General features: G+C 30.7%; 6 protein-coding genes and 1 long non-coding RNA gene across 9 annotated transcripts in view; 6 read left to right on the top strand and 1 right to left on the bottom strand.

Annotated features, from left to right (window-relative positions):
• The first annotated feature begins 9701 nt into the window (after positions 1-9701).
• LOC124932814 (transcription factor HHO5-like) lies at positions 9702-11283 on the top strand. Its single transcript, XM_047473497.1, has 4 exons — positions 9702-10202; positions 10278-10629; positions 10714-10790; positions 10866-11283. The coding sequence occupies exons 1-4, from the start codon at positions 10005-10007 to the stop codon at positions 11142-11144; spliced, it is 906 nt and encodes a 301-aa protein (XP_047329453.1). The 5' UTR covers positions 9702-10004; the 3' UTR covers positions 11145-11283.
• Positions 11284-19311: 8028 nt separating this feature from the next.
• Positions 19312-23628, top strand: LOC124931392 (la-related protein 6C). The gene is made up of 10 exons (XM_047471842.1): positions 19312-19856; positions 19927-20008; positions 20120-20214; positions 20289-20360; positions 20439-20518; positions 22205-22283; positions 22405-22452; positions 22535-22603; positions 22686-22820; positions 23066-23628. The coding sequence occupies exons 1-10, from the start codon at positions 19548-19550 to the stop codon at positions 23372-23374; spliced, it is 1278 nt and encodes a 425-aa protein (XP_047327798.1). The 5' UTR covers positions 19312-19547; the 3' UTR covers positions 23375-23628.
• Positions 23629-38670: 15042 nt separating this feature from the next.
• Positions 38671-40921, top strand: LOC124932093 (peroxidase 10-like). The gene is made up of 4 exons (XM_047472699.1): positions 38671-39582; positions 39724-39915; positions 40251-40416; positions 40497-40921. Exons 1-4 carry the CDS (start codon positions 38719-38721, stop codon positions 40904-40906), a joined length of 1632 nt encoding a protein of 543 aa, XP_047328655.1. The 5' UTR covers positions 38671-38718; the 3' UTR covers positions 40907-40921.
• Positions 40922-49557: 8636 nt separating this feature from the next.
• On the top strand, positions 49558-53472 carry LOC124930857 (peptidyl-prolyl cis-trans isomerase CYP40-like). Of its 2 annotated transcripts, none has more exons than XR_007098682.1 (10): positions 49558-49847; positions 49978-50478; positions 50948-51035; positions 51124-51176; positions 51407-51511; positions 51966-52041; positions 52477-52514; positions 52599-52671; positions 53141-53171; positions 53254-53472. XR_007098682.1 is itself a non-coding variant. In XM_047471224.1 (10 exons), the coding sequence occupies exons 1-8, from the start codon at positions 49677-49679 to the stop codon at positions 52650-52652; spliced, it is 1086 nt and encodes a 361-aa protein (XP_047327180.1). In that variant the 5' UTR covers positions 49558-49676; the 3' UTR covers positions 52653-52671; positions 53141-53164; positions 53254-53472. The 2 variants fall into 2 exon arrangements, 1 of the variants encoding a protein (XP_047327180.1); XM_047471224.1 differs by having other exon boundaries at positions 53141-53164.
• Positions 53473-56212: 2740 nt separating this feature from the next.
• LOC124928652 (blue copper protein 1b-like) lies at positions 56213-56806 on the top strand. Its single transcript, XM_047468894.1, has 2 exons — positions 56213-56447; positions 56536-56806. Exons 1-2 carry the CDS (start codon positions 56222-56224, stop codon positions 56802-56804), a joined length of 495 nt encoding a protein of 164 aa, XP_047324850.1. The 5' UTR covers positions 56213-56221; the 3' UTR covers positions 56805-56806.
• Positions 56807-65877: 9071 nt separating this feature from the next.
• LOC124928569 lies at positions 65878-66571 on the top strand. Its single transcript, XM_047468808.1, has 2 exons — positions 65878-66208; positions 66301-66571. The coding sequence occupies exons 1-2, from the start codon at positions 65947-65949 to the stop codon at positions 66564-66566; spliced, it is 528 nt and encodes a 175-aa protein (XP_047324764.1). The 5' UTR covers positions 65878-65946; the 3' UTR covers positions 66567-66571.
• A 4101-nt stretch (positions 66572-70672) lies between these two features.
• The window catches only part of LOC124928616, a 3723-nt gene continuing 2306 nt past the window's right edge, over positions 70673-72089 (bottom strand). For both annotated transcript variants that reach the window (XR_007098568.1, XR_007098567.1), the window contains 2 exons: positions 71317-71402; positions 70673-70883 (listed from right to left, as the gene is read on the bottom strand). This is a non-coding gene — a long non-coding RNA (uncharacterized LOC124928616). The remainder of the gene's footprint in view (positions 70884-71316; positions 71403-72089) is intronic.

Genomic DNA, 72089 nt, shown 5'->3' with positions numbered 1-72089 from the left:
CTACAAAAAACAGAAAAGCCTTCAATTAGTCCAAATGCAAGAAATATGCAAAGTGCGAGAAATGCACCAAATGCAAGAAATGCACCAAATGCAAGAAATGCATACATCGATATTCAATTTACCATCTTCATCTGTCTTCTCCTCCACAGGCCCAAGATTGTCCATCTCCAACAACGGCCCATCCTACAAAAAACGGAAAAGCCTTCAATTAGTCCAAATGCAAGAAATGAACCAAATGCAAGAAATGCACCAAATGCAAGAAATGCATACCTCGATATTGTTTCGTTCAACAAATCATGATCTTCATTTTCATTGTCCTCCCCAAGCCCAACATTGTCTTTCTCCAAGAGCCCAACAATTTCTTCCTCCTGTCCATCCTACAAAAAACAGAAAAGTATTCAATTAGTTCAAATGCAAGAAATGCACCAAATGCAAGAAATGCACCAAATGCAAGAAATGCACCAAATGCAAGAAATGCAAGAAATGCACCAAATGCAAGAAATGCACAAAATGCAAGAAATATGCAAAGTGCGAGAAATACATACCTCAACTTCATTCTCCTCCCCAAGCCCAACATTGTCTTTCTCCAAGAGTCCAACAATTTCTTCCTCCTGTCCATCCTACAAAAAACAGAAAAGTCTTCAATTAGTCCAAATGCAAGAAATGCACCAAATGCAAGAAATGCACCAAATGCAAGAAATGCATACCTCAATTTCATTCTCCTCCACAAGCCCAACATTGTCTTTCTCCAAAATCAGCACAACATTGTCTCCCTTCCCATCCTACAAAAAAGAATAAATCCTTTAATTAGACCAAATGCAAGAAATGCCAAATGCACGAAATTTATCATCATTCAAACTCATACCTCAGTGTTCACCTCAAAATCTTCCTCGTCCTTTTCTTCATTATTCTCCTTCTTTTTCTCCCCTTGTGTGGTTGATAATATGCCAAAGTCTTGTTGTAGTTGGTTAAACATCCGTTTAATGATAATTATTTCATTTCTCATTTCAGTTTTGATGAGAGTTATTTCGTTTCTCATTTCAGTTTTGAATTCATTTAGCTCCTTCGAAAGTTCATCCAATCTACATCTATCCTGGGGAGTTGTTGCTGTTGGAGTTGGGGGAGAGGATTCTTCGTCTTCGTCTTCGTCTTTTCTACTCGTGGCGCTCTCGACAGAATAAGAGTTGCTGGTGCTGGTGCTGGTGTTGGGGGTAGGGTTGCGGGTTGTTCTTCTCGTGGAAGGTTTGGCTTTGGCTGGAGTAATTTGTCTTTTCTTCCTCATGACAGTTTTTTTATGAGGAACTCCATCGTCAATATCTCCAAATTTCCTCTTTCTGCAGTCAAGATCAAAAAAGACATCATAAACATTACCTCCCATATCTTCAAAGTCATCCCTAGCATATAGGATCTTCTCTTCTTCAGACAATTCCATTTTCTTAACAATCTTGCCTTGCAGGGCAGTGTGAAGATCAGAGGCAGTGCTCTTCCTCTTTGATTTGTACTGTATTATCCTTGGGCAGACAGGCTCTTCCGTTTGAAGCGTCGTTTTAATTGCAAGATTGGGGACAAACGTTTGGATCACCTCATAAGTCCGCACTTGTAAGGCTAGTGCGAACCCATATACGGTATAAGAAACATCGACATATTTGTCTTTGTCTTTGTTCTTCTTCCCTGAGGCGGCATTCTTCTTCTGCAGATATAGCTTCCTGTAGCGATCAAGGTCGTTGGTCAAACCCTTCATGGTTGCTCTAAAGGCCACCTTTCCCCATGGAAAATTGAGGAAGGTGTCGATGTCATCGACCATGCTGAAGAGTTTCATATTTATTATCTTCTTCGGGTCAAGGGCAAAGAGATAATGGGAAACAAGGTATACCAGCCCCAATTTCCATGCATCTTCCCTATCAGAGCAGGACAGGAATTTTGAATGAAGGTCTGCTATTCTAATAAGTGGAATACGTTTAAAATATTTAAGAACCAAAGTTGGAGATTCTTCAACCTGGTTGAAAATTGTTTGCTCCGCAGGGAATCTCCCAAAATTGAGACCTGTAACCAATGCAAACTCCCTCATCCCGAAGCACAGCTCTTCTCCATTCACAAGGAACTTCATCTCCATAGAATTTGAGCTGGACTTCCTGAGGAGCATGTGGTGTATAATCGTTCCTGAGAAACGCAGTAACGGGTGCCCTTTGAATAAGAATCTGAATTGGGTTTCCTCTACCCTTTCAGTTAGATTCATCTTCGCAAACTTGGCCGCAATATTTCCCATATTGGTTTTCCAGGATACCCTCCCAGCAAACTCGGGTATTATAGTGGACTCCATCTACAAAACAAGGAAGAAGATGGGAATAAGCAAATCGAATTAACCATTGAGAAATGCTTGCAAATTTCTTAATACATTAAGGTGTAGTAAAGGTGCAGTAATACATTAAGGTGTAGTAATGGACAGTTCTAAATACATTAAGCATATGATGTGTCATTTCTTAAATCAACAACTCATCCTGTCTCATTGGCATTCTATTAAACGTAAAGCAGTAAAGCAGAATAAGAACAGACGAAAATTAAGCAATAAAGCAGCAAAAGTTAAACCCTAAGCCTACACAGTCAAAGAAAACACAAAAATATCATTTCTTCACAAGAACATAACAAACATGGAAATGCCATTTTTTAAACGAGAAATGAATGAATAAACGTGAAATGCATGCATGCAGAATAAGAACATTGATACAATACTCGTCATATACCCTAAAAGCATTTACACACATAAACGAAACCATAACCAAACCCTAAACCCTAAATACATCAATATAAATCAATATAAACGACATAATACACTTCTCAAACCTAACCCTAACCCTTAAAGCCCTAAACTCACCGGAATATGTCGAAGAGACGGCGGAAAAAGACGATGATGTCGAATAGACGGTGGAAAGTCGATGATGTTGGACGAGGAACGATGTTGAGGAACGATGATCTTGATCTATGTTGAAGGAAGTCTGCAGTTGAGAAGACGTGGTTTTGGAAGTCGGAGTGGGAGGGAGAATCGGGGAGGTTTTGTTTTAAATTAGGGCCGAAAAGTAATATATAGGATTAAAGACGCGAATTCTCATCCACGCGTTTCATCTAAAAACGCGTGAGTTTATCAACGCGTTTTAGATGAAACGCGTGGATGGGAATTCACGTAAATTGAAAAACGCGAATTGTCATTCACGCGTTTCATCTAAATCGCGTGAATGAAATCACGCGATTTAATCTGAATCGCGTGAATTGTAATTCGCGTCAATGAGCGTAAAATCTGGCGCCCGAGAGATATTTCTGACATTTCGCAGGGCAAAAGGGCCATTTTTGCCAATATTAGCCGGTGCGGGCCCTTTTTGGAATTTCCCCTGTTATGGGGGTCATTTCATCAAATTTCCCCTTTAAAATACATTATGTCTTATTCTTCTCTTAATATTAAATAAGTATAAAATACATCCCTCACTAATTTAAAATTTAATATTTTAAGAAACAATTCATTTAAATTCTTCTACTTATATTAGTAACTCGTTTAAATGTATTTATCTTATAAAAATGGACTCATTTAATATATATATATATATATATATATATATATATATATATATATATATATTAATACTTATATTTTAAATCTAAATACATCTTTAGTCTTTCTTGTTAAAAGAATTACAGTTTGAGCGAGCTTACAATATTTGGATTGGACTTGAATAAAATAAATAAAAATTATGGATAGAAATAGTATATGAACAGTGAGTTTTATATTTTTTTTAGAATTATATAAACAAATGATAAATTAAATTTAAAAAATTAATAATTCATAACTATTCTATTTATATATTTTATTAAAATTAGGTTTAAAATATTTTTTAACAATGACACTCAAAACTGTTTAATTTAAATTTTTTTAAATATTATTATATTCAATATTAATCCAAACAAATACTAAAAAAAATTGGCACACTAATTATTAAATTTAAATTTATTTTTATTCATTTTCAATTAGTTTACTATTAATTAGCTTTATAGTTATTTTATTATTAGTTAGCTAGACAAATAAAAGAATTAATCCTATTATATTTTGACCTATTTTAAATAGTTGATAAATAATAATTATTTTTATTTATAATATTATTATAATAGTACATTTTTTTATATAAAATATTATATTATTATTGTTAAATAAAAATAAAAAATGTTTATTGTTTAATAAAAAATATTTATTTATTTTTTAAAAACTAAATTATCAATAAAAAGTTAATATAAAAAATAAATTTTAAGTTGAAAAACAAAATTATAACAATTTAAAAAGTAAAAAAAATATATATGTAAGTAAACATGTTCATTTTTAAATAATATTAGATAATATATTTTAAAAAATAATTTAAGAATGTTTACAAAGTTCATTAAAATATAACAATTACCTATGTTTTGAGTAGTCTAAAATTAAAATTAGACAAAATAAAAAAGAAGAGTGAGCTCAAAATGTGATCAAATAAATAGAGAGAGAACTAATTACATAGGAGAGCAATGAGAAGTACAATTTTCACTTAATAAGCAATAAAAAACAACTTTTATTTAATTAGGAGATTTTCAAGAAAACCAGTAGACTTTCCGATTAGCTACACCAATTTACTTAAAAAAAAACCTTCTCAATGTAATAATGTTGGAAGTATACGCATTGATCGAAAGTGATTGTACATCTTGTTATTATATTCAAATCAAATATTCACACAAAAATTGATCAAATTAAGGGCTCATCAACTCAAACCAATTGAACACGATTATCTATCATGTTTTCAAGTAAAAGCTTATTTGGTATGTTACTTTTATTTTACAAAAATTCACAACAAAACATATTTTATAAAATCAATTTATCAGAATATTTTATAGCATGATTTAAATTTTATCAAAATCTCATTTATATCATTTTTTACCTATAAATTCTTTAATTATTAACTGATTAGAAAAATATAAAATAATTTATTTTTTATATAGTTTCATTTTATAAAATAATTTTAAATATTAAATATTTAGATATTTTATTAGTTTATTAACAGTTTATTTTAAGACACTTAACTTATTAATATTTAACATTGGACATTTTATTCTCATTTTATCAAACAAATCCTAAGCCAACTTTTTAGCATATCTTGAAGATATATATATTTTTCTTTAATTTGTTTTAGAGAATCTAACTAGGGATTCTGAGGATCTTTTAGAATTCTAATTAAATTAGAACTAACAACAAATTTTAAATATCACTTAAACTAAAATATTTAGAATTTATTTTTTAATTGTAACATGTCCGTATGATAGACATTTTTTTCCTCTACTAGTCTTCTTTTTATTAAAAGAGATTTTAATTTTGTAAATGAGATTAATACGGTTTTAATATCATTTTCTTAATTTTTATAGATTTTTATTATGGATCGTTAATTATGAATGGTAAAATTAGAATCTATTGAATTTCAACTAAGAAACTTGATTTGACAAAAGAAACTTGATATAATTTGATTCTAAACAAAGCCTTAAGAACAAAATATTATTAATATTAGTTTTATGGAACCAAGTGATTATGACAATTTTGTTGAAATTTTGTAGAATGAAGACCAATTGGAAATATACTCTTCCTTATATTAAAATTGAATGCCCATAAGTTGGACTTTGTTTAATATCCAGTTTTGATTAAAAATAATAATAATGGAATCTACCAAAATCTCCTTCTTTGAGGTGAATTTATAATTTGAAAAGTAATGTACTTCTGATAAAAGATTATTATATCCAAACCTTATTTTATATTTTATTTATTACTAGCAAATAATTCATTTGAAGAGATTTCTATATATATGAAATGACAATTAAAATAATAAAATTATGGGTGACAATTTAGGGTGGAGTCAAATTTTATAATAATTAAATTTCAATTTGGTCTTATTAAGTTGGTTATATTCAATTAAAACCATATATCCGACGAATTAGATATATCAACTAATAGATCGGTTTGATAAATACGTAGATATCCAATAATTATATTGATTATTTTTAAATTAACTAACTAAACAAAATTAAGTAAAAAATGTCACTATAGTAACAATTTCAAACAAAAATTTTATTAAATAAAAATGTAAAATCAATAGTAAAAAAATCATTAATACATAAAATTAATTAATGTATAAGAAGAGTGTTACAAAATGAATAAACTATTTTAATAGACACTATATCCGGTCTACTACATCATTCAAAGCGGATCTATTAAGCGTTAAAGTGGGCTACAAGTCTACAACCTACGTAACCCTTCGTTTATTAATTTTTTTAATTTAATTCATTATTTATTTATTTAATTTGTATTTATCTATTCGTTTTATCTATAATTTTCTCTTTACTTTTTTAAATTCGTCGTAATTATTTTAAGTCCCAAATATAATTTGTAGATATGTTTCTGACATTGATTATAAATCAAGACTCTAGATCAGACCATAAGATTCGACCATAAGATTCGACCATCTAATTTGCAAATTATGAATATGAGTTTTCAATATTCACCATTTATTTATTATATATATAACACATTATCCTCAACAAACTAGAACACACTATCTTAAAAAAAAAAACCATATTGTTACATTATTGTTGACTTCTTTCCCTTATTTTTAATCTACTAAGGGATGTTTTGACATTTGACTAGATTGTCGCGAATTTAGTGTGTTTCATATTGGTAAAGGCTTCGAAAAGTTTAATTGAATCACATTTTGGTCAGTGACACTCGTTTTAAATGGAGATTTTGTGATGTATATTGTATATCACAACTATTTTCTTTATGTTTTGCCAAGTGGGTAATGGCTTCTAGGTTTGGTAGATTTATTTTGATCTTTATGAATATGGTTGGGGTAGTTAAAATGTTTGACTATTGAATAAAGAAGAAATGGTTGGTTTATTGATGAATACATCACCATCTTTATCCCTTTTTTTTTTATAATTATTTTTTCTAGATTCTATTCTAAAAATCCTCTCAATATATATTAAAGAAGAAGGGTGTGGTTGGTTAAACATGATCTGACATTTGAAATTTTGAAATTGAAAATAGCTTGAAAATTTAAAATAAAGAATTAAAATTATAATGTTTCATTTTAAAATTTGTTTAGGGATTTGGATAAGTTTCAACTAAAAAAATGTTTGATAATTTATTTTTAGATATATATATATATATATATATATATATATATATATATAATATATATATATATATATATATAATATATATATATATATATTATTCCTCTGATTTTTTATTTTTTTTTACTCTCATCCATCCGAATTTTAATAATAGTGTTGTTATAACTTTAGCTAACATTCAAATCCATTTTTCTATTGAGAACTTGATTGTCTTTTTGGAGTAACTTTAATTTTATAGATTTGTTCATGTTTGTTTATTTTGTTTAGGTTAAGTTTTGTTGTTATAGGGTTTAAACAATTCAATTTTATTTTATATACAAATTTCTCGATATTTTTTTTTAATTCGGATATTAAATTAGATAAGATAATATTCTAAACATAATTTAATTATATATATATAATTATAAATGTATGAACATTCATTTTATATTCAAATCAATCTCTTATATCTAACCTTCTAAAAATATTTTTAAATGGACACATTGAATGTGATTTTCTAATATCTAATTCCAACATTACTTTATAATTATATTTTTAGTTTTTTTTTTTATTTGTGTTAATCATTCTTTATTTATTTATTTAGACATCATTTTTATTAGTTATACAAGTCATGCATCGAATCTACATAGTTTCAATATTCTTAATTATGTTTAAGAAATTTCAATTTTTTTCTTTCAAATTCTGAATTAAGATTAGTACCAACTTCTATTTTATAAGTGTTATAATTATATATATATTAAGTACTATTTTTAAATAGATCCATATTAAATAAATGTTGATCTCAAACTCCAATTAGTAAAATCTTTAATAAGGTTCTCAAAAGAATATTTTTTATTTTATTTTTCTGAAATCAGAATCCGTGTTGATTCTCTAATAGATATGCACTTAATTAATAAACCAAAAAAGGGATGACAAGGATTGTTATGGATTCTCATCAAGGCTTTGTTTGGTTTTTATAAATGATTCTAACTACTATATATAAAATATAACATTTGAACTTCAATTATTTAAAGAAAAAACTACAATAAATATTTGTATATATAATTTTCTAAATATAAATGTATCAAAATTCAAATTTGTCTAAATAAGAATCTGATTACATTAAATCCTGTCCAAAGTGAATTTCAAACTAGATCTAAGTTTAAGATTCATTCATGATTTTACTGTTTTATCCTCCTTTAGATTTCTATAAAAAAAATTATGTATTTTTAATTAATATGAATAAAAAAGTATACTCCATGAAATTACTACAATACCCACTTAGAGCTAGTCATTTTTTGAGTTTTTCTTTTACTATATTCTCACCATTCACATTTTATTTTTAAAATCATTAATTATTTAATTTATTAATTAAAATATTATAATAATTTTATTTGTATAAATTTTAAATCCAAACAGTTTTAATAATTTAACTAATTCAAATTTTAAATAAAATAGAATTCTTAAAAAAAAATCCAATAAAAACTCAAAATGACTCAACATCAAACAAATAGGTAGGTTAACATCTCAATTTCATTTACATTTAAACTTAAAACATAGTTGAAATTTCAACTCAAAATAAATTTCTTTATTATTTTTAATTAAAAAAAATGGATATATATAATTTAAATCATACATTAAACAAAAAGTTCAATTATACTCAAATCACCTTAACAAGATATAGAAATACAGTTCCAATTAAAAGTAACCAAACATTTCCAAACATGATAGAAACACATTATATTACACTAAACTTTCCCCAAAATTTGAATTCTCTTAACAAAATATAGAAATTCAAACATATACAAACAAACAAATTACATAAATTTTCAAAACAACCCGCTCCCCCTAGGACACGACTCTGGTCAAAAGCAACAATCACCCACACTAAACACGACGTTCATCCATTACTAATTCACTATAAAGTTAATATATCGGTGGTGATGGTGAATATAACAACGATTTAGCGTGAATGCGTTCAAATTTCAAAAAACAAACTAGACTAAGTCTTTTTAAATTATGTAAATTTTGAAATGAATATCAACTAAAAATCATCAAATTTTTAATTTCTTTTACATGTTTGATATATAATTCATTTTGAATCATGAATCAGGTTGTTTTTTTAGATTATTGTATTTTTCACCAACCTATTAAATATGGGTGGTTCGAGATCAAGATTCTAGTAATAAAAACCCTTAAGATTTTTATGAGTGCAAAGTATGCCCAAGAGGGTAGTTTGGGAATTTCAATGAAAAAGCTTATACGCGACGAATCGAAATATCACCAAAATCCATTTCTAAATTCGCCGTTATTAAGAATAGAATCTTCTTCTTCTCTCATTTTGATAAACTTTCCTTCTTTCTTCTCTCTTTCTAAAAGTAGCTTTTCTTTATATCTATCTTCTTTTCAGATTCCAGGTTTCTTCAATCCTCACTTATCTCTCTATCTCTATCTCCATTGATCTCCAGTCCCCACTATATAAATAGATGTAAATATATGCAAGTTCTTTCACAGTTCTTGCTCTCCTTAATTTGATCTGCAAGTTTGAGTTTTTAGATCGAGATGGGTTCAATTCCTCATTACTCGAATACCGATCCTTCAAGATTGAGTTTATACATACCCAAAACCATAAGAGATTTCCTTGGAGAGATAACAGCGATCGGTGATCGGCCAGAGAGATTATCTAAATTAGATGATTTCATAATGATGTTAGAGCAAGAGAAGAGAAAGATCGATGCTTTCAAACGGGAACTTCCTTTCTGCATGCGTCTTATACAAGATGGTAATTTGTTAATTAAAGATTCTGTTTTTTTTTTTTGTTTTTGATTCCTTGAAATATGTGTTCTTGTAATCTTGTTGTTGCAGTGATTCAGATAATGAAAGAGGAAGCTACGAATTACAGGAGATTGAATCTACAAGCGGTTGGATATTTACAATTGATGAATAAATCTGATGAGAATAGAGATAAGAAAACTTGGTTAAGCTCTGCTCAGCTATGGAAAACTGATGATTCAAAAAACTGTGACGTTAAGAAGGTAATTAACCCATTACCCATGTTAAGTTTATAAAGGAAATCATTTTTTTATACTTTGATTTTGTATATAAAGCAGAATTGGATTGCGGTGGGAGATCCGATGAATAATAATGGAAAAGGAAAGAAACCGTTACTGAATTTGACGGCGGGTTGTTCGATGTTTCCGGTGATTCGAGCAAGAAATGAAGAGAGAGTTGAATTACCAATTTCTGGATTGTCACTTGTAATTCCTGGAATGAAGATTGATTCTGTTTCTAAGATTTACTATAGTGAGAAAGGAAATTCCTCGTCTACCCCTGTTTCTCAATCTAATTTGCGGATTGTACCACATCCGGCGCCGGTGCCTTATAGGAAAGAAAGACGGTCCTGGTCTAAGGATTTGCACCGGCGATTCGTCGCTGTTTTGCAGCTTCTTGGTGGCTCTAATGGTAGTTTATTCAGATTTTTAGGTTTTGGGTTATGGGTTATGGTGAATAATCGTTTTTGTTTTGTGGGTTTTGTGGGTTTTGCAGTGGCGACTCCAAAACAGATAAGGGAACATATGAAAGTCGATGGATTAACTAATGACGAAGTGAAGAGTCATTTGCAAGTATGTTTGATCAATTTCCCATTTCTTTTGTTACTTTTAATGTTTGTGATTCGATTTGCATTGGTGAAAATGTAGAAATACCGGCTTCATAAAAGAAAGACGGAGGCTGCAGCTGCGGCGGCGGAGGAGAATTATCGACCTAGAATAGGGCTTGGTGGGGGGTCGATGATGATGACTCTTGAAGAGTATACAAAATCGAATCATAGAAGTTCTCTTTCTGGGTCTCCTCAAGGTCCATTGGATTTGACTGTTGGAAAAGGGGATTTGAATGTTGGAAATGGTGGTGGAGGGACGAGTGTGGAGGAAGAAGATGAGAGTTATGACAGGAAAAATCAAGTTAAGGGATCTGGTTAGTTGGTAAAGATAGACAAAGTTTCTTGAGATTTAGTAATAATGTTTTGAAATTTTATAATAAAGTTAAGGAGGAATAGAGAAGGGAGAGAAATGAATTTTGAATATTGAGTTATTATGGTTGTTTATTGAAGAAGTTTGAATTGGTTTAAATTGATATTAACTATTTCTGATTTCATAACATGACGTGGTTTATTCTAATGTTCAATTATGGAGTTTTAGAATTGATTCATACTTGATTTGATTGTTTCGAGTTATCTGTTTTGTATTTGAAATAAAATGAGACACAATGTGTTTGATTCTAATGTTTGGTTTTAAAGAGTTTGACTTATAATACTTGTTTATGGTTAATTCTAATGTTCCATTATTGACTTTTGAAATCGATTTATTGTTAATTTGATTGTTTCGAGTTATCTGTTTTATCTTTGAAATCAAATAAGACATATCTTTGAAATCAAATAAGACACAGTGTGTTTGATTCTAATGTTTATTTTTTTTTTAAGTTTTTGACTTAAAATACTTGTTTTATGATTAATTCTAATGTTCAATTATGGACTTTTGGAATCGATTTATTGTTGATTTGATTGTTTCGAGTTATCTATTTTGTCTTTGAAATAAAATGATACACAATGTGCTTGATTCTAATGTTTGGTTTCAAAGTGTTTGACTTATAATACTTGTTTATGGTTAATTCTAATGTGTTTGATTATAATAGTTGGTTTCTAAGGTGCTTAACTTGTAATACTTGTTTATTGTGAAATGTTAAAATAGATCTTGACAAAGTTATTTGATTTGAAATAAAATAATCCGAGATTTAGTTGGGAAGAATTTTACAATTAGGTTTCTTCTATATACATGTGTATTTATTTGGAGATGGTAATAGGAAATGAGTGACCTTTTGTCGATCCTTTTATATATAGGTTCGGGATGACTACGATGAGAGTAGAAGGTCTTAGATGAAGCGGCACAGAACTAACACTTAGGGCACATGGAAGTTTGGCCCGAAGCTGAATTGGGCCAAAAGATTTAATGGGTGACAGTTTGGGGTATTCGAAGGAACCGAACCTAATCATGTGAATAAAAGTTACAAATAGTAGTTAGATTAAGTTAATAATTTTTGGGATTACAATGAGTATTAAAAGATTGAGTAAAATACAAGTGATGCAAAATTATATCAAAATACAAACGTGTAGTAAGAAAATGAAGTAAAAGAGGAAAATTAACTTGATCTATATGAAAATCATAGGAAGATAAAGTAAAAAAATAAATTTTCAATTGAAAATGAGTAATTTTAATTATATACTTCCATTTTATAGAATATATATATATATATATATAATTATTGAAACCACTAAAATAATTTAAGTAAGAGGTGGCTTACCTAAAATTAAAAGTTCGAAATCAAAATAAACTAGGGTCATGAGTGGAATTATACTAGTTATTCTCAAAATAAACTTGGACCATAAACAAAAATAGAATTATGTATTTTCAATTAAAATGTTGAGATTTGCTAGCCTACAATATGAAGTTATATTAATAATTATAAACAACTAAATTTTGGTTTATATTCCCAATTTTGTTCCTTTCTAATTGAAACCTAGCAAATGTTTGCTTTATTATCTTGCTGATGGCTTTGATCATACAAAACAACACAATAATTGTGATAAGAAAATTATTTGTATTGTATTCAATGAAATGTACATATTCTTGTTTAATTTACATTACTAGATATTTTAAATTTGATTCATTCATCATGAAAATATTTACCCATGTAACTATGTAAGATTCTCCTTCTATATTATGACAACTGATATGGAAAGGGACAAATAAGTATATTATGTTTTTGCTATCTCTAATTAGATAATAAAATAATAAAGTACCAATAATACATTATCAACCATCAATTTTATATTAAGGTACCAATCAATATATTTCTAAAAATATATTGTCTGAATGAATTTAGTTCACTATTAAAATTCTACTAAAAATTAAAAATTTGTTTGTTTCAATAAATGAGTCAATTATAGGGCGTTTAACCCGGTTAAACGGTTTCGGTTAAGACCGATTTTGTCTTTTATTTTACAAACTGATTAACCGACCATTAATGCTATCGGTTTTACCGATTTGGTTCTACCGGTTTTGGTCGGTTCCGGTCGGTTAACTGGGTTTAACCAGAAATTGATAATTTAACTTTTTAAATTAAGTAATAAATTTATGGAACGAATTTAAAAAAAAAAAATATTATTTGCACTTTCCTATTATATTATTCTCTATTATAATATAATATTAAAATATTATATTATTATAATATATTTTATTGATATATTTAAGAATATTTTATAATATATAATTTTATTGTAACAATATAATATATTTTATAGTTATTTTGTTAGTTTTTTTATATATTTTTTTGAAAAAATTTAAATTTATTATGTGGATTAGTCTTTTACCAACGAAGTGTTGACAGAGAGTTAAAACATGAAATGAATATAAATACATCAAGTTTTTAATTTGTTTAACTATTTTGATTTTGTTAATTTATAATTCCACATTATTGTATCCTTATTAAAATAATTTTATATATTTTAAAGAAATTATCTCAGTTTAATTTTAATTTATTTTTATAAAATTTTATATAAATTATAATATTTTTTAAAAATAATTCTATAAAAATAAAAATTTAAAATTTAAAAATAAAAAGATTTATAGATTACTAAATATTATTTATAACATATTTATTATATATAAAATAACTAATACAAATTATAAAATATACAAATATAATTAAATTATTACCGATTTATCGGTTAAACCGTTAGAAAAATAGGTAAACCGAAAACTGAACTGTTTAACTGGTAAAAAATCGGTTAATCAGAATCGTTAGAATCGGTTAACCAATAAACCGTTAAAATTAAACTGGTTAACTATTTTGGTTACTAATTTTTCTGTTTTTTTTTTTCAAAACTCTAGTCAATCATTAATATTCCCGCATGATTTGATTTAAAATTATAAAAATAATGAATTATTTAATAAAAAAATGTAAAGTATATTAATATATTATAAGAAATATATTTTATAAAAAGATGAAATATATTTTGTAAAAAGATAAAATATATTTTAATATTTTTTTTAAGAAAATCTGTTGAATTGATTAATAAAAGATATGTTAAAAAAATTAAATTATTTAAATAATCCAAATAGATGTAATGAATATGAATTATTTAAGCTATAATATTATTTAAATTAATAATTAAAATACATTTAATTTACTTTATATAATATTTTAAAAATATACCAAGTGTGCATATTGAACCAATAAATATTTATCAAAACATTGGAAACAAGATCAAAGACTCCCAAGGACAATACAAACACAACAAGGTTACAACTATCATAGTTATTGACTTTTAATGACGATAATTTAAACAATGACCTCATTCATTTATTTCGTTGCTATTTTCTTATTTTTCATAATAATATTTCATTTATTTTGGCCTAATAACAAATCATTGCTAAATATTAAGGGCGAACAACTAATTAAATTCAATCCATTTTATATATTCTATATTAAATTTAAATTATATTAATATTGATTAATGTAAATTGGATTGAATAATTTATTTAAATATTTTTTTTATCTAATTGTTTAAATTGCCTAAATATTAAGTAAAATTAAAATAATAATAATATATTTTAGTGAAATAAATAAAAAATTTGAAAAAATATCTTATTTGGATAATCTTAATTCAATCCGTATTTAATTAAATTCAAATCCAATCTAATTCAATCATAACTCGATCAATCCAATTCAAAATATTAAATCTCAATTAATCAGATTGGATTTCGAACTAATCTGTTTAATATTCAGATATTAATCAATTAAAGTGGGATATATTTTTTTTGGAAAACAGTTTAGTGTCATTTCATTAAAAAAACCCAAAAGAGGAAAAAAAATACAAAAGTTTAAGATCGGATCTAGACAATTTCTAAATTTGACAATGAAACAATAATTGAATTACAGACAATAACAATAATCAATTAGCGCTTACAACGTTTTTACTTTTATTATACTTGTGACTTTCTCAAACGAAATATTCCATATCTGGGAGAGCTTTCTACTCTCTTCATTTCTTTCGATTTCTCTCCAAGATTGAATGAGTGCATTTCCATCTGAAATTATAGTGGGATTTGTATGCTAGGTAAAGAGAAATTGTCACAACAAGCACTATGAAGACGTCTCTTTAAATTCACTAAGGTAGCTCAGGAATAAAGATTGATTCTTATGAAATCAAATATCACGAGTGTAAGCACTAAAAATCTACGTACCCAATTTATAAAATTAAAATAATTATTTTGATTTACTTTTGAATAAATAAAATCAAAATAATTAACCCCAAAAGAGTCAAAACTTAATTAAAATAATTAATTAGATTAATTATTATGATAATTAAAATCTAATTAATTAAGAAAAATAACAAAAATTTTTTTATTAGGATAGATGTTATACACTTGTACTCATTTTATCTTAAAATAATTTTGGAAAAATCAAGGGATTAAAATAAATAATTTAAAGATAAAATGAGGTACATATTTCATCCCAAAAATTATTTATTTAACCCAAAAATATATAATAATGAAATGGTAAAATAATTGTCATATTTATTTTTTTATTTTTTTGTGTATTTGAAAATATCAAAATTAAAGCCAAAATAATGAAAGAAAATCAATTTTAAACAAACCCTTAAGGTTTTAAAATAAAAATAAAACCGTAATCGGGTGTAACCGAACCCTGGAAGAAAGTTACAACCGAAATCATAATAGTTGGATGGGCACTAGAATCTCATCAAACGCCCTAGACGCGCCCGCGTAACCGGTTGTAACCAAAGGAACGCGCGCTCGCTCCTAATTAGATCAGCTAACACCCGTTAGCGTTTCAGCTGAAACGCTAACGAAGCTCCCGATTGCCAACGTAACACGACAGAGCACTGACGGAACGCTCTGTGTTCATCACGAACGCCTCAAAACGACGTTGTTTTATCCGTCACCATCGTCTTCATCGTGACGCTGGATGGATAACCATCCATAACCATCTTTAATTTTTCAAAGATGGAATTTCGTCGTTTCTAGATGGATTGACTCCGTTCAAAAAGTGAAATGATCACCCTATCTCAGTGATCATTTCCCCTACATCAATAGGTTGTGATCATGCCTATTCTGGCAAGTTGATCCAAGAACAGTCAAAATGTCATTAATGACTTTTGGTTAATACAATACACTTGGATGGATCAGCCGACTTCGGGAGGCTATAAATAGCCTTCCTCAACAATTTTTCGAAATCTTTGCAGAGAATCTCATCAAACGCCCTAGACGCGCCTGCGTAACCGGTTGTAACCGAAGGAACGCGCGCTCGCTCCTCACCAGATCAGCTAACACCCGTTAGCTGAAACGCTAACGAAGCTCCCGATTGCCAACGTAACACGACAGAGCACTGACAGAACGCTCTGTGTTCATCACGAACGCCTCAAAACGACGTTGTTTTATCCGTCACCATCGTCTTCATCGTGACGCTGGATGGATAACCATCCATAACCATCTTTAATTTTTCAAAGATGGAATTTCGTCGTTTCTAGATGGATTGACTCCGTTCAAAAAGTGAAATGATCACCCTATCTCAGTGATCATTTCCCCTACATCAATAGGTTGTGATCATGCCTATTCTGGCAAGTTGATCCAAGAACAGTCAAAATGTCATTAATGACTTTTGGTTAATACAATACACTTGGATGGATCAGCCGACTTCGGGAGGCTATAAATAGCCTTCCTCAACAATTTTTCGAAATCTTTGCAGAGAATCTCATCAAACGCCCTAGACGCGCCCGCGTAACCGGTTGTAACCAAAGGAACGCGCGCTCGCTCCTCACCAGATCAGCTAACACCCGTTAGCTGAAACGCTAACGAAGCTCCCGATTGCCAACGTAACACGACAGAGCACTGACGGAACGCTCCGTGTTCATCACGAACGCCTCAAAACGACGTTGTTTTATCCGTCACCATCGTCTTCATCGTGATGCTGGATGGATAACCATCCGTAACCATCTTTAATTTTTCAAAGATGGAATTTCGTCGTTTCTAGATGGATTGACTCCTTTCAAAAAGTGAAATGATCACCCTATCACAATGATCATTTCCCCTACATCAATAGGTTGTGATCATGCATATTCTGGCAAGTTGATCCAAGAACAATCAAAATGCCATTAATGGCTTTTGGCTAATTCAATACACTTGGATGGATCAACCGACTTCGGGAGGCTATAAATAACCTTCCTTAATAATTTTTCGAAATCTTTGCAGAAGACTCTAAAACTTGGATTTAAGCATCCCAAAAGCTTCCCTAAGGTCTAAAGAATGTTCTCCAATCATTGGTATGCTTCCAATCATCCTTTAATTCATACTTTTAGTTTGAATTTGAAAATTTTTATATTTTAATGTTGTCTGTTTTGTTGAATTTTAGGATTGAAAATCGATCCTAGGATCATTTCCAAGCTTTCTGTTTATGTTAATATTAATCAATCAACCTTAAATAGAAAAACCCAAATTTAAATTTTAAAAATTCAAAAATCGGGTTTGCTATTCTTAGGTTAATTCTCAAGAACAACTGCTTAGAAAATATTCCAACATGTTTCTAATGATGTTGGCAACTATTTAGATCATGTTTGATTCATCCTGATCATGTTTGATCCATCCCGATCATGTTTGATCAAAATCAAAATTTTCAAAATAATTGAAAATTTTGAGTTCTTGATTTGGTCCAAACGAACAACAAGTGTTCTTGTTTTGGTACCAATCAAGTATATGAAGTATAAGGAAGCTATTGGCAAGCTCATTTTACTTCAAAACAACTTTAAAACCAAAAACCCGATTTTGCCTACAAACTGTTTTGAACGAATTGATCATCACTTATATCGATTGATACCTTGGGATGATGTTCTAAATGATTTTGAGAGCTTTGTGAATCTACTTAGGCCCTGAATAGAAGAATGTAAGCCTCCATCAAAATTATAAAACCTACAATTTTGATGTTCTTTAGGATCGAAAGGTCTGACCGAGAAATCTATCCTAGGACTGAGAGGTCCGACTGAGGATTTTTAAATCTGACTGAGAAGTCAGACCTAGGACCGAGGAATCTTGCACCCGACCGAGAACTCTCAAACCTAGGAACGATAACTTCCACCTAAGACCGAGAATTATGGTACCCGATTGAGAATTCTAACCCATGATCGAGTGTCCTTAACACCCAGACTAGTGTTTTTCATCTAGGATCGAGGATCCTAAGCCCCGACCGAGAGGCTCCTAACCTAGGACTAAAGACTCTTAACCGATAAAACGAACCCAAGACATAGGACACTAGTGTCCTAGGACTAAAGACTCCTAACCGATAAAATGAACCCAAGACATAGGACACTAGTCCTAAGGCTTGTTTGGATCCCATTTTCAAAATCCAAAATTATTTTGTAATTTTGAAACATCAAACCATCTTCTAAAAATCCCGAAAAAATAGAAAATGATTTCAAAATATTTTTGGGATATTTCTACAAAAAAATATTTTGATAAAGGTTTGTTTGAGATTTATGTTTAAACCCTAATGCCTTTAAATGACTGATAATTTTCAGGTATTCTCCTCCCTAGTTGTCATTAGCAACATGTACCAACATTTCAATAGTGTTGTTACAATATTTTAAATAACGCTAAAATCTATGCATGCTTAGGACCGAAAGAATAATCGGTTAAAATAAAACGTTATATAACCAATTTTCAAAAACCAAATTTATAAAGTAGGGACCGTTTTCAAAACGGGTACGGATGATGAAACGCGAAAATTCTTTCCCGAGTATCACCAAACTACGAACTAAAAGAAACTTTAGTCAATACGTTTGTACACATATGCCATTTTTATTGATTTTCGAAAATTAATTGGTGACTCTGTTTCAAATAAATAATCGGTTAAATTATTTATTTTTAATTAATTTAAATAACGAATTTATAAAAAAATCAAATTGTAACCGTTACAATCTTATATTAAACTTTTAAAAAGTAAATTCAAATAATCTTATATCAAACAAACAAGCCTCATAAATGAAGTAGTTTGTGTGTGTGAGAGAGAATGAGTTGAACCACATAATATTGACACATGTATCACAAAGAAATGACATTTCCCAATGAAATTGGCGCCGAATGTGGAGTCAATAAGAAAAGAAACCAACGGTTTCAGAAAACTCCCTAGATGAAGAAGAAGAAGATGAAGAAATGAAGAAAAGAGATAGAGAAAAAAAAATGCACCTATTCTAGAGAATAAGGTTTCCTGAAAAAATGCACTAGTAGTTTACATTTACTAGTAGGATCCGTAAAATGGCGCAGGCTCATCCAGAGCAGAAGCTCCAAGAAACCCAACATCAGGCGGAGAATAAAGAAAGCAGTAGTACGAGCACCGCCACCTTCAAATTCAATGCCCATGCCCCAGAATTCGTTCCCAGATCTCATTCTCAGGTACCCTTATCGGGATACTACTACCCCTGCTTCCCATTTATCGGGACTAGTGAACCCTCTGATTGGATTTACGTTGGTGATCAAGAACCCATTTTCTCCATTCCCGATTCGCCCACCAACTATTCGAAGAATGTCCTAACTGACGAGCTTCGTCACAAAATCGTTAAACAGGTCTTCTTTTCTTTTCCTTTTTTGTTTTTCTTGATTCCCATTTCACAATTGATTCAGAGATTCTTTGTAGGTTGAGTATCAGCTAAGCGATATGAGCTTGTTAGCCAATGAATCCATGTTGAAGCATATAAGTAAGGATCCTGAAGGATATGGTAAGGATCTTAGATCATTAATGAATTTTGGGATCAAAATCTGTTTCATTTTCAAATAAATTTGTAGATTAGAAGATGTGATTAAGTTATCAATATTCTAATTTTTAACAGTCTCAATAGCTGTGATTGCATCTACAAAGAAGATCAAGTCTCTTACCGGCAGTCAGCATCTCCTCGGGCAAGCTCTTCAATCTTCTCCCAATCTCGTGAGTGAGTTTGTTGATTCTTTTACTTTAAAAAGAACAGCGAATTAATCTTCTTCTTTCATTTATGTTTGTAGATTGTGACTGCTGACAACAAGAAGATAAGACGGAAAAACCAATTCACTGAAAAAGATAGAGAGGAACTGCAGGTATAGCAGAATACAAAGGATTCTTTGATCAATTCATAATGTTTTAGTGTGTCTATATGATTGATTTTTTTTTTGTAGGCAAGGACTGTTGTTGTAGAGAATTTACCTGAAGATCATTCTCATCCAAATCTTGAGAAGATATTTAGTGTGGTTGGAAGGTTTGATGATAAATGTTACTTTTGCACATTAAACTTGCACCAAATTGAATAGGTGAACTTTCAAAATGACTTGAATCACCTCTTGTGGTTATATTTTTTCTATACTCCATTAAATTAGCATTATGACCAAGTAATTACAAGTCATGACATGTTTAGTCATGAATTAAATACGTCAATTCATACCTGAAAACATAAAAACTGAAATCTCCAAGAGTCAAGTGTGATCTCTCAAACAAACACATCTTATGAAATTGATCTCAATATGATACTCATTTCCTTCTCATGACATCATATTTGATCCCAAAAGACATTAATTTTTGATTTCTCCATTTTTCTAAGAAACTAGCATGACCATCCACAATCATAACCCCTCACTTCAACTTAGGAAGTTCTTAGTGAGAATCGAACCTTAGTCTCATGGGCAAGACTCTTTTCACTTGAAGTACCCTAGTGGGTTAATTCCTCATTTTTGTTCTAATCCTTGATGGCGTATTCATTATGCTTGACGGCTTTCACTCGTTCTCCAAGAATATCACAAGTCTTTTAGGTGGAAAAACCTTCTCAAGTTGGAGAAGGAAATGTCACTAGAATTTTTTCTTCAGTCAAAGACCCCACTATGTAAGTAAGATTACAATATCTCTCTTTTCTCAAGATGGAACTCTCACAATTCTCACCAAAATGTGGTGGAAAAACAACTCCCTTTTCTTGAAGGGGAGTCCAACATCTTTCCCTTTATTTTTTCCCTTTATTTTTTGAAAAGGTAAAACTATTTCATTAATCACGTGAACGTGAAGATTCTCAATGTTCTCATAAATCCTTCCTTTCTTGCAAACCACAGCATGATCATCGGACGTGATCAATGTTGCATCATCACAAGTCGTCATTTGTTGTGCATGAGTTTAACCCACTCATCACAAGACTTATCCTTTTCTCTTTCAAAGATGATTTTTCACTAGATGTGTTGTGATGAAATGAGATGCTTCATTTCTTCACAAGCCTCCCTATTTATAGTGGATGTAGTGTGTTAAAAAATAATGGTCATCAACTATTGCATTATTTTTAAGAAGTGATTTGTCAAGTGAACATTTGCAAGAACATTGACTCTTCTTTCCAATGATTGTTGGAAGAATATTCATTCCTTAGAAGCATGGCTAAATCATTTTAGTGCTTTCCTAATTAGATTTAAGAAAATAATTTCATTGAAACCATAAAGCGCAAAAGTCGCATTAACTATGGTAAAAGTTGGAGTGAAAAATACAGGACACGTGTAGCTATGAAACGACATGGCTAAATGAAGTAAAACAAAATTTTTTTAACAATTCAAATCTTAAAACTTCTAACAGTTACTCCCTTCAAATTTCCTTTATCGAGTCAAAAGACATGTCAATGTTGCTTGTGACAACTTAGGGTCGGTTCGGCAGCAAAAATTTTCATTGGTGAGGATGAAAACTATGCCTTCTTTCCAAGAAGAAAGGGATGAAAATTTATAGGTGTGAATGGCCCATTTGAATGTTGAACGTTTTAAGAGTTAAAGGAGTTCATAAAAAGCTAACAAAGGGAGGTAATTTGAATCATTTTAAAAGTTTAGTAAAATGAGTCTTTGGTGCAAGTTAAACGAGAATAATGTGTATCATTTCATATTTCTATAGTAAAATCGCAGTCTTAATATTGTTATTTTATGAACAGTGTGAAAAACATCCGTATATGCCACCCACAGGGATCGAATTCTTCTCGTTGCAAAGGTGACTTTGTGATCAGTAACAAAGTATGCCTACTTACAACCCAAATTAATTATGGCTTTCTTTTCCTTCTTTTTATCTTGGGAGTGTTATTTTATATATGTATGTTTGTTCACATGGGTGGATCGTTTTCTTAATCTGTAAAAGATTCATGCACTCGTGGAGTTCGAGTCTACAGAGATAGCCGAGAAAGCAGTACGTAATAAAAATGACCTCTTTATTACCTTTTATTATCTTCTTTATGAAAATGCCTTTGAAAAATTGGTAAGTTGGTCAGGTTGAGAAGTTGAACGACGAAAGGAACTGGAGAAAAGGTCTCCGAGTGAGGTTATTGCTACGACGATCGGTACTATAGAAGAACAACGAATGTATATTTTATATATCCTCTTTGATGATGATAACTGATCATATTTATGAAAATTTTACAGCCAAAATCTGTTCTAAAGAACAGGAAATCAGAATTCGATGGGATCTTTGACGATGATGAGACTTCCCCACACTCACCCGAAGAATCCTCTCACGCTCAGCCATCCAACTCTGATTCCATACACGAGAACATTATTGTAAGTATGTCTGTGATTACAGCAAAACCACCGAAAAGAGAAGACTGAAATTTAAGTGTTTAGTTTTAAATATAAGTGTCAAATTAGATAAGTGTAAAAAATAAATGCTGAATAAGCCAATAACTGAATTTTAAGAAGTTACATACTTTTGTTTTGAACTGAATCTAAAAAATTAAGTGGTTTAAACTGATCAAATAAGTTGTGTTATCAAACACTGACTGAAATACTTTTGTTTTGGGGGGCAGGCTGAAGAAAGCCCGACGGGATCAAAGAAAGGAATTAGTAGAGGGCGTGGGAAATCTCGTACTTGCCCTTCGAGTCCAATCCATAATGGGCGGGGATTGCTGACACCGCCTCCTCCCCAGTTGAGCAACTTGAGTATTAATACTGCTACTACGACTACTAGTCATTATGAAATAACTAGTGCGAAACTCACTCCAACAAAGGGGCCGAGGATGCCTGATGGAACGAGGGGATTCACAATGGGAAGAGGAAAACCACCTATTCCTACTGCATCTTCTTCTCCTATCTTGGCAGCTTCTACTATGGATTGATGGGGATTTTTGTTTTTATTTCTTTTATGGCTTCTGTCTGTTGTTGGTTAACAGGTGAAGAAGGATTTGTTGTTTTGTCCAATAAAAAGTCTAAAGTCTATGGGGATTGAACTGGACTGGACTGGTCTCTTCCTTTCCCCATTTTAAGCAATAACAGCATTTATGCACACATTTTTTTGCTTGGGTGAACAAATTTCTTTCCCTCTTCTTGAGGATTTTGGTGAAATGGGAATTTGATTCTTTTCTTTAGTTGATGTTAACACTAATGTTCTACTATGCATGGATTTCTAAGTAATGCTTGATTGAGTTGGATCTAAGTCTGAGTTTAAATATAAAAAAATGTCTATAAAAAGTCCTAGAAAACATTTTATTTTTGTCTAAGCATTTGGATATTTTTTTCCACAACAAACATCAACTTTCATTTAAAACAAAATGATAAAACATTGTAACACAATAAATTTCTGAAAAGGCTAAGGTAACATACAATGTAAGGTAAAACAATTGTAGTTTTATATTGTCCCAACCTGTTTGACAGTCCGACCGGTCAAACTAGATTTCAAAACTATGGTATACAGTAATCTAACCCATAAATCAAACACCTCAATTTATTTATTTTTTTATTCCTAAGTAAAAGAATAACGTACAAAGCATCTCCTTAATATATTATTAAAAATATTATTTTATTTTATATGTTAGTAAAATAAATTAAACAAATAAATATGATAAATAAAATAGTATAAATTAATGTTTGTTTATTTGTGCAAATAAAAATAAATAAATAAATATTTAGAAAAGTGCTAGTTAATTGCTAAATTTAATGCCAAGAATTCCCATTTTCATTATTAACAAAAAAAAAAAAAAAAAAAAAAAAAAACAAATTCATGTTGGAGAAAGCAAAGACATTACTTGAGACCACTATAAATAATTACCGACTATAAAAGTCGAAAAAATAATTATCCGACTGAAAAATCGATGCCGACCATGAACACTTCATTTGTCATACACCATCACTCTCGATTTATCTAGAATTTCTCGTCATCAAATACATATCTATTGATGATCAACTGACTAACACATCACAAAAACTTGACTCAAAACATTTTGTATTTTTACGTAACATGTACCACTCTATTGCGTTTGAGAGAAGATATTAAAGACTACAATATCATCAATCTTAAAAGATTAAGAACCAAGATCAATCACTCATCTCTCAAAAAAACTCTTGAGTTTATATTTAGAGACTCTTTGTTTCATCTAACCGTAATCGAAGAGTCAACATTTAATATTAATTTCTTGTAACCTTTTGGTTTAATATTTTCTTTACTATAAATACCCAAATATGTAAATACTAATCATAAATTATTATCAATACAACTCTTTAGAATTTATCATATTTTTTACCTTCTCCACCTTTTATATATATATATATATATATATATATATATATATATATATATATATATATATATATATATATATATATATGCTTAATTTCAAAGTGTTCGGATTGCCGAGTCGAGAGTTATGATTAATTTAGATATATATGTGAGAGTAAATGGATACTTGGGTCGGATTGTGGGTTAACTCATAAACTTAAAACGGTTAAAAATAAAATTAAAAATGCTATATGTATGTTTCGAACTTGTAACATAACATAACAAGTACAACCCTTTAATCAACTAGGCTAATAAAAATTTAAATTTTAAATTTAACACCAAATTTGATGAACGCGGGATATTTTAACAGTATAAGTTAAACTTTTTGAATATATATATATAAATATATAATGATGCTTAATTTCAAAGTATTAGGATTACCGGGTCAAGAGTTGTGGTTAATTTGGATATATATGTGAGAGTAAATGAATACTTGGATCGGATTGTGGGTTGACCCGCCCATAAACTTAAAACAGTTAAAAATAATTAATAATGTTATATCTATGTTTCGAACTTGCAACCTAACAAAATAAGTACAACTCTTTAACCAAGTGTGATTGAGATGTGGTTTGCCGATAAATAATAAACCGGTATCAATTGAAAGTGATTAAAAAATATGAATCAAATATTTGACCAAAGTGTGAAGGTCACAATGCTAAATGTTAAAAAATATAAACCAAATATTTGATTAACCAAAATTAAAGCGTAAGATTATAAGATGAGAGGTTCATTCGAAAAAAATATGTGAGAAGATATGTGAGAAGATAAGTTGTGTTACCGAAGTAAATAAAATGTGGAATGAGAGTGTTCTATTTTTTATTTTAATATATTATTCGTGATTTATTAAAAATTTTAAACATTAATTACATATTTTTTTTATTTATATTTTTATCCTTGTATTCGTACGAGAATCTTTACATAATAAGTGGTTAAATAAATCCATTTTTAATAATACATCTCTATAATCTTTTCGTTAATATGTTTAAAGAATTCACTATTTATATGCCTACATTTTTAATGAAGAAATAAATGGTGAAGTAATAAAAATGATTATGAGTGATTTTCTAAGTTTAGCATAACTTATGTATTGTCGGAATCCATACAATGGGCTGTCATGAAACCAATCATAAGCCAACTATAGTTTCACCCTCAATAACTTAGGGGTTATAGTTAGCCATAATAGTGATTGGTCTTTATACCCATCACTATTATATCTTATATAATGTCGATTGGTTACAAAATCAATCGATATACCCCATTAAAAAATCGCGAAAAAAAGCGTTAGGTTTTATCACGTTTTGGAAGTAGTAGTACTAATTAGTTTTCAAACCAATAGGTGAAAGACCCCTTAATGCCAATTGGTTGGCCTACCAATTGGTGTTTCTTTTAGTTATATTACCAATTGGTCTATCTACCACCAATCGGTACTACATATATTTAATTAACAAACCCTAACTTCACTATTGCCGTCTCTCTTCTCTTTTCTCCTCCCCGAATCGTCGTCTCTATTCTCTTCCCTGAATTGTGCTTGCTGCCTGTATCCAGAATTGTCGCCCTACTTCTTTATTTGACATATACTATTTAGGGTATAAAATTTTGAACGATGTCGCATCTAGAATTTTTGCCCACCGATCCTTTTTTGATCTTCATCGAATCACCGCCGCACCCGTCTTTTTCGAATGAATCGCCTCCCGCCGATCTTCTTGTCAATCTTCTTTGGATCTTCTTGTCGGTCTTTTTGAGAGCACTTAATAAACCGGTTAGTCATTTTGTCACTATTTTCATTCATTTTAGCGTGCATTTAGTGGAATCCTAAATTGATATAATCACGGTGATTGTAAAAAAATCGACACAAAAAATAAGAGAAGTGTCTTATTTTTCCTCTACTGTGAATCCTTTCAAGGAGGATGATTATGATGTCCAAATCATTAAATCTCAAGTTAAAGCATCAATCAAGTTGATGCATACATGGATTGAAGTGTTTGGATGGAGGTTATTTTAAGGGGTTGTGATTGTGCTATTTATGTACTACACCTTTGTCATATGGGTATAATGTTGGAAACAATAACCAGTTTGAATAAAGAGAATATTTTTCTTAAAATTACGCTTTGTGAATCGAGCACTATCGTATCTGAACTAAGGAATCACAATTCAAAATCGAAAGAAACTTGATATATGTGCTTTGAAGGGGAATATATTGATTGGTATCAAGAATGATTTTAATCGAATAACTAAGAAGGGTGGTGAAGCTAGTAGTGAAGTGAAATTGAAGATAGAGAAGTTTGAGAAGAAAATATTTGATTTACAGCTTCAAGAGGAGTGATGCTGAATAGATTTAAACAAATGGATCTGATATGGAATTGAGAATCAAAATAATTTCCAATAAAAGAATCGATAGATGATTTTAAGTGGGACAAAGTTTTTCGTGTTTGAGAGAAATTGTACAAAATCTTTCAGGATTTGTATAGTTGGTTTAAATATTGATAAGTTTAACTGTAGTAAAAAAAACTATCACCCTAAGAATGAAATTGAAATAATAATAACCGTAGTAGAATGCAGAAAAATAGCGTAAAAGTAAGAAAGAATGAAAATAGACAAAAAAAAAATCTTACCCATGTTCAGACCAAGAATGTCATACATCCTGTTTACGGAAAATCAATTTAATAGAATTATAATAGGGATTACAAACTTTAACTCTCTTTGTTTGTTCTAGGTTTTTAGTCTCGCACTCGCTCTTCTCGTTTACAATATATATATATAGGTTTTAGAATTCATAATTGAAGTAAAAGATCATGTGATATCTTTGACATCTCCACCATGATATGATTTCGTGGCAATTTAGTTGACATTTATATAATAATACGATTTGATTGACATCTTTATCATTATGTGATTTCATGCCTTTTTTTAATCCAACAAATAATCACACATATATTCCTTCCCCTTTTTGTACCTAACATTAAGGCACACTAAATTGGCCTCAAAACCCTAGGCCTAATTCTACAAATTCTCTACCTTGTCTCTATGTCTTTTGTCAAATGAATGATCCTCATCACCAAGAACACCTAGAATAGATCCTCCTACTTCTCCGATTACGTTCCAACATTTGTGATGTGAATCAAGTCGTAATATTTTCAAAACTTGATTCTCGTCACCACCTTCGTGGCTATATCCACAGGATCCTCGTTTGTGTGAACCTTCTCCACAACTACCGCTCCACTCGCTATGACATCTCGAATTAGTGAAGTCGAATGTAAATGTTCTTTGTGCGCTCATGAAATATCGAGTTCTTGGACAAGTGTATGGCGTTTTAGTTATTGTAAAACCGTTCCACTTTATCGTGCTCACCCCAAGTTCACCCACGGGACCCTTCAAACAAAGTGCCTCAATGACACCCTCCGTCACAACGATATACTTGACCTCCGTTGTTGAAAGGGGAACTAGGATTGTAATTGTTCTTTCCATCTTACTGAGCATCCAAATAGGGTAAATATATATCCCGTTAGGGACCTTCTCTTGCCCAAGTCACCTACAAAATCAGCATCAACATATCCTCTCAATTTATCATCACCTATACCTACACGTTTAAAACGAAGACTAACATCTAAGAATCCCCCAACGTAACAGAGAACCCACTTCATTGCCTCCCAATGTTCTTTCCCTGGGTTCTCCATAAAGTGACTAACAAAACTAACTGCATGAGCAAGATTGGGTTTTGTATATATCATGACATGCATGAGGCTCTCGACAACACTCGCATATGAGGTGTTTTCCATTCTCACCTTTTCCTCCTCGGTATTCGGTGATATCTTTGAGGAGAGCTTGAAATAAGTATTTAATGGCGTTTAAACCGCCTTAGCGTCAAACATCCCAAACTTGGCGACCACTTTTCGGAGGTAGTCACTTTGAGACACAAACATGGAGCCTTCTCCTGATCCCGCTCAATCGCCATCCCTAAAATTTTCTTTATCGATTTCATATCCTTTATCTCGAACTCACTCCCTAGCAAACTCTTGACATATCATCCACGTATAATAATAGGAAAACCCCACAACCATCAACCCACTTGACATAGACACTACTATCGAAATTGTTTCTCGTGAAATCATTACGAACTATGAACTCATGAAACCACAAATACCATTGTCTTGGGGATTGTTTCAAACTATAAAGCGAGCATTTAATGAGACATACATTGCCTTTATCAATGGGTTTGACGAACCCCTCAGGTTACGTCATGAATATCTTCTCCTCCAAGTTCCCATGAATAAATTTCATATTCATGTCCATTTGTTTGAGCTCCAAGTCAAACTTATTCACTAGAGCGAGCAACACACTAATGGACGTGTGCTTCACTACCGGGGAGTAGACTTCGTTAAAGTCAACCCCTTCACATTGTGTGAAGCCCTTAACGACCAATCTCTCCTTAAACATTGACTTGTTACTACCATCTACACCTTCTTTGCACTTGAACACCCACTTTAAATCAACCACTCGCTGATTCTTGAGTTTGTCCACCAATTTCCATGTCTCATTTTATCAAGCGATGCCATCTCCTCCGCCATAGCACGCTTCCATTCGGTTATTTCCTTGCTCTCCATTATTTCTCTAAACAATCTTAGCTTTGAATCTTATACCTCATCTACCACAAGGAATGTAAAAGCCACCAAATCGGAGTAGCCAAATCTCTTTAGAGCTCGGGTTGTCCTATGGTCTCTAACTCGCACTAACTGGTAGGAATTAAGGTTCTCTTCCATATTTTTACCTTCCTCCTCTACCGAACCGTCTGTTTCATCATCTTCACTAGGCTCTCCCGTGTCTACCAATTCTTTAGTACCCTCTTAGGAGCTCTACCTCAAATCTGGTCCTCTCTCTAGCGACTTCTCTAACTTCGATTGACTATGTTGCCCCATAATAGGACTTAATTTCCCTAAAGACCATGTCATGCCTAATGATGCACTTGGTCGTCTCCCCATCATTGTAAAATAGTTTCCAACTCTTTACCCCCTCATGGTATCCAACGAACATACACTTCTTCGCTCTCGGATCAAGCTTTCCATCTCGTTGGTGCATGTAAGCCACACACCTAAATACCTTCAAGTTGTCGAGTTTTGGAGAAGCTCCATTCCAAACTTCTTCTAGTGGTTGGCATTCCAATGCCGTCAATAAACAATGATTGATAAGATAAGCCGCAATGTTAATTGCCTCACCCTAAAACCGCTTCGGTAGACCGACCTCAAACAACATACACTAGACACACATAAGTAGTGTTCTGTTTATTCGCTTTGTTAAACCATTCTGTTGTGGTGTCTGTCAGACGGTTTTGTGATGAACCATCCATTCTTCCTTGATAAACTGATTGAACTCCTCGCTTAAGTACTCCAAACCGTTATTTGTTCAAAGCTTTTTAACATTCTTCCCAATTTGAGTCTCTACCATCTTCTTCAACTTCTTGAACTTAGCAAATGCCTCATCCTTGTACTTCAAGATGTATACATAAACCTTGCGCAAACAATCATCAATGAAGGTGATAAAGTACCAACCTCTACCTAGAGTTGCAATCCTCACTAACCCTCACAATTCTTAGTGAACATAACTAAGTGTGTCCCGAGTTACCTCAATCGATCGCCCAAACTTCACCTCATAGCTTTATCATATATGCAGTTCTCTCAAAACTCCAAATCATCAAGTTTCTCCTTACCAAAATAGCCTATCTTACTCAACTTCTTCAAACCTCTCTCACTCACGTGCCCTAATCTCTTATGTGATAGACTCGTATGCGATACATCTCAAGGCTCTGTCACTACCTCCATATCACCAACCAAACTGCTTCCTTGAAAGATGTAAAGACTCTTCTCTCGTACACCTATCATTACCACTAAATACCCTTTTGTGACCCTCAATACGTTCTTCTCACCCTTTAATGCAAAACCAAGTTAATCTAGTAAGTCGAGAGAGATTAAATTCCTACGAAGGTTCAGAATGTGTCATGCATCCAACAATACCCTCTCGATTCCATCATGCATCTTCAAACGCACTGTTTCGATACCCATCACCCTACAAGACTTATTGTTACCTAATAAAACATCGCCCACCAAAGTCTTCTCATAGGTCTTGCATCAACTCTCATTAGGTGTCATATGGAACGAACACCCAAAATCTATAATCCAACGCTTGTCGGACTGATTAGTGGAGACAACAAGACTATCCACACTTTCGTACCCATTCTCGACCTCTTGAATAATCGCCTCTTCTCTACTCTTCATCCTCTCGTTACTCAAATCTGGACAATCTCGCTTAAAGTGCTTCTCCTTGTCACAATTGTAGCACTTAATAGATTTATTTCCGAGAGACTTTGAACGCCCATTCTTCTTAATTTTATAGTCTCTCCTCTTAGTTCTCTCTCAAACCAATAGTCCATCTCCCCTTACATTGCTCTATGCATTCTTCTTCTTTTGGTCCTTCTATCTCAATGCACTCATCACATCATCGAGGGTAAGCTCCTCCATTCCATGCTCGAGAATGTCTCATACGATTTTAGTAAAGAATTCAAAATCATCAGCGCCTTATCCTCATCCTTATATTTCTCCCCGATGTTTTCCAAATCAAGGAGAATCTTGACATAATCGTCGAGATGCGTCTACAAGTCTTTCACCTCAGTCATTCTAAACTTGAAGAATCTCTATTTGATGTAGATCTGAGACGATAGTGTCTTAGTCATATACAAATACTCCAACTGAAGCCACACCTCTATTGCTGTCGTGATACTAACAACCTTTCACATCACCTTATCACTAAGATTAAGAATCAAGGTGTTATAGGTCCTTTCCAACATCTCCACCTTTTTCTCCGCATCCATAATAGAAGAGAAAAAACGTCCATTCATAAAGAAAGTTTATCTCAATATTATAAAAAGTTTCTACGTGAGCAAGTCAAGAAGGTCAAATTCTATAACGTCCATTTGCTTGATCGTTCCAGTTTTATGTGCATGACGGTGAATCTGCTTTTAAAGTTGACTTCAAATGCATGACTTATATTTGTAGGGTATTTATGTATCTGGTCTTTCTTGTACGCATGCTTTGGCTGCTGCCCGTACCCAGAAATTAGATGCCTATGACTTCTGCCTAAGGTAATGATTTGCTCACATGTTAAAAAGATAACGATTTAAATTATTTTTTCAGGAATTACTCAACCGAATCGTGGTTGAATGAATATGCGGAGATATGTTATCTATTTTTTAATGAAGACGATTGGGATATTCTAAAAACTATCAAGCAACGAGTGTGCCTAAAACTACTTGTTAAGGTTAAGAAATGACGACCAATAAAATTATTTGATTATTTTTAGTCTCTTTTCTAATTAAACCAAGAAAACATGCAATCCATATGATCCCTACTAACTTCATGATGTTTAAAACTTCTATGTGTATTAGGTCAGTCCTTGTATCCGTCATTACCCAAATTTCACATTCTACTCATCATTTGTTTAGTTTTGAACAACTTGCACCAGAAGCAAAATATTCTATCTAATGAAATAGAATATACAAGCCATAGTCTATCAAATGTTTGTCCATTTACTATTATCCGTGTATAATGCGATGAATCAAAATGCCTATTGTTACTATCCTTAGGAAACAAAAACTCATCCACTCTTTTTGGACCTATATGTACCAAGTAAATTCTTAGTTTTTGACTAATGTTATTCCAATGTTAGGATCCTCCAAATTCTTAGTGGAATTTAATTTTTCATGTTGAGAGTCATTCTCCAAGTTCTCATTCGATTCACCCAAATTGACAGCCTCAACCAATTATTCATTTTTATAGTGACTTTATTTTTTAATCATCAAACTATCTTTTCCTCTCTTTCTGTTATATTATTTATACTAAAATATTTGTTAATATCACCGGCTTGACTTTAAATTATTGCCCCCTCCATTTGTTTCAATTTTCTCTTTTCAGCTATAAACAAATGTTTAGGAGGCATTTTACACGAGATCAATTCCAGTAGCTATAACCAATTTCTTGTAGTTGACAGATTCTGAAATTGTCGCAATTACAATTTCATCAAATAAATATTGAATTCATTTAGCTATATTCAAACAAAATTAATTTAATCAACATAACCTAACTCAACAACGCATTCCTTCATACCATGGAGCAATATAACTATAGAAGTATAGAACTATGATTTCATCGTTTCAATATATTAGAACATGTGTTATAATTAATTTCTATGATTTTGATTTTTTAAGTCTTGCCTACAAATTCCAACAATTCATTAATAATATAACAAAGAAAAAATCAATTAATGCAAGTAAAGCACTAAAGCTCCACTTATTTTAGACATTTCATCAAAATCACATAAGTCTATAAGAGAAAATATTTTTTTATTCAGCCTGTAAGATCAACAAATTGAAGAATCAAACAAGATTTGAAGCATATCATCAGATTGAGAAGAATTGGAATTGTTTGATACCTATGGGGCCATGAGATGGGCTAGATGGCCAGATGGGGATTGGGGGAGGCAGCCGACAGGCTACGCATGTAGAAATCGTGGCGAGCCTTTTGCATCATATTAAATAATATATATATATATACATATTAATATTAAAAATTTTGAGGCAATGACCTCTCTCGTCACCAAATAGGTCAGGCCCTGCAATACGCGTGACGCACTATACAGTACATATGATACACTATACAATTCGTGTCATGCACTATATAATTCACATATGGTTCTATTATTTGTTGGAATAACCTGACTGTTCACTTCTTTCTCTAAAAAGGCATGTGATTTGAGGTCACATGTGATACATCAAGGGAAGCAATCAAGTACTCTAGATACATAAGTAAAAAACACCATAGTTCCCATTATTCTTTGTTTTTGGGACTTTTAGGTGTGGGAGTCTATTATATGTCAAATTCTTCAAGCTCAACTTAGGATACATGGATTTTTCGACATAAGACATTGACTTGTCAAGTAGATAGGGAAGCATTTCACAGAGGGTTTTATTGACTTGTCAAAATTTCCCCTCGTGAAAATTATTTATTCGTAGTTGTAGACGTGATACATCATTTTTGTAGATGCAAGACACATAGTACCTAGTGAGTATTATCAAGGTTTAAGGGGACATAAATATCATCAACTGTATTCCATGAGAGCATATGTCTCTCCTTCGAACCCGAGTAATACTCTAGAAAGATTTCATCAAAATCATAGCCTTAAGATCTTTAGAAAATACTAGATACTAATCTAACAATCCGCAGTTGTGAAATGCTTCCCACATGTCTTTGGAAATTGGGAAACTCTTCTTCTGAGCAAGAAACAACTGGCATCTGTCTCTTACACAATGGAAAAAATCATGTGAGAATAAAATTCGCGCGACGCACTATATAATGCGCGTCAAGCACTATACAATACGCAACACACATAATACAATACGCGTCACGCACAATATAATTAATGAGACAATTCAAATGTATATATACCTAATAATTGATCTAGCAAGTTCTTTGCATCAATCTATTGAAGAATAAAGAGTTAGCCTTGCCAGTATTCACGTCCAACAATTTTTCTTCTTTCGAAGAAGTTTTTTTCAACCATTTCAGCAAATGATTCAGCTGTTCAACTTCATAATTAACAAGAGGATCGACCTTTACTGAATCATTGGTCTTAATCTATTTTTCCAAAGGGTTGGTGAAACTCTTAAACCTCTTTGGCTTCTTGGTCAACCTCCTTCGTCGATATCTAGTTGAACTTCCCTTCACTTCTTCCACTTCCTCCTCCTCCTCCTCCTCCTCCTCCTCCTCCTCCTCCTCCTCCTCCTTCTTCTTCAATTTTTACCTGATCCTTCTCCTTCTTATGTTGCAATTCATCGATCTTTTTTTCTCCTTATTCTCTTCCTCCTCCTCTTTCTCATGCTCTTCTTCTCTTTCTCTTTCTCCTTCTCCTTCTCCTTCTCCTTCTCCTTCTCCTTCTCCTTCTCCTTCTCCTTCTCCTTCTCCTTCTCCTTATCCTTATCCTTATCCTCCTCCTCCTCCTTTCCTTTCCTTTCCTTTCCTTTCATTTCCTTTCCTGTAATTTGTCTAATAATATGGCCATTTGGTTGTACAAAAGAAGTTGATTCTCTTTTATGATATTTATTTCACTTTTTATTTTCTTTACATAAGTTTTTATTTTTTTTACATCCTCCATCAGCTCATCCAATGTTGGAATCACTAGATGATAGAAAAGGTGTTGTTGATGAATCATTTAATGGAGTCACGGTGGGAGAGAATGAGTGGTGTTAGGGCTAGGGGAGTAAGTAGTTTCCTCTTGGCAAGTTTGGAAGGAACTACATCTTCATGCTTTATCTTCCTCCCATCTATTTCAAAGTATTCATAAAAAATATTGTCTCTCATTTCTTCAAAGTCCACCACACCGCACAAGATCTTCTCATCTTTAGACTCTTTCATCTTAGTGACAACCTTGACCTTTAGGGCAGTGATTAGATCCTGGATGGAGTTCTTCTTATTGGATTTATAGATAATATCATTGTGGTATAAAGGCTCATGCAACTCCGTCCTATTGGCAAATATATGGACAAATGTTTTGATAACCTCATAGATCCACACTTAGAAGGCTAGTGCGAACTCATATATGTTATAAACATCATCCAAAATCTCCATTGTCTCCTTCTTCCCCTCCAAGGTTTGCTTCTTGGCTAGATATACAGATTGGTGGTGTTTAATGTCCTTGATAACACTCTTCAACGTTGCTCTAAAGGATACCTTTCCCCATAGAAATTAGAAGAAAGTGTTAATGTCCTCCACCATGCGGAGGATTTGGATATTTACAGTCCTCCTTGGATTAAGGCTAAAGAGATATTGGCAAACCAGACATACCAGTCCTATTTTCCATGCATCTTTCTTATTGGAGCATGAAAGAAAACTTGACTCAAGTTGTGCGATTCTAACAGTTGAGGTCTGTCACCATGGCATACTCCTTCATGCCAAAGCACACCTGCTCTCCGTTCACTAGGAACTTCATCTCCTTCGAGTTTGAGCTGCTTTTCTTGAGCAGCATTTGATGGACTATTGTTCTTGAGAACAACACGTCCGAGGCTCTGAATAAATATTGGAATTGGGTTTCCAGAGCCCTGTCCATAAGATCCATTGCAACAATTTTTGGGCATTTTTTGTAATACTGGTTTTCCATGAAACCCTACTAATAAACTACTCAGCCATGGGAATATTAGTTTTGGCTGACGCCAACTTCAAAAAGGAACAACAATATGTTAGAATAAGTCGTGAAGAAATAAAAAAATCGTGACGAGATTATATACGATTGTGATGAACGTGACAGTTACAAGGTTTGACGAACATGACAGTAACAAGGTTTGACAAAAAAAACTCATACTCACTTGAATAATCAAGACGAGGTTTGAATGAACGACGAGACGAGATTTGATGGATGAGTCGAGGAAGCAGTGATGATGAGCAACTAAAGACGGAGACATCGAGAGATGAAATCTTCAAAGTGTGGGTAGGGAGAGAAATCGTCACGCACTTATAAATTTTAAATAGAGTTTGGTGTGCAGACACGCGTTGTGCGCTGTCTAGCACCCTACCTCTTCGCGTGACGCACTATACAATTCGCGTCATGCACAGGACAATATGGACATTTCACATGCTCAAAATATCATTTTTGCAAACATTATTAAGCTTGAATTATTTTTCAAATTTCACCTCTTATTGATATTATTTCGTTAAATTTTTCTATTGAGATACATATGGTATGTTTATAATTATATAGACATTATAATCAACTTATATGGAAACTAATATAATATAATTTTATAATAATGATAATATTGTGATAATATTTATAAATATATTATTTTTTATTTGAAAAATACTCCTGTTGACCAAAGGTCAGATGAACCTTTAGAATTTTTTTATCAAGATAACTTATAAAAGATAATCATGTCTAAGATATACTTTGATTTCGTGTTGATTTGGGTTTTGACTATAAGGATCTAATTGCTCAATATTGCTTAATTATCATGTTTTTATCTCGATGTTGTTTTGGCTTAAATGACTACTATTAAAAGAAACTGTGTTCTAGAAAAGTAAGTCTTGAATTTGAATATCGATCTTGCTTGATTGAAAAATGAAACACATGCACAATAAATTCCAAAGGAAGTTTATATCCTACCATACATTCTTGCTTAAGACTTAAGAGACCTAAAATTGAAAATACTTTTGAGAGCAGGTTGAATAAATTAAAATTCTAATACAATAAAAATATAAAAAAACATTTCTAAATTTATATATATATATATATATATATATATATATATATATATATAAGAACCCGTAAATCGGGGTCTCCACTTAATCTACTATTTATGATAAAGACTAGCTAGATTTCTATAAATGGTGACATTTTCATTGTCATCGTCATCAACATTATATCGATCATGCTTGCTAAACATTATTATCATATTTTCATGGCTTCTTTCAAAATGAAGAAGACACCCGTATTTCCACTTGCTAACAACAATGGTTTTCTTTTCTTTACTTTTTTTTCTCCACGTGCTTGTTTAAATCTTTAGTTTTCAAATTCTACTCTTTATCTCTTTATTTTATTATTATTATTATTATTATTATTTCCCACCCAAAACTATTCCTTAAGAAAGTTGCTTTAATTGTTAAAGATCTCTATATACACAAAATTTGGTCCATATCTCAATAAGATGAGTTTGGAAGTGAAAACATACATACAAATATTTTGAAAATATTTTTCTAATTATCTGAATTGTACGATGATTTAGATTAGATAATGTTATAAATATAACTAAATAAACACATTCAATACTATTTAACGTTTTCTTGTTTATCTTTAACTTCAAACCTTATAAATTATTTTTAATTGGTAAATAAAAAAAAATGGTTCGTTACCAAATTAGATTGAGGGGAACCTAAGATGTTTTGATGATAAGCTAACCCGACAAGATTGGTTTTGAAAGTTGATGTTAAGATCGAAACTAGCTAATTTTATATTCAATTCTCACTTAAAAACGTTCTAATTTAATAAAGTTAGAATAATCATCCATACCGAACATAATTATAAGCCGACGATACCTACTCAAATCATAGATATATTATATACCTATTATTATTTAATAATGGTAATATAGTATCTCACATTGGTGTTCATTATCTTTTTTCTAACAAGTGGAAGATCTGTCACTTATCATATATGTTTAATCAAATGGTAAATCATAATCTTTATTAGGACATTCACTAATTTGGCGGCTTAATTTGTCTACAATTTAGGTTAAAGGAGTATTTAAATGATAAATATATTAAATTACAAACACCAAAAAGACAAAAATGGTAATGTCATAATGCAATACTACTCATCTCCTCTTGAACCACAACTTAATTAACAGTTCAAGGACGAACCTAAACTTTCTTGTAGTTTTCAATTTATTCTTTAAACTTAAACTTTTATTTTAATCATCCCTATTAGATCAAATGAAACAATCAAGTTTAAAAAAATGAAGGTAAAAGAATTAGTAGTACAATGCTACTACTTGTTTTTATTAGTTAACGGATAGAATCAAAGTATTTCAAGTGATCGTCGAGCAAAAATCTAACAAATTTGATTTGAAAGATTGAATTTAAATCGAAAAAATAGATGGAGGACAGTATATCAATTATATATTTAAAGTGACAGTAAGATAAAGACATGGCCATTAGGATTATTTCATGATCAACAATAGTGGCACACTTACTCACCCATTTCATCAAATTATGATCATCCAATCAAGATCCCTCATTAAAACTTTGTTCTTTGCTTATAAATAGGCATATAAGGTCCATGATATCTCAAACTCAGTGTTAGAACTAGAATTCAGTTTCAATGGATCTTAAACACTTGCTCATTCTCATCCTTTCTCTCATATCTCTCATGATCTTTGTCTCTTCATCCAGTTATAGAGGCTTTGGATCTGGATCGAGTCAAGAACAAGGTTATGGAGATGTAAAGGGAAATCAAGGGAATGGGTACGGGCAACAGAGGAACCAAGGAAATGGGTATGGGATGGGAAACAAAGTAAATGGAAATGATCGGAGCAACCCAGGCAATGGATATGGGCAGGGAAACCAGGGTTATGGATCTGAGTCGGGTCAGGGACAAGGCTATGGATATGGGCAGGGTAACCAAGGGAATGGAAATGGGTATGGACAGGGGAATGGAAATGAGTATGGGTCGGGTAACCAGGGGAATAGAGATGGGTATGGGTCGGGTAACCAAGGGAGTGGTAATGGGTATGGGTCGGGTAACCAGGGGAGTGGAAATGGGTATGGATCCGGTAACCAAGGTAATGGAAATGGGTATGGTTCGGGTAACCAGGGAAATGGAAATGGGTATGGTTCGGGTAACCAGGGTAATGGAAATGGATATGGATCCGGTAACCAAGGGAATGGAAATGGGTATGGGTCGGGTAACCAGGGGGATGGAAATGGATATGGATCCGGTAACCAGGGTAATGGAAATGGGTATGGGTCGGGTAACCAGGGTAATGGAAATGATTATGGATCGGGTAACCAAGGGAATGGAAATGATTATGGGTCGGGTAAAGGGCAAGTGGGTTATTATTTCTATGATAATACATGTCCAAAATTGATCCAAATTGTTAGATATTGGGTAATGGCAGCTTTAAAGAATGAAACAAGGATAGCTGCTTCTCTTCTTAGATTACACTTTCATGATTGCTTTGTTAATGTAAGTTTTCTCTATCTTACATTAATATCATATTATTGTGTTACAATAGCAATAAGAGTAGATGTGCCGTGACTAAATTATTTGTTATGATCTAGCTTCTTATTGATATGAATTTCCATTCTTTGATTAATTCACAAATAGGGCTGCGACGCTTCTATTCTATTAGACGACACTAAAAGTTTCAAGGGAGAAAAGAATGCACTTCCTAACAAAAATTCAGTTCGAGGGTTCGAATTGATCGAGAACATAAAGGCCGATATAGAAAAAACTTGCCCTTCAACAGTGTCTTGCGTAGATATTCTTGCTCTAGCCGCAAGAGAAGCCGTCTATGCGGTAAATGTCAACAATTGCTTTACTATTTTTACAAGTAGTAATAATCTATATATTTCACTTATGAACACTAAATATTATTATTGAATATTTCAAAATCTCAAAACAATCTTCAATATGATTAATATTACAGTTGATAATGGTAACATTTGATTTTACTATAACTAATAGATTTTGCAAAGCTGGTTTACCAAATATTTTAAAGATACACATTTGGAAACATTTTTTTGGAAATGAATCCGAATTTGAACAAGAAAAAAGTGACTGTTTTTACCCGACCCAAATCCAAAAAATTTGCGATAATTGATGTTATAGAATGATTATATTCGGATTGACAGGTGGGTGGACCATATTGGTCGGTGGTGTTAGGGCGGCGAGATGGGTTAACGGCTAGCGAGAAAGCAGCAAATACCATGTTGCCGTCTCCATTTGAGCCTGTCGATAACATCACTGCCAAGTTTGTTGCTAATGGTCTCGACATGAAGGATGTTGTTGTCCTCTCCGGTAATTTCTAACGATAACATTGAATTATTTTTAAGCAATTGTTCATATTTATTTAAATATGAACCATTCATTTATAATAGGCGCACACACCATTGGTTTTGCTCAATGTTTCACGTTCAAGAAAAGACTATACAATTTCAAGGGAACGGGTAAACCAGATCCGAACATGGACGCGACCATGATGTCAACTCTACAAGGCTCGTGCACGAACGATGAAAAGTCGAACAGTCAGCTCATCACTTTGGACGCCTCGTCAACCGACAAGTTTGATAACTCTTACTACAAGAACTTGGTAGGGAATTCGGGCTTGCTGGATTCGGATCAGGCATTGATGTTGGATTCGAGAACTTCTAAACTTGTGAATTCTTTCAGTTCCGACTCGAATGTTTTTAACAAGGAATTCGCAGCGTCAATGGTGAAATTGGGTAACATTGGTGTACTTATAGGTAATGCTGGTCAAGTTAGGAAGAAGTGTGGAGCTGTTAATTAACTAGTAAGAATTATGAAAAGACAAACACTGATAAGATTATGAATGAATGAGAAAGATGATCTACTTAGAATATGTAATTGTGATAGTGATTTTCTCTCTTTCTCCTTGTAAAGTATGATAATAATGTTAGAAATCCCAATAAACTTTGATGGTTTGTCTTTTGATTGTTAACTAGCCTGATTTCTGTACGACGCAAACGGATAAATATATAAACGAAATAATTAAGACATAAAATGAAAAAAAAAATTATAAAAAAACAAAATGAATCACACTTTGTAATATATTAATGATTGCTATATTTAATAGTTTAAAAATATTTTATCAAATACAATAAATATAAATTTATCTTAATTAAATTTGGTTATATAAAAAATTAATACATTTAAGTTCTATTTTTTTTATTTAAATTTTACCATAATAGTGTTTGACATCAATTTTATAGGATCATAATTATTAGATACACTATATATATTAAATATATAAGTTTGAAATTTTTTTAATATTGTTCTTTCATTTATTCCATTTTTTTTAATATTGTGTGGAGTCATTTAATTTCATATTTATTATAATTTTTTTTATAATTTTTTTTATATAAAAATGAAATAAATTATTACAAATATGGTCATTTTATTCAAAATTTTAGTTTTTTTTCTATTAATTCAATTTAATTTTCAAATTTTTTTTAACGTAAATTATCACTTTATCTTAAATAGGTAAAAATAATATTTTAGCAATAATGAGTATTATGATCAATTTTAGATACAAAATGTTTAAACAGTTATTTGTTGACCTCAAAGATATTATAATTTAGCATATTAAAAACAAATAAGTGCATAATGTCAAAAAAAATAAAAAAAAAATTTAATACATAAGTTAAAATGACAATATTTTATTAGATGACTCAAGGTTTAGTTTGGATAATTCATCTTCACAATTACACTTTAGGGTAATTCGTTTAAAAATCGTAAAATGTGTAAATATTTACATAAATTCTTCAGGTGTATGAAGATTTAAAAAATAATATGATCATTATTAGGAGATAATGAGTATTATAATCAATTTTAGATACAAAATGTCAAAAACATTATTTGTTGACCAAAAGATATTATAATTTAGCATATTAAAAATAAATATGTGCATAATGTTAAACAAATTTTAAAACGAATAAAGAATAATTTATATATAAGTTAAAATGACAAAATTTTATTAGATGAATTAACTTTTAGTTTGGATAAATCATCTTCACAATTACTTCTTAGGATAATTCGTCGTGAAACCATAAAATGAGTATAAATTATTTAAAAAATAATAATGAAAAAAGTGTATTTTGTTATTCTTAATTCTATTTTAGGAGTTTCGATATGAAAGTAGTTAGACTTTTGTGATAATAGTAATGAAAAGATTTGATTATTAAGAATAAAAAATAATATAAATTTATTAACTATCAACATTTTTGAGATGCATAATGTTATAATAGGCACAACGGTTGTATATATTTTCACGCATTGACTACATATGTCTTCACGAAAGTCTATCATTTATGAGAAGTTGGTCATCCTTATAAATTATTATAATTTTTTTTATTATTATATTAATAAAAAAATGTAAATATTATTTCTATAAAGTCAATAAAAATTATCAAGCACCCACTCAAATTGTTTAGTAAATTTGTTGTATGTTCTTCTTCGCTTGGAAATAGATGTTGCAAACTTGCAATATGCTGTTTTTTTATATAATGATATCTAAAAAAACTGTAATTAAGAAAATTTATTTAAAAAATAATAATGAAAAAAAGTGTATTTTATTATCCTTAATTCTATTTTAGGAGTTTCGACATAAAAATAGTTAGACTTTTGTGTTAACTTTTGTGATAATAGTAATGAAAATATTTGATTATTAAGAATAACAAATAATATAAGTTTATTTACTATCAACATTTTTGAGAATGCATAATGTTATAATAGGCACAACGGTTGTATATATTTTTTCGCATTGACTACATATGTCTTCACGAAAGTCTATCATTTATGAGAAATTGGTTATTGTCATAAATCATTATAAAAATAATTACTATATAAATAAAAAATGTTAATATTATTTCTATAAAGTCAATAAAAATTATCAAGCACCCACTCAAATTTTTTAGTAAATTTGTTTTATGTTATTCCTCGCTTGGACATAGATGTTGCAAACTTGCATTATGCTGTTTTTTTATATAATGATATCTAAAAAAATTGTAATTAAGAAAAATTATTTAAAAAATAATAATGGAAAAAAGTGTATTTTGTTATCCTTAATTCTATTTTAGGAGTTTCGACACTTTTGTGTTAACTTTTGTGATAATAGTAAGGAAAAGATTTGATTATTAAGAATAAATAATAATATAAATTTATTTACTATCAACATTTGTGAGAATGCATAATGTTATAATAGGCACAACGGTTGTATATATTTTCTCGCATTGACTACATATGTCTTCACGAAAGTCTATCATTTATGAGAAGTTGGTTATCGTCATAAATCATTATAAAAATAATTATTATATTAATAAAAAAATGTTAATATTATTTCTATAAAGTCAATGAAAGTTATCAAGCACCCACTCAAATTCTTTAGTAAATTTATTGTATGTTCTTCCTCGCTTGGACATAGATGTTGCAAACTTGCATTATGCTGTTTTTTTTATATAATGATATCTAAAAAAACTGTAATTAAGAAAATTTATTTAAAAAATAATAATGGAAAAAAGTGTATTTTGTTATCCTTAATTCTATTTTAGGAGTTTCGACATAAAAATAGTTAGACTTTTGTGTTAACTTTTGTGATAATAGTAATGAAAAGATTTGATTATTAAGAATAAAAAATAATATAAATTTATTTACTATCAACATTTTTGAGAATGCATAATTTTATAATAGGCACAACGGTTGTATATATTTTCTCGCATTGACAACATATGTCTTCACGAAAGTCTATCATTTATGAGAAGTTGTGTATCGTCACAAATCATTATAAAAAGCAATATTATATTAATAAAAAAATATTAATATTATTTCTATAAAGTCAATGAAAATTATCAAGCACTCACTCAAATTGTTTAGTAAATTTGTTGTATGTTCTTCCTCGCTTGGACATAGATGTTGCAAACTTGCATTATGCTGTTTTTTTATATAATGATATCTAAAAAAACTGTAATTAAGAAAATTTATTGACGTAAAACTCTTTTACCATTTGATCTGCAAAATTGTCACAAATATTTAAGTTTTTCAATATCGCCAAATTTACTCAGCTCCTCTAAAAAAGTCTTTATAGAAATTTTAAAATCAAAAGACTAAAAAAATATGAGAACCTTGAGTCGTATTAGAGCAATATATAAGGTGTAAATATTTGCACGATTCTTCACTAACTAAGGTAACGAAGATTGAAAACGTGGACCTATATTATAGAAGAAAAAAGTAATTGTAATCTCATTAAATATGTTAAATCAAGTGACATATTAAAATGTAATCAAACATATGAAACTGACAATCTTTTAATGTTTTGTAATCTTCATACAATCATACCTGATAATAATGATAAATCAATAGAAAAAAATGAATGATCTTAAATTTTACCATTTTAGTAATGTAGTCAAGATTTACGGATGTAAATCGAAAGAGTTCATTGCAAAAATTACTTCATCGTCATCATATATTTCTCACTCCCTTATAAATTACGATTTAGTGCAACACCTTATATTGTAGGAAAAACAATATCTTTATATCAATATCTCAACTTCTGGATGAAAGATGAAGAATTTAATAAAATCCTTAATGAAACTTGGAACATCAGAATTAATGGAACAAAGATGTTCAGAGTTTGTGAGAAACTAAGATTACTGAAAGGGAAGCTGAATAAGCTAGACCGGAAAAAATATAGTGGGATTTCTAAAAGAGTAGAGGAAGCCAGAACGAAACTGGAGGAAATACAAAGCAAGGCACTACGAGCCCCAAATCTACCTTATAACAGGGAAGAGGAAAAAGAGGCTCTTACGCGATTCAGAGACCTCTGTTCTAAAGAGGAAAGTTTTGCTAAACAAAAATCTAGAGAAAATTGGCTTTCATTAGGAGACAAGAATACTTCTTTCTTCTATAAAAAATGTTCATCAAGGAATTTCAGAAATCAGGTCCTAAGGCTCACAAACTCAAATGGAGATGTTTTACAGGAACAAAAGGCAGTTCATGAGGAAGCAATAAGTTTCTACAAAGAGCTGATTGGAACAGAAACGAGCACAATAATAGAGGACAGCCGAAGATTACTTCAACAGATTGTGCAAAGGAAAATCAGTGAAGAAAGTGGTAACCAATTGATTACAAGAGTGAGTATGGAAGAAGTCAGAAAAGTTGTGTTTTCAATGAACTTATTTCAAAAACTATTTTGCAACGTTTGAAAACAGTTATTGATAAACTTGTAGGATTAGGGAAATCAACATTTATTCCTAAACGCTCTATTTCCCATAACATCATACTCATGCAGAGCTTATTGAATGGATATGGCAAGAAAAACATATCGCCACGTGTGGCTTTCAAAATTGACATTAAAAAAGCTTTTGACTCGATCAGATGGGGATCAATCCACGAATTCCTCCTTGCTGCAGGTTTTCCAATTATTTTTATTGATTGAATTATGCAATGTGTTTCCACTCCTCACTTTGTTATGAGCGTGAATGGTATTCATGGAGGCTTTTTCAAGGGTGAAAGGGGAGTAAGGCAAGGAGACCCTATATCTCCTTACCTATTCGTCTTAATAATGGAAATTCTTTACTGCATTTTAAAAATGCTTCTGAGAATTCATCATTTCAAATTTCACCTGTACTGCAAAGAAGAAGCAATAACTCATATATGTTTTGCAGATAATCTATTTTTTGTGGCTTATGCGGATGTTGAATTTGTTAGTATAATAAAAGAAGCTCTAACAATTTTTTCGAGTATTACAGGTCTATACATCAATGAGGACAAAAGTCAGACTTTCTATGGAGGGGTTAATGAAGAAATGAAAGAAAACATTTTCAATATTATGGGAATCAAGGAAGGTGAACTACTAGTGAAATACCTTGAAGTATCCCTGTCATCAAAACAACTTCGATACAATCACTTTAGACAACTGGTAGAAAAGGTTAGAAATTCTGTCTTGGGTTAGGCTACGAAAAAACTGTCTTATGCAGGTAGAATCGAGCTCGTTAAAAGAGTCATCTTTGGAATTATTAGCTACTGGGCACAATAGATAGTCATCCCAAAGAAAGTAATGGCTAAACTCGATAGAATCATAAGAGACTACATATGGGGAACACAAGGCAGAGAAGGAAAAAAAAGTCAAATGGGAGGATGTTTGCACTCCAATAGAAGAAGAAGGACTAGGAATAAAAAGTTGTGTTGAATGGAACAAAGCCTTCACTATCAAGAGCTTATGGGAGTTAGAGCAAAAAGCGGACTCCCTATGGGTCAAATGGGTGCATACAAGATTTATGAAAGAAGAGAAGAGTATCTGAACGCTAAGAATCAATGAAAGAATGACATGGTCATTGAAGAAAATCCTAAAAACAAGAAAAGATGCATTTTAAATGGTGAAAACCACAATTGGAAATGGAAGAGGGGTATTATTCTGGCATGATCCTTGGCTGGATAATATTCTCATTATATTCAAAGAAAAAATGCAAGGAAACAGAGTTAGAAGAGAATACATCAAGTACTTATTTAGAGACGTCTATGAAGGTAAATGTGATTCACTTTTGAGGCATATTCCAGAAGGTGATAGAATCCTAAACCTAATGAGGCAGAAGCAACTTAATGAAAATAATGATGAAATAAGCTGGAAAACAGAAAGCAATGAGAAGTTTATTACAGGAAAGACATGGGAAATGGTTAGAACAAGATGATAGGAGGTAGAATGACATAATGTGGTATGGTCTCCAAAGATTATTCCTCGTCACCAATTTATTCTCTGGCTGGTATACAGGAAAAGGTTGACAACAAAAGACAGAATTCGAAAATATATAAACATTCCTGATATCAACTGTGTCCTATGTTCGGGAGTTGAGGAAAGCATAAACCATTTATTTGGGGAATGCTCTTTTGTAATACAAATCTGGAGGATGTATGCTGCAAACATGAACATCATCAACTTTCCAAGAATATGGGAAGAAATTCAAGTGTGGATGAAGAATAAAGCAAAAGGAAGATCTTTCTATGTAAGTATGTTGAAATGCTACTTTGGAGTAGTAATCTACAATATCTGGAAAGAAAGAAATTCAAGAACTCACAATGGAAGAAGTAGAACCGCTGAAGATATTTGGAGTTATAACTTCAGATGGAAATGCACTCATTCAATCCTAGAGAGGAATCGAAAGGAATGAAGAGAATAGAAAGCTCTGCCATATATGGGATATTTCGTTTGAGAAGGTCACACGTAGAATAAAAGTAAAAACGCTGTAGACGTTAATTGATTATTGTTATTGTCTGTAATTCAATTATTGTTTCATTGTCAAATCTAGAAATTGTCTAGATCTGATCTTAAACTTTTGTATTTTTTTCTTCTTTTACGTTTTTTTATGAAATGGCACTAAGCTGTTCCCCCCAAAAAAAAACTTTAAACCTTAATGCTTATTAATTTAATATTTATTATTAATATTTTGTTTTTCACGTAACTTTTTAATTAAAATTTTTAATTTTATAAATTGTTCATACAATTTAATATTTAGATCATCAATTATTTTTTTATTAATTTTATAAATTTATTTATTAATTAATTTTCTATTTTTAATTTCTAATTATGGTAGAAAAATTACCGATATTATATGTATATCGAAAATATTGTAGCGCAATATATCAAAAATAATGAATTTTAAGAAATACCAAAATGTAAGGTATGATACCGATACAAAAATTATTTGTACAGTAAAGATATGAGATTTTCAAAATTTTGGTATATCGAGATATACAAAAATTACTGATATTATATGTATATCGAAAATATTGTACCGCAATATATCAAAAATAACAAATTTTAAGATATACCCAATGAGGATTGATAAACTCAACGAAAGAAGGTCTACGAATCCGACGTGGCCTGCCAGGTGTCCCCACGTCCCAAAAGCCCTTATTTCGGGTTCAGAAACCACCCATTTCAGGAAGAAAAAAAAACGAAATGGCCGTTTCGGGTCCTAAAACCACTCATTTTGAGAAGAATTTTTTTTTGTTCTCGAAATGGCCGTTTCGGGACCTAAAATTACCGTTTTGGGACATTTTAAAATTTTCTCTCTCCTACCCACGTGTCATGCCACGTTGATTCGTGAACTTACTTTCATTGAATATTTCGTTGAGTTTATCATTTTTCATATCAAAATGTAAGGTATGATACCAATACAAAAATTATTTGTATAGTAAAGATATGAGATTTTCAAAATTTTTGTATATCGAGATATACCGAAATAGTATTTATAAATTAATATATATATATATATAATACTTGTAAGGAAATAAATTGATTTAATATTATGTTAAATATAAAAATATAATATTTTAAAATAAAAGTATATGTTAAAATCTCATCATCAACGTAAATGACACCCCACAGCCATGGTTCCCTGTTTAAACTCAAATCGCTCTAGATGGAATCGAACCCGTGACCTTTTGGTCTTTTAAGCTAACTCTTACCACTGTGCTACCTTGGTAGAGTAAGTTTTTAACTTGGGTAAAATAATAGTTGATCTTTTTAAGGGCAATTTGAGTCTTAAAATGGTGGATGTATTGGTGTGCACATATGATTGACTTAAAAGAGATGAATTCAACTTAAGTAAAGATCTTACATGTGATGAATTTGAATTGTTGAATGAAAATGAACAAATTAAAAAGAGCGAGAAATTTTAATTTATTACTAAGTCTAAATTAACTAATATTTTATTTTATGATAAATATTTTTAATTTTTAATTTTGTATAACGTTCATGTAGGAACCATATTTAAAAATTTTTGTTTAATTTAATATATTTTTTAGATATTAAATATATAAAATCGATACTGTACCGAAATTAAGGTATACAAAATTAAATGTATATCGAAAGTAAGTTAAGATAAATGTATGAATTTTTTTATATCAAAACTTTCCGTGTATTACCTATTCCTAATTAATTAGATTAGATTTATTATTTTATCAAACAAAAATTAACACAAATTAATAAAAATGTGCATTCCAAAAATATCACAAATGAATGATTATAATATATTATAAGTTAGGTAATAAATGAATACTAATTAATTATTAGATCTTTGTCTTGATGATAGAAGGCGATATTACCAAACAAAGTAAGATCTTATTTTAAAACCCACCCCTAAATTATTTATGTTATTTATTATTAAAGTCCTACACTTTCTTTGTAGAGTGTTATTGGTCATTCTATTATTATATCTCATAATTTTTCATTCCAAATAAATAAAGACAGTTTAGCCAAACTAAATTAAATTAAAAAAATGATAGGGGTTAAAAAGACAAAAAAAAGAAAAGGGCAGGGGACAGGATAGTAAAAAGCGCACACGGCGCACATTAGCAACAGGACGAGCCTTTAATATATTTGGGGGCGTTTGAACTTTGAAATGAAGAGGCAGAGGGAGTAGAAAAGATCAAAGCTTTATTCGAAAATATATAGCAAGCGGGACTGCGACTGAACTCAAAATTAGGGTTTCAGAGATTTTGAGTGAGAGAGATATAGTTGAACGGAGGTAATTTGTAGAAGAGAGATGGCGCGGCCGAGGTGTTTCCTCGACATTAGCATCGGAGGTGAGTTGGAAGGGAGGATAGTGGTGGAGCTGTATAACGACATCGTTCCCAAGACAGCCGAGAACTTCCGAGCTCTTTGCACTGGTGAGAAGGGTATTGGCCCCAATACTGGCGTCCCACTTCATTACAAGGTTCTTTCCGTTGACTTATCTCTGTTTTCCGATCAATTTCATGATTACATTTACTTAATGTTCTTGCTTTCATATGATATAGATACTGTTAATAGAATATATGATAATGAAGAAAAGGTTTTTATTTCAGGGAGTTCGTTTTCATCGTGTTATTAAGAGTTTCATGACACAAGGTGGTGATATATCTGCTGGAGATGGTACAGGAGGAGAATCAATATACGGATTGAAGTTTGAAGATGAGAATTTTGAATTGAAACATGAAAGGAAGGGGATGTTATCGATGGCTAATTCTGGCCCTAATACAAATGGTTCTCAGTTCTTTATAACTACGACACGTACTGCACATCTCGATGGGAAGCATGTTGTGTTTGGGAAAGCTATTAAAGGGATGGGAGTAGTTCGTTCGATTGAGCATGCTCCTCTTGGTGAAGATCATTGCCCTGAAGTTGATGTTATTATTGCTGAATGTGGAGAAATCCCTGAGGGGGGTGATGATGGAATAGCCAATTTCTTTAATGATGGTGATATGTTTCCTGATTGGCCTGCTGATATTGACAATTGTTCTGATGAGCTTTCTTGGTGGATAAACGCAGTTGACTCTATAAAGATATTTGGCAATGGACATTTCAAGGTCAGTGAACCAATTGTATTTAAGTTGTTCTTCATATCTAGTCTCATTTTATAGTCATTATGAGCATTTCTAATAAAAATATACTTTTCAAAGTTCAAGTTGAACCCTACTTGGAAGCACTTTTTTTTTTTTTGAGTTTAGATCTGTATTCAGATAGAGAAACTGTCAATGGAATTTTTAATTTGGGCCATACTCATTTACATTTGAAAACGGGTATTCATCGAAGTGCAGGTCACATTTGAAAACGCGATGAAAAATCTGACAGAAGTTGTGTTTCTAAAATGTTGTCATGAGTAACCGGACTACGAGGTACACAGGAAGACTTGTGACTAGGGGTAGAGGATCAAACTCCAGCAGTTTGTAGGATAACTGCTAGATTCCCTTTTATTGTTATGCCAACTCTTATATAAAGAGGACAAAACCTTGATCATGATTATCTTACATCGATTTTTCATTTACTTTATTGCAGAATCAAGACTATAAGATGGCTCTTCGAAAGTATAGAAAGGCTTTACGTTATTTGGATGTATCTTGGGAGAAGGGAGAAATTGATGAAGGTCAGCCTCCTTTTCCTCATTACTCATTGGTTCTAATATTCATCGCTGATTGTGGCTCTTACGTATGCCGTTTCTTTTACTTTTGCAGACAAGAGTTCATCTTTGAGGGTAGTAAAATCCCAGATATTTACGAATAGTTCTGTAAGTACCTTTTGTGTTGATAGTAAACAAAAATCTCATCGTAGTCATCAAACTGACCTGGTTTCATAAGAGCAATTTATCAATAGAAGAACTCATTTTTGTTTCTTTCTTCACCAATGGCTTCCCTTTTCTCTTTTACAACTTTTATTTTACCTGCATTATTAATATTTATATGCTTGGCTTTCCTATTGATTCATTAATTGACAAGACATGTATATAATATTCTATAGGCTTGTAAATTGAAATTGGGAGATTTGAATGGTGCACTTTTAGACACGGAGTTCGCTATGCGTGATGATGAGAAAAATGTGAAGGCTTTGTTCCGTAGAGGCCAGGTTAGTTCCAGATTCTGTTGAATAGTGATCTTAAGGAGCAATTCAAGCTAAAGGTTTTTTGCTTGTTTGACAAAACTGTGTGAATTTTTATCTGAAACTACTTGTGCAAGAATTCAAGATTAACTTCATTATTCTCACGAACCCGTCTGTGAGCTAGATCTTTATTTATGCTATGCAAACTCATTTAAGAGTTAAATGTGGTTCCAGGGCTATTACATGGGCATATTTTAATCCTTTTCCAAAAACATGGTTTATTTTTTACTTTCTATTGTGGTTGAAGATAATGAATTTGATTCTCGATAAGGTGTTTACACCAACAAATGGATAAACATGTAAACTAATATTTGGAATAATGTCAAAGTCATAAAATTTCTGGCTGATTTAAAGAGAAAAGTTAATGTGATTTACATTATGGTCTCCCTATAATAATCATGTTATGCTTGTCATTGATCAGGCACACATGGCGCTAAATGATATAGATTCTGCAATTGAAACTTTCAAAAGGGCTCTGGACCTGGAGCCAAATGATGGTATGTTCTAAAATACATGGGCTCATAAAAATCTAAAGAATCATTTTTGAGGTTTCAAGAATAGATTTTCTCTGTTTTTATTGGTTTTCTTGAAGCATTAATAAAAAAAAATATTCATCTTCTTCATGATATGATAAAATTTACATTTGTTATGTTTGTGAAAAATCACATAACCATGATCAAGACAAAATCTTTATATCAATTGAAGCAAAAAAATTTAACTCTAATTGGATCATGATCTAGAAAATAATTTGTATTCCAAATGAAGCAACAAAATTCACACTAATTTAGATGATGATTCTGAAAAGGAAAAAAAAATCACTTTCAACTTTGTCGAATTGAGGCATAAATTGTAATCCTTCAGAGATCTTTCTCATGGATTGGAAGGATATTCTTTAGTTATTTCCACTGAATCTAAACTCAAATGTGTTTCAGCTGCAATAAGAAAGGAATTTGCATCTGCAAAACTAAAGGTTTGTACAACTTTATTGTTCTAGCTCTAAACTTTCTTGTTGAAAACACTAACTCTCAACTTCTAACTGTTGTAATTGACACAGATTACTAACAGAAAGGAACAGCAGATGAAAGCATACTCAAAGATGTTCAAGTAGAGCAAATGACAGTTATACGGTAAGTGATTAACTCGGAGATAAAGTATATACTAATATATTGGGATGGACAATCAATTTTGGCTGATATAAACCAAATTTCGAAACTATTGAAGTATGCAACATTTGTTCATTTATATTTGTAGCTAAAATTCATTAAACTTTAACTTGTTAAATATTAATTTTTTTTGTTATATATGAAAATAAGCATGCCCTTTATAAAGGAAATTTAGGCTTGCTTTGTTCAACAAGATTTTTCTGTGTTTGCTATATTTATTCAATTAGAAAACTTTATTTTAAACAGCAATATGTCCGAATAAATGGATCTATTATGGGTTTGGACTAGACAACAAATTTTTTTTTTCAAGTATCTCATCCGGATGTTGATTTATAGGAGATATTGCTCTGGAACATAACAAAAGATAGATAGATTGATTTGATTACTTTTCTCAGATAAAAAATTGTTTTTTTTTTCTTCCTTTTTATTGCAGGCCATTTTTAGCTGGAGGAGTTAGGTATATGGTATACAGTTTCTTCCCTTTTCATTAAATCCATCAATTGAATATCTCTGGAAAGTGGTTATATGGTTTTGTGTTAACTGTAGGTGGTTATATATGAGAAGGGGGATGAAGCAGGCAAAAGCTTATCAAAAGTGTTAAAGTTTTGAACCAAATTTTAAGCAGTTAGAAGATAACCCAAAACCATCTTTTTTGTGTTCTTTCAGTTGTTTGTTGTTTAAAGGTAAGGCTAAGGATTTCCAAACAATAAGACACGGGAACCTTTATTACGTTGCGAGTATATGAATTTGAAAATTTTTGGTGCATTTGCATTCTTTCAGTGAAGAATTTTACTTTTTTGTTGCACTGTGAACTTTAAAATTATATTTTATCGCAGTTACAATTGCAAACATTTAGCAAATAAAAAAAATTGCAAACAAATTATAGTTATTTTTTGTTGTTTATTGTAATGAAATTATGTACAATCCTAAAAAAAAGTTTGTTGATGTCAAAACAGGGTTTACTTGTAATCTTTTATTTTAAACATTATTTGTTTTTGTTTTTGTTATTTATGTAGGGACTATAATTTCCTCATCTTCATTCCTTGATTTAGGTTTTATTTGTGAAAGTTGGCTTTGAGGATATCTCTTGAAATATAAGTAATATGTTTAGAAACTGTTTGATTATTTTCTTTAGCAATAAAAAGCAATTGATACAACCCACTTTTTATTTTATTTTTAATAATAATACTTTTTAATTCAAGCTAATAAAAGTTCAAAACAAGAAAAAGAAGTGATAAGGAACTAACTAACATGTTGAATAATGTATTCAAATAGCAAAGTTAAATTTGAGTCTATTGATGTGAATTGATACACTTTATTTGAAAACTCTTATTATGGAAATTTTGAATTTAGGTTTGGATGACAATTAATTTCATTCAAATATTTTTGAGTAAGGATAGGGAACAAAAGAGAATTATCAGATTTTGAATCTAATTTACACATTATTTCCTACTTATTCTTATATAAATTTTTTTTACAGTTTTTATCATTTTTTTAGAATAATTAGTACTTTTTTTTTATAAATTTTATTATTTATTAAAGTATATATAGTGTATGATTTTAAAGTATTAACAAATAAATTTGAAATACATCCTATTAATTTTAAAAGGTAACAATTTAAATTTCTTGTAAAATTTTAAATTAAAAATATATTTAATCAGCCTTATTAACTTTTAAAATGACTGATTGATTATTTTAAACATTTATGATAATACATGAAGTAAAATTAAATAATATATATTTTTGAAAAGTAATATGAAAATGATATAAAATTTAGAGGAAGAAATATCAATTTTATTTTTTATTTTATGTTAGATAAGACAATATTTTGAATTATAATTTTATTATATATATTCATAATTTTATTAAACAAAAATTCAATCCAAATTTATACATAAATTTATTTACATATTGTTTTTAAGTTTATAGATATTAGAATGATGTAATAATGACAAAAGTCTCATGTCTGAAAGTGCCAAAGTTGTTCAGTTCAAAGTCCATTGTGGAATGAGTTAATATATTATTTGTTGAAAATCAGAGTCTACTGCTTTGACTGATTTTAAATATGACCATATACAGGCCTGTTTGACTGAGTTTAAAAAAAGTAATAATTCAACAATAATCAATCATTATTTGATTTACTATTTTATAATTATATCACTAAATTTATTAACTAAATACCTTCTTTTTTAAAAAATAAAAATATTTTATCAACATAAACTAATACCCTTTAAATATTTTTATCAAAAAATTTAAACACATATTTTAAAAATAAATTATTCTTAAAAATTGATTCATTAGAGTTATTGGGGACACTAGTATATTTAAAAATAAATTTTATACACCAATTTAATTATGTTGAAAATATGTTAGGTCAATTATGTTAGGGAAGAAAATGAAACATTATTGTCAATTTAGATTCTTCATTGTGTTGAAATTTAGATCAATCAAAATAAGTGGAAAATTAACAATGATTTTTAGGAGAATGGTGATTTAGTTCAATTGTAGGATAAAAGGCTCATTTCTATATATTTATGAATTCAAATTTTTTTTATCTACTAAAATTAAAAAATAATAAAGACAAAATTTCATGCATTTATAAGATTTGGAAAGAAAATAAAATTTATTGTTGTTTATTGTGAAATTAATCTGTAACAAAAAAGCAAACTTGTTTCAATTAGTTGTTTTGATAATTTGTTTGATTGTTTTATTTTTACGAAAACTCATGTTATCAATATTATGGTTGACGATGTTTGACCCGAAAGGCCGACACGAAATCACGATCTAAATCAAACACAAAAAAATTGTGTTAGGATAATGTGTTTTTGGGTTCGGGTCGAAATCAGGTTCACTCGTTTAACCTGATTAATAAATAGTCGACATGAAATGACATTTTTTCTTTAAGGTATTGTATTTGGTCTTTCCTACCCACTCACTCACTCATTCTTTTTTTTTTTTTAAGATTTTCCTTAATCGAATTTTTGATTTATTTTCATGCATCTTTTGAGTTATGTCATTTTAATCTGAAATAGAGATGTGATATGAATTATATCATATTAAATCGGGTTGAGTTCGAGTTGAATTATATTAATTTGGTTGAGAGTGTAGGTCAATTACAAATTCACAAATTAAATTAAGGTTAGAGATTTTGATTAGTAAATAGATATATAAGGTTTTGATTAATATTAAGAATCAACCCGTCAAACCCTTATCACCCCCTAATCATTATCTCTCCGACCCATTTAAAAAATTAATTTTATCTTATATAAAACAATATAGTTGACCACTCTCAAGTGGGAATACTTGACAAAAACACTAACGTGCCAATTACCCACTTTATTTACATATTCTTTAACTAATCCACTTTAATTAAAAAATTAATTCTTCCTCAGATTCGGGCATTCTCCAACATGGGTAATCCTATATAACCTATCTTACTCATTTTCTTAACTCTATCATACACATAAATCCTTTCCTTAAACATCTCAAATTCCAACATTTAGACTCCCAAAATATGGCTATAACAAAAGCATTTATCTTACTTGTGTTGGTTCTTTCAATTTTAGAACTAGGTTTGGCCAACAATAACGACTTCACCCGCTCACGATTTCAAGGGTGCTCAAACGTGACCAATGGCCCTAGAAATATCATTGTTGGCGGATCTAATAACTGGACTTTCGGCTTCAACTATACGGATTGGGCCCTTAAAAATGGTCCCTTCTACATTGGCGACTCTCTAGGTAAGTTCGCAATACATGATACTTATATTCTAACTAAAACTAACCTTATGTTTTATTTGGTTAGTTGACTTGTTCTTTTATGTTTCAGTATTCAAGTTTAATCCTCCTACCAACGATCCAAATTCCCATCCTCATAGTGTGTATAGGCTTAGAACATACCAAAATTTTGTGAACTGCGACTTGAAAAGGGCAAAGAAGATTGCTGGGAATTCAGATGGAGCCGGCCAAGGGTTTTCTTTTCGGCTTAAGACATGTAAGCCACATTACTTTTCATGCGGGGAGAAGGATGGACTCCACTGTAATATGGGCATGATGAAGTTTCCGGTCTTTCCCCTCATTCCCTCGTGGCATAAATAGAGTACTCCGAGAAGGATTAGGGAAGATGCAGTGCTTGGTAGCGTCAACTTAATTCATTATTCGAGTTTTGACTTATGTTTTACTTTAAATGAATAATCTTTGGGTCAACAATAATGAACAATTCTAAGATGGATAATTTTCTAAATATGTTTTGTTGTATTAATAAGAATAGCATGTTTGAGAACAATTAAATTTTAATCATTATAAGTTATAACATTAACCAAATTTATTACATTTGAAAATAACACAAACACTAATAATATAGTCATTATAACAATGGAGTGAAAGTTAAATATACTTTCTTAATAAATTTCATTAATTATCAACGTGCGGAAATTATTACTTAACCGTTAAAATACATTCAAACAATAATGTAGTTTAAGTTATGATATTTTTTGTTAAGTTATCGTAGATTAATTTAACACTAATTTAAAAATATTGATATTTATAATTATCAAAATGTAAAAAATAATTTCAAATTCACAAAATAATCAAGGCTAAAACGAACTGCCAATTTTTGAATCAAATATTGTAGACTAAATAAAAACTCAACTATTAACAAGCCATATATATGCAGATCATTAAAAAGACAAAAAAAAAAATTAATCATATTTGAAAAAATATTTTTTATTTGAATTTAGGTAAAATAAAATATATAGAAACTTTTTGAACAAAGATCATTGCATAAATAATTGTTGTAAAAAAGTTGACAAATAATAATTCGTATGAACCATCTAAATATAAATACTTAAAACTAAAGTGGAAACATAAAAATAAAAAGAAAATAAATATTATTGAATAATATTAACAAATAACTCTTAAATATTCGTCTTGGATTGCAAATTGACATTATTAATCTTAAAGAGTATTATATCAAAAGTATAAGAAATTAAACAAAATTAATGAGATAAAGATTAAAAAAATATTTTGTTAGGGTGTTCTTTATAATTATGGTCGAGTTTTAACTTTTGGATAGGTAAATAGGTCAGTATTTTCTATTATGAAAACGAGTAAGAATTTCTATTATGAAAACGAGTTAGAATATAAATATAATTTTTTATTATTTTTCTCTTAACATAGTAAGGTTGAAAAAGAGTGAGCAATGTAGAGTTTTTTTAATTTCTTTGTTCTTTGATTGATCTAGAGAGAGATTCAGGGATCTTTTGATTTTGGTGTAATCAAATCATTTTTAGTGTAATCAATTTTTTCATTTGAGAACATGATTTCTAAGAAGATCTGTGATTTTGCTATTACAAAGCTCAACAGTGGTATCAGAGCAGTATTGGTTGATTACCTGTTTTAACATTGAAGCAGATCGCTCTACTAGTTACCTAACGAAATTCAAAAAGGAGATCAACTGGTTTCTTTGTTAGAGTTTTCGTCAGTTGTTAATGGGGAAATCTAGACATGATATGGTCAGTCTGAATGGTACAAAGTATAAGCAATGAAAACTGATGATTAGTGATCTGTTAGTTTCAGATGATTTTAATGAAGCAAATGAAAATGAGGGTGTTAGACCTGAGAGTACAAAAGAGGCTAATTGGAAAAAGACAGATAGAAATGTGTGTAGCTTTATTTGTTCGTGGGTTGGTGTAAATATTGTGCATCATGTTGAGAACGAGACTACGACGTATAGTTTGTGGAGAAAATTTGAAGCTCTCTACGTCGGGAGGTCACTAGAGAATAAAGCAACACCGGTACGAAGGCTGGTGAACCTGAAGTACATTCATAATAAATTAATTGCTTAACACTTGAATGGATTTTAAAATATTTTGAATCAGTTGAGTAGTATGAAGATAAACTTTGATGATGAGGTGCAAACACTTTTAGTCCTCGAATCTTTGCCTACAAGTTGGGAAACACTTATTATCACTCTTAGCAACTCAGCACCAAATGGTAAAGTCAACATGACATTTGTCACTAGTTCCTTACTTGATGAGGAGAATCGAAATGGAGATAAACCCTATAAGTTTGATATATTGATGACTGATAGGGGAAAATCAAAGGATAATAGAAGTGGTTCGAGTAGGGATAAGTCTAGAAGCAAGTCTAGAGCTCCGAAGAAAGATGGTGTTTGCCATTACTATGGCAAAATGGGTCATTGAAAAACGAGTGCTAAAAATTTAAAAATGATAAAGAAAAAGATACGATGAATCCCAGAGAAAAGAAAAAACAAAGTGAAGATACATCTACTTATGCTTTAGGTGAACTGACATATGTTTTTAAATATCAAGACTATGTCTTAGCACGTTTTCAAATGAAACATCATGGATTGTTGACACTGGTGCCTCATTCCATATTACTCCACACAAAGGTTACTTTCAGTCCTACAAAGCTGATATTATGGTGAGGTTCGCATGGGTAATAATAGTGTGTCCAATATATTTGGTCTTAGTGATGTTAGAATCGAGACAAACATTAGTTTTTTCCTAACTTTGAGAGATGTAAGACATGTTCTTGACTTGAGAATGAATTTGATTTCTGCAGGTAAGCTCGTTGATAGAGGCTACCATAATGTCTTCAGTGGTGGAGTATGGAAGCTAAGCAAGGGTTCTTTGGTTGTTGCATTAGATAAGAAATATTATTCCTTATACAAGACAAATTTGAAAATTGCCTATGATGCAATATATTCTATCGTGATGGAGTCATCCTGTGAGTTGTGGCACAAGAAACTAGGTCACATTAGTGAAAAATAGTTAATGTTTTGATCAAGATATTCGACATAAACAGACTATGCCCAAGACTCCACAACAAAATGGAGTGGCAGAGAGGATGAACAAAACAATATTGGAACGGATGAGGAGTATGCTCTCCCATGCCAAGTTGACTAAGCATTTATAGGTTGAAGCCATGAGAATTTCAGTGTATGTGATCAACCATCCTCCCTTCAAGACATTGAATAATAAGTGTGCAGAAAGCGTCCGATCAGATAAATATGTTAATTATGTCTATTTATGTGTTTTTGGTTGTAGAGTCTTTGTGCATGTTCCAAAAGATGAGAGGTCTAATCAACAAACATAGGTACTTAAGAAGTCTACTAGAGAAAAAAGATCAAGTTCTACGTACTCCTCTACAGAGTATGCCTTTCTAACTGATTGTGGGGAGCCTGTATGCTATAAAGAGGCTCTTGAGGATGTTCAAAGAAAGAATTACTAGCTGACATGGATGAAGAGATGAAGTCATTGCTGAAAAATGACACATATAAATTTGTGGAGAGATTAAAGAGCATAAAAGTATTACAAAATAAATTGGTGTACAAGATCAAATAAGAAGGTGATGATAGTAAGACCAGATACAAGGTTATGCTGGCTATCAATGATTTTGGCTAGTGACATGGAATCGATTATGATGAAATTTTCTCACCTGTAGTGAAGATGACTTCCATTCGGGTGGTGTTAGGTCTAGTTGCTTTGTATGGATCTTAAGGCTGAACAACTTGATGTCAAGACTATATTTTTCCACGGTGATTTGGATGAAGATGTTTATATGGAGAAACCTGAAGGTTATAATAAAAAATGTGAGGAAAGAAAGTGTGCAAACTTGTTAAAAGTCTTTACGGTTTGAATCAAACACCAAGACAGTGGTATTTTAAGTTTGAGTCGTTCATGACCATCCATTAGTACATGAAGATGTCTACATATCACTATGTATTTGTGTAAAAGTTTTCTTTTAATGATTTTATTATACTTCTCCTATATGTTGATGACATGCTGATTGTAGGGAGAGAAAAACTCAAGATTGTCAAGTTGAAAATGGATTTGGCCAAGTCTTTTGAGATGAAAAACTTGGGTCCAGCCAGAAAAATTCTTGGAATGCACGTCATTTGTGATCGGGTGAAGAAAAGGACATGGCTGTCTCAAGAGAGATATATTGAGAAGATTCTAAAAAAGTTCTATATGGACAATGCAAAACAGTTTCTTGACCATTGGCTACACACTTGAAAATAAACAAGACAATGTCTCCCAAGTATGAAGAGGAAAAACAAGAAATGTGCAAGGTTCTATATGCTTCAGCAATATGCAATCTAATGTATGTAATGGTTGAACAAGACTGGATATAGCTCATGCGGTTGGAATAATTAGTTGTTTTCTTTCAAATCCCGGTAAGATAAACTGAGAAACGGTTAAGTGGCTAATGAGATATCTTCGAGAGACCTCCAAGTATGCTTTGTGTTATGGCACTAGAAAGCCATATTTTGAAGAGTTTTCTTATTCAAATATGAGTGGTGATATCGACACAGTGAGATCAACTTCAGGGCATCTGTTTACCTTTGAATGAGGAGTTGTATTATGGCAGTCTCGTCTATAGAAATGTGTTGCGTTGTCTACTACAGAAGCTGCATATATTTTCATTACAGAATGTTGTAAGGAAATTAGATGGATGAAGAAATTATTAAAAGAAATGAGTATAACGTAAGACAAATTTTTGGTGTTTAGTGACTCACAAAGTTTTATACATGTGAGTAAGAATCCAAGTTTCCATTCACGTTCAAAACACATCAAAAAAGGTACCATTGAATCCGTGAAGTGCTCGAGAATGAGTTATACTTGGAGAAAGTGCATACAAATGAGAACGATTCAGATATGATGACAACGAGCTTGCCTAGAGACAAGCATGAGATATGTTGTGCCAAAGTCGAAATGGTTTTGATAGGGGCATCACGATGATAAATGTTTATAGGAAATTAGGAACATTCTCCCATGACTTGGAAGGGGGAGAATTGTTGAGGTGCTCCTTGTTATTGCGGTCGAGTTTTAACTTCCGGGTAAGTAAAGATGTAAGAGTTTTCTATTATAAAAACGACTTAGGGTTTCTATTATGAAAACGGGTTAAAATATAAATACAATTTTTTTGGTATTTTTCTTAACACATTAAGGTTGAGAGAGAGTGAACGGATCTAGGATTTTCTGGTTCCTTCTTTGTTATTTGGCTGATCAAGAGACAGAGACTGAAAGAACTTTTAATTGTGGAGTATTTTAATCATTACTGGTGGAATTATTTCTTTCATTTAAGAGTAGAGTTTAATTTTTAAAGAGGTCTGTGTTTTTGTAAAACCAACATATTAATCTGAATAAGAGAGAAATAAATTATTATTATTTTTAATGAGTATAGTGAGGTAAAGAGTTTAGCATACCTATATTTTATAAAAAAATCAATTTAAAAAAAAAAGAGTAAAAAAATTGAATATAATCTATTTACTATTTTATAAATGGTCAATATATAGGTACTTGACTTTCCTAATTTTTTTTTTCACGTTAACGTAGATTTTAGTGGAAAAGTTATACTACAAAGTCAGTCATTTAGACTTTCTATACCTTCCTTTAGATTTACTTCTTTCCAATTTCATTATTATTACCTCCAAGGCAAATTCAATATTCTTGTTTTTTTCCTGTTTTGAACTATGTTTTTTTGCTAACTGAAGATTGTATATCAAATTATTTGAATTGAATGGCGTCTGAAGCCTGATGATTGTTATAAAAACTGAGATTTGAATGGTGTTCTTTGTAGAAATCAATCCAATCCCTAACAAAGGATATGGCTCCAAAGGAGATCTCATGTAATCAAACAATTCTCTTTTAATTATTTATTTTGTTCGGATTAGTTTAGAAAATTGAACCATAATTCCAATTACAAATATATGTTCGTGGATTGAATGACTTGTGATAATTAAGGAATAACCGCCGAATCTGAAAAATTGGGTAAGAAGATGGGAGACCGAAGTAGAGGATACATTTATCATCCCTACCTATTCTATTTCAATTTTTTTTACTACGTGTAGACCATTCTCATCCCCTCCGATTTTGAGGAATCTTCGCGGGCCGGAGCACGGTTATATTATATTATCTAAATAATAATAATAATAATTTTTTTGATAAAATTATATAAATAAATTTTTTAATATTATATATATTGAAAATTTATATGATTATAAAAAAAAACATAAAATTCTTACTAAAGACAAAATCATGGTGAGATTGAGGCAGATTTGGGGCAAGGGACACAAATATCATTCTCGTCCCATCCCCGGTCAAACTGGGAAAACCGCTCATAACATGATAATTCAGACAGAAAATCGCGAGGTAAATTATAATTGTCATTTCTAAGAAAAACCTTTATATGTTATAAGTCAAATTGAATTTTCCGTCCATAATTTTTATAATTTAAATAATATTTTCAGTTTTTAGTGGATAGTTTGGTGATCGTTCATGATACTCGTCAATTGTCCTAGGGATTGTTTCTCAAATTTGTGTTAATCCCCCTCTTAATAGTAAAAGAGATAAAATTATCATATTTAAAATTATTTTTATTTTATTTAATAAAGAATTATTGGAACTGATACTTTTGAAAGTCATTTTACAAATATCTTCATTTGATTGGTCTAAGTTTCTCGTCATTTCGACTATATATAATTAGTTTATCAGTTGATATAACTTTTTTCGATATTGTTTAAAAATCTACTGACAAAAAAAATAATTTTTACTGTCACTAAAAATCACTAAAAATATTTAGTAGAAATTTTTTCAATATCACTAGATTAATTTTTTCAATTTTCTTTACTTTCTCACAACGTTATAAAATTGAAACAAATTTTATTTAGAGTTACTCTTACAACATCTTTGGATCTTTACCTTTTGTAGTTTTTTTTAATTTGTCATATTATTTAATATTTAAATTTTGATTTAATTGTTTTGATTTTATAGATATAATTTTGAATTAATTATTTTTCTATAATTTATTATAATGATTGATCATAAGTATTAATATATATATATATATATATATAATTTAATGAAAATTAGTCTTCAACTTTGACTAACATTTTGTTTTTGGCTGAAAAAATTTGACATTTGAAATGTGACCAATTACTGATCCTTATTCTGCGCAAGCAATTAGTGCTTCAGTATCTACTATATAAAAAGCAGCTTCAAGAAGATTGAAAGTCTACATTGTTTATAGTAAAAGACACTTCTGATATCAAATAAACAAATATATATATATATATATATATATATATATATATATATATATATATATATTTTGTTGTATTTTTGAGTTTAGCTCCAATTTTAGGAGAAGAAAATTGAAGATTTTAAGTGTTAAAATTGAAAAATATACATCCCACCCCATAAGTCCAAACCTTTCTGATATCAAATATATATATATATATATATATATATATATATATATATTTGATATATATTGTTGTATTTTTGAGTTTAGCTCCAATTTTAGGAGAAGAAAATTGAAGATTTTAAGTGTTAAAATTGAAAAATATACATCCCACCCCACAAGTCCAAACCTAGTGGGTTAAAAGAAATTTTTGTGTTTCAAGTATTAAAGTTGGAAAATTGACCCATAATTCTAGTTTGTCTATATTAACAGTTTCATTTTGAGAGAAAAAAAGAGACTAAATAAAATATGTATAATTAGTCTTTAAATTTTATAAAATATCTATTAACTCAAACAAATTACAAATAATTTCATAAAAAAGGATGTTACTTATATTTCGATAAAAAAAATTGACTTTTCAATTTTCTTTTATCGTCGAGCAAGTTGAGGACATTTTTCGTGCTAAAATAGTTCAATTTTGAGTTGGGTCATATATAATATTAATAAAAAAAAGATGATTAAAATTTGAGACACTTACAAACACTAATTAAGTTTTATTACATACATTTCTGATGTATACGTATAGAATTATGAATTTAAAAAAAAAAAAATACAAACTTAGGTAGCTAAGTGACAAAATTAACCTGTAACATCAAAAAGTTACAAATTTGATTTTTAGGTTAGAATGTATCTCATGTTTCAATTTATATTTATATATATTTTATTAAAAATAAATTAAAATTAATTCCACTAGATTAGAATTTAATTGATGTTTTTTATTGATATAATTTTTTTTTTAAAGAAGGTATGCTAGTGAAATAAATTGCTCTCCTATTTATATTTTTTATTTTGTTTCACTTTATCTAAAAAAAATTAAATATCATAAATTCACTCTAATTTATACAATGGATCGTGAATTTATTATGTCTAATAATAACTATTTGAATTTTCTTAAATTTAAATTTTATTTTTGGTCATTCTAAATTTTTCGATCAACTTTATATAAAGTAATGTGATTATAGACTTTCTAGCCTCTTATAATAAAATAATAGTTTTTTCTTTGTTATTAGATTAGAATCAGGTTTATTCCCTTATTCATGATTTTCATATAAATCAAATCAATTCAAATCATTCTTAACAATTATTTGACAAATATTTTCACTTTAAACTCTTTTTTGGTATGATATTTTACAATTTAATTACAAACTCCATGATAAAATAGATAAATACAATTTGTATTTTTGTTTTGTCTAAAAAGAATTATTAATTTAAAATATTTCGGAATCCTTACTATTCCTTGTTTTTTATTATTCTTAATATGTTTGATTTTTACATATTTATAACATAAAATTTCCTTCAATAATTTTTCTTTTTATACACTTTTAAGGTAGAAGATAGTATAAACTAAATAACAAGGTTAATAACACTTGGTTATGACCAATTAAAAAAAAATTATGAATCTCAAATTCAGGACTATTCTTAGTATATTAAAATATATTGATATGTCAGTAAACAAATACAAACAGAAGTTGATCGAGACTATAATTTGAAAACACTTTCTGAATTATTTGTTATGTTTTCAGTCTTAAAAAAAAATGTTAACAACTTTTGAATATATGTTTAACTAAGTTAATTTCAAAAAGATAATATAATCATAATCAACCTGCGGATTATTTTTTAACCTTTGAGACCCGAACCTAGGAAAAAAAAATGTTTTCAAAATGGAGAATAAATGAAGTATGGACACCGGTCAAGTCCAAAAGTGGGGAAACTTGACAAAAACACACTGAAAAGGAGTACAACATAACTTTTTTTTCACACTTTACCCACCCACATTAATTAACAAAGTTTTCAACTAATTCTGGCTATCATCCACTATTTTTTTTTTCTGAGAATCTCCCATTTGGTTGTTCCTATATAACCCATATCTTCCTCATCCTCTTAACTCCATCAATCACCTATACCCATTTGCTTAAGCATATCCAATTCCAACATTTGGGAGGCCAATCTAGGTCCAAGCAAGGCTAAACATATGGGTATAAGAAATGAATTTCTCCTTTTTGTGTTGGTTGTTTCAATGTTAGAACTCGGGTTGGCTAATAAGAACTTCACTGGCTCACCCGAATTTTGGGGACCCGGATTCAACCACACCGATGGTTGGTTTCAAGGCCACTTGAATGCGACCCGTGGCCCTAGAAAAATCATTGTTGGCGGCTCTAACAAATGGGGTTTTGGGTTCAACTACACCGATTGGGCACTAAAGAATGGACCATTTTACATAGGGGACTCTTTAGGCAAGCTCACCCGGATATATTAATATATTACGTACCTTGTTTATATTCAAACTTAACTAACCATATATGTGTTTATTATTTGTGTATTTCAGTATTCAAATTTGATCCTCCTACAAGCGACCCGAACTCGCATCCTCATAGCGTATACTTGATACGAACATACCGGAGCTTTATGAATTGCGACTTGAAAAAGGCTAAGAAAATTGCTGGGAGTTTAGATGGAGCTGGTCAAGGGTTTACATTTAGACTTAGGACATGGAGGCCACATTATTTTGCATGTGGGGAGAAAAATGGACTACATTGCAATATGGGTTTGATGAAATTTCCCATATTTCCTCTCATTTCGCGGTGGTATTAGTAGAATTTATGTGAATTTCGATACAGATATAATTGAAGGCAAAGAGGGAAGATTTCGTGAGAATTTGCTTAGGAAAGATTTCGTGAGAATTTGCTTTTAAAAAAGTTAAGAATGATGTGTTGTTCGTCTATGTTAATTGTCTTATTAACCTTTTAAATAATAATAATAATAATAATATAAATCTTTTAAACAATATCATCATATAAAATCATATATATATTACAAGTTTTTAATGATGTTTTAATGGTTTAAGAAAACAATTAGACTAAAAGACAATTTTTTATACTTAAAGACAAAACAAGTAAGTAATATATATACGCCGATCCAATAGAGGCTGGTAAACGAGATTACACCGGATCTTCTTAACTTCCATCACTTTCATCATCGTTGTCTTTATCATCTTTGTCGTCTTCTGAACTAACAACAGAGGTTGATCTTTTCCATTTTCAAGTGCCTCATTGTTCGCTCTACCTGCAAACTAGAGAATAAATCAATAATAGAACATAGGCCATAACTTGGTCTCCCCATCAGTCTAGTTTTCTAGCTTCAGGTGGTGGAACGGTGGAATAGATGATCTATCAATTCGGTTTTTGAATAGTTAAAATGGAAATCAAGTCAACAGTATTGACACAGGAAGTCAGGTAAAATACCTATCTTATTATGATAAAACATCCAAATCCAATTCCAATTTAATCTGGAGTGAATGATTGATAATAGGTATGCAATTTGGCATGGAGAAAGAATGTAATTGAGCTTGTAGTACAAGGGTATTCATAGAATCAAATCATGGTGTAGAAATATCCATCATTAACCAATGTATATATATATATAATAATAATCAATTATCATCATTATTTGGTTTATTTTCATCATCATCTCATGATCATTGATTTAATAATAGGGTCCCGTGGATGAGCACTAGTGTTAGTAAATAATCAGCAAATCTAAGGTAGTGTAAAGACTATAAAACTTAATACTAGACAATCAAAATGGAAATGACAAGTATAAGGATCTAAAACGTAGATAGTTTTTGAATTAAGTTATTTTTAAAATTAAAATAAATAAAAAAAACATGAAATGGTAAGGCAGACAGGTCATAAATTGACAAGTAGCTTCTTTGACGATCCTGATGCGGCATATGGCGTCAACAACAACCCAAAGCCCCTCTAAATATCAAGTCTATATGTGATTGTGTTTAGCCAATAGTACATATTTGTAACATAGCCGTGCTAAATATTGTTAGGTAAACTCATAAATAAAGATTGCAGTGAGATGTTTTAAATATACATGATCTCCAAGAAAGGAAAAGGGGATAACAATCCATAGGGTGAATAATTAAAGACAGTTCTCAGGTAATGAACATATTACCACATGCTTGAACACTTGTTGCATCTGGAAATAAGAAAGATTGGCCCGAATTTTGACATAGCCACCCTGTTGTTTAAACATTAAAATGCTTCGTACAAATGCTTTCATAATAATTAATTTTATAAATCAAGAAATTGCCGCTATTCATTATATAGGCTTTTACCCAATGTCGCCGAGTGGAACACCATGACATGATATGATGTAATGCTTCATAAAAGGATCAATTATTGTCGCCTAAAGAAAGAAACAAATTAAGGTAAAAAGAATAACTTATCAATAATGCGGGGGAAATTTTCAATAAAACAAAAGTTACCTTTCCTTTAGCTATTCTTTCTGAATATGACGCCATAATTGATAACCAATAGGAGATTATATCAAAGAGGGTGATATGTGCAGAAGTTATGTGATAAATATCCTATAGAAGAATGAGGAAGAAATGTTCGACTCGCCTGTTATTACCCTAATCTGGTTTTAAAGTTTTAGAGCATCTAACTACAAGTTGTGTACACTCTAGCAAATCATTACACTAAGAGCATTATAGAAGATACAGTTGTGCAAAAGGTGGCCCTCAATAACCAATTCATTATGGCTTCATGGATGAGTTGTTGCAACCAATTTTATATGGCTTCATTGATGAGTTGTTTAATGAACAACGTTCAAGTAATGTGTTCAAAACACTTGGTATACACACACCATTAGTATTGTTAGAGGTGGCTTTTGCGACAAATCTGTTATGTACAAACATTAACATTTAGAAGAAAAAAAGGACTTTCAATGCCGATTTCTGTCCATGATACTCTGTTACTATTCCCTGCACCACAAAAAATTACAGTAAATGAGTTTATCAAGAGAAAAAACAAAGTTTAAGGCATGTTTGATGCGGGATTATTTGAAAATAATATTGTTTAATGATAAAGTTAATTATTTAGGTCAAATGACCAAAAATACCTTTAATGAGTTAATTGGGCATACATTTTGTTTCATCTTGATTATGATTCTGATTCGATTCATAAAAACTTACATTTATTAAGTACAAAAAATATCATAATGATACAGAAAATATAACTATACCTAATGAAGTAAAAAATAACAAAATAATTCTGAAAATTAATTGAGACAAATAAAATTTCAGATAGCGCACATAACACAAGCACTTTAACATTTACAAGAGAGGACAAGGCTAATGAGATATTGCAGAAGTGTACAAGAATCCATGAGGAAAAATTAAATGATATTAAAAAAAATGGACTTACCATTTTGGAGTTTGACTTGCTGCTGTTTCGATTAGTGACCAAAGATTTCTCAATTTGTTGTCACTTCTTAGTAGAACCAGTTCCAACTTCAAACACAATAGGGAGATCATTCATCATATTGAAAAGTCGCATCTTGGAACAATAAATTCAAAATTTTCATAACATGTGTAAGAACATAGAATTTTGATCGAATTCAATCTTACAAATCACAAAACAAATATTTTAAGCTCATATATCTATGAAACTTCTATTTCTTTTCTTTTAATTTTAAAGCCTGTGTGTATATAGATTTAACACAAATTTGACTTCTAATAATAAAACTTAAGTTTTGTTTTAAAAGTGATTTCATGTAGAACGGCATCTACGTGAAATATATTTTACAGAAAAAAGGGTTTACAAATTAGGCCATCTTGAACACGTTTCACTTTATCTTTTTTTAATAAAGGGTAAACTTTTCATTAATGAGAAAATTGTTGTGAATGCAAGAATCATTCAAAAGAACGTGTCACTTGATATGAAACATTGTATTAAACAATACAACTAGGAAGAAATATTTACCTGTCAGATATTTTAAAAACATATCTGGTAGTTAAATAGAAAGAAACAGAAATCAACCAAGCATCACTATGAGCAACAAAGAGAGCTAACCAATGCTTCTTCAGCATACCGTCCCTAGAAACATTTATACCAATTAAAGGCTCGGGATACTCTAGAGGCACTTCTTGAAATGGTATAGCAGCCTCCCAGCACTCATTCAGATATCCATATAGACACATATTCTTTTTCTCTATCATGTGGTTGTTGATAGAGAATGAGAATATGTGTTTATATGGATATCCGAATGAGCAGTGGGAGGCTGCTATACCATTTCAAGAAGTGACTCCAGAATATCACGAGCCTTCAATTAGTATCAACTTTGTTAGGGACGGTATGCTGAAGAAGCATTGGTTAGCTCTCGTTGTTACTCACAGTGATGCTTGGTTGATTTATGTTTCTTTCTATTTAAGTGTAGCTATAAATTATATAGGCTTTTACCCAATGTCGCCGAGTGGAACACCATGACATGATATGATGTAATGCTTCATAAAAGGATTAATTATTGTCGCCTAAAGAAAGAAACAAATTAATGTAAGAAGAATAACGTATCAATAATGCGGGGAAAATTTTCAATAAAACAAAAGTTATCTTACCTTTAGCTGCTTCTTTCTGAATATGACTCCATAATTGATAACCAATAGGAGCTTATATCAAAGAGGGTGATATGTGCAGAAGTTATGTGATGAATATCCTATTGAAGAATGAGGAGGAAATGTTCGACTAGCCTGTTATTACCTGTTATTACCCTGATCTGGTTTTAAAGTTTTAGAGCATCTAGCTACAAGTTGTGTAAACTCTAGAAAATCATTACACTAAGAGCATTATAGAAGATATAGTTGTACAAAAGGTGGCCCTCAATGACCAATTCTTTATGGTTTCATGGATAAGTTGTTGTTACCAATTTTATATGGCTTCATTGATGAGTTGTTTAATGAACAACGTTCAAGTAATGTGTTCAAAACACTTGGTATACACACACACCATTAGTATTGTTAGAGGTTACTTTTGCGACAACTCTGTTATGTACAAACATTAACATTTAGAAGAAAAAAAGGACTTTCAATGCCGATATCTGTCCATGTTACTCTATTACTATTCCCTGCACCACAAAAAATTACAGTAAATGAGTTCATCAAGAGAAAAAAACATGTTTAAGGCATGTTTGATGCGGGATCATTTGAAAATAATATTGTTTAATGATAGAGTTAATTATTTAGGTCATAACCAAAAATACCTTTAATGATTTATTTGTGCATACATTTTGTTTCATCTTGATTATGATTCGATTCATAAAAACCTACATTTATTAAGTACGAAAAATATCATAATGATACAGAAAATATAACTATACCTAATGAAGTAAAAAATAACAAAATAATTCTGAAAATTAATTGAGACAAATAAAATTCTAGATAGCGCACATAACACAAGCACTTTGACATTTACAGGAGAGGACAAGGCTAATGAGATATTGCAGAAGTGTAAAAGAATTCATGAGGAAAAATTAAATGATATTAAAAAAATGGACTTACCATTTTGGAGTTTGACTTGTTGCTGTTTCGATTAGTGACCAAAGATTTCTCAGTTTGTTGTCGCTTCTTAGCAGAACCAGTTATAACTTCAAACACAGTAGGGAGATCATTCATCATATTGAAAAGTCGCATCCAGGAACAATAAATTCGAAATTTTCATAAAATATGTAAGAACATAGAATTTTGATCGAATTTAATCTTACAAAATCACAAAACAAACATTTTAAGCTCATATATCTATGAAACTTCTATTTCTTTTCTTTTAATGTTAAAGCCTGTGTGTATATAGATTTAACACAAATACGACTTCTAATAATACAACTTAAGTTCTATTTTCATAAGTGATTTCATTTAGAATGACATCCACGTAAAATATATTTTATAGAAAAGGTTTACAAATTAGGCCATCTTGAACACGTGTCACTTGATCTTTTTTTAATAAAGGGTAAACTTTTCATTAATGAGAAAATTGTTGTGAATGCAAGAATCATTCAAAAGAATATGTCACTTGATATGAAACATTGTATTAAACATTACAAGCAGGAATAAATATTTATTTGTCAAATATTTTAAAAGCATATCTGGCACTTAAATAGAACGAAACAAAAATTAACCAAGCATCACTATGAGCAACAACGAGAGCTAACCAATGCTTCTTTAGCACACCGTCCCTAGAAAAGTTGATACAAATTGAGGGCTTGGGATACTCTAGAGGCACTTCTTGAAATGGTATATTAGTCTCCCACTGCTCATTCAGATATCCATATAAACAC

The sequence above is a fragment of the Impatiens glandulifera genome, chromosome 3 (genome assembly GCF_907164915.1).
Source record: "Impatiens glandulifera chromosome 3, dImpGla2.1, whole genome shotgun sequence".
In the NCBI taxonomy this organism is placed as follows: domain Eukaryota; kingdom Viridiplantae; phylum Streptophyta; class Magnoliopsida; order Ericales; family Balsaminaceae; genus Impatiens; species Impatiens glandulifera.
Note: the sequence above shows the minus strand (reverse complement) of the source record. Positions and strands in the feature narration are given on the sequence as shown.

Bases quoted from the DNA above. Each gene is read 5' to 3' on its own strand.
- LOC124932093 (XM_047472699.1), top strand. From the start codon at position 38,719: ATGGATCTTAAACACTTGCTCATTCTCATCCTTTCTCTCATATCTCTC. The intron at 39,583-39,723 runs GTAAGTTTTCTC...ATTCACAAATAG, and splicing joins TTCATGATTGCTTTGTTAAT to GGCTGCGACGCTTCTATTCT. The intron at 40,417-40,496 runs GTAATTTCTAAC...CATTTATAATAG, and splicing joins GGATGTTGTTGTCCTCTCCG to GCGCACACACCATTGGTTTT.
- LOC124932814 (XM_047473497.1), top strand. From the start codon at position 10,005: ATGTGTTCTTGTAATCTTGTTGTTGCAGTGATTCAGATAATGAAAGAG. The intron at 10,630-10,713 runs GTAGTTTATTCA...TGGGTTTTGCAG, and splicing joins GCTTCTTGGTGGCTCTAATG to TGGCGACTCCAAAACAGATA. The intron at 10,791-10,865 runs GTATGTTTGATC...GTGAAAATGTAG, and splicing joins AAGTGAAGAGTCATTTGCAA to AAATACCGGCTTCATAAAAG.
- LOC124931392 (XM_047471842.1), top strand. From the start codon at position 19,548: ATGGCGCAGGCTCATCCAGAGCAGAAGCTCCAAGAAACCCAACATCAG. The intron at 20,519-22,204 runs GTTTGATGATAA...TTTTATGAACAG, and splicing joins ATATTTAGTGTGGTTGGAAG to TGTGAAAAACATCCGTATAT. The intron at 22,453-22,534 runs GTACGTAATAAA...TAAGTTGGTCAG, and splicing joins CAGAGATAGCCGAGAAAGCA to GTTGAGAAGTTGAACGACGA.
- LOC124930857 (XM_047471224.1), top strand. From the start codon at position 49,677: ATGGCGCGGCCGAGGTGTTTCCTCGACATTAGCATCGGAGGTGAGTTG. The intron at 51,177-51,406 runs GTAAGTACCTTT...AATATTCTATAG, and splicing joins AGATATTTACGAATAGTTCT to GCTTGTAAATTGAAATTGGG. The intron at 51,512-51,965 runs GTTAGTTCCAGA...GTCATTGATCAG, and splicing joins CTTTGTTCCGTAGAGGCCAG to GCACACATGGCGCTAAATGA.
- LOC124928652 (XM_047468894.1), top strand. From the start codon at position 56,222: ATGGCTATAACAAAAGCATTTATCTTACTTGTGTTGGTTCTTTCAATT. The intron at 56,448-56,535 runs GTAAGTTCGCAA...TTTATGTTTCAG, and splicing joins CTACATTGGCGACTCTCTAG to TATTCAAGTTTAATCCTCCT.
- LOC124928569 (XM_047468808.1), top strand. From the start codon at position 65,947: ATGGGTATAAGAAATGAATTTCTCCTTTTTGTGTTGGTTGTTTCAATG. The intron at 66,209-66,300 runs GCAAGCTCACCC...TGTGTATTTCAG, and splicing joins TTACATAGGGGACTCTTTAG to TATTCAAATTTGATCCTCCT.